The sequence below is a fragment of the Dendrobium catenatum genome, unplaced genomic scaffold (genome assembly GCF_001605985.2).
Source record: "Dendrobium catenatum unplaced genomic scaffold, ASM160598v2 fragScaff_scaffold_610, whole genome shotgun sequence".
NCBI classification, from domain to species: domain Eukaryota; kingdom Viridiplantae; phylum Streptophyta; class Magnoliopsida; order Asparagales; family Orchidaceae; genus Dendrobium; species Dendrobium catenatum.
Window position 1 is genome coordinate 117,264 of NW_021319072.1, and position 72,089 is coordinate 189,352.

Here is a 72,089-nt window from a genome sequence, read left to right on the forward strand (position 1 = left end):
ACTTCATAACTCTATTGTGGTTAAGGTATTTCGAAGCAACATTCTGACTTAAGTAATTATTGATGAAAGTTCGTTAGGGATGTTAAAGCCTTACGAACTACTCCCAAGGCTAACCAAGAGGGGGGTGAATTGGTATCTTAAAAAATCTTTCAATCAAAATAAAATCTTAAAATAAAAACTATGATTCACCATAGAAATCAAAGTGCAAAAAATAAATGTGGAAGCAGTAATAAAGAACATAAAAATTTACAGTGATTCGGTCAACACGACCTACGTCCACTCCCTGCAGGCACCCTCCGAGTATTGCACTAAACTCCTTATCTCTCCTTTTTCCCCAGCAAGAAAGGCGGAGAAGTCTTTACAAACCTCCTTTCCACCAACCTAGGCGAGGTAGAGAACACAACTCCTTTTGCTTCCTCCAGAAGCAAGCAGAGAACCCAACTCTTTTTGCTTCCTCCAAAAGTAGGCAGAGAACCCAACTCCTTTTGCTTCCTCCTAAAGCAGGCAGAGAACCTTGATTAGATGCTAAAGTTTACCTTTTTAGAACCCCCAAGGAACTAAGGACAAATACTGGAGAAGATGATGATGGATCCTTGCTTGAAGCAACCTTTGTGAACTCCCTTACAAACTCCCCCTCACAAGATCCTCTCTCTCTCCCTTGCTCTCCCTCTCCTCTTAGCTCTCTCAGGTTAGAACAACAGCAAAAGATGAGCTCTTGGGTAGAAAAAGAGCTCTTAAATAGAAGTGTTTTGAAATAGCTTTTATTTTATACAAATTGACTTTATCATCCAGGATGATATGGATATCGTACTAGTCGATCAGCATAAATTTCACTTAATCAGCCCGAACGGTTTGAGACGATCAGAAGATTTTTGGTCATATCATCCATGTCGATATAATATCATCCAATATGATTAGTATAATCCTTGAATATCGTCCAGACAATTGCTCTAAAAAAATGTCTGGATGATGAAAAAATAGCTTGATCATCAAGGTCTATATCACGATCATCTAGGATGAATAATTCAAATTTATGAAACTCATCCTAAGCATCACCCTGAATAGAAGCTGATTGATGGACCTAATCTATCCAATCTTGAGCTGTCTTAAGTTGCATTCAATCTTATGGAACTGAAATATTAGTTGGCAAGGCAGTTATAGAAAAATACGAATATTTGCTATCATCAAAATTCTAATCCATAAAATTAGATTTGCAACAATCTTCCCCTTTTTGATGATGGCAAACCAAAAAATAATCAAAGTAGTTCAAGGTAGTTTAATGGAAATAGATTAACTATCCAATAATATAATCAAACTACAGAATAAACAGTACAACATACTACTCTCCCTTTTGACATCACAAAAATGAGAAGGAAAGTAAAAATAGAAATAAGTTGAGACTAAAAACATAAACAAACTACAATTAAAAACAACATTAAAAAAACTGAAAGAATGATGGCCCGTAATCTTCTGAAGGAGGTTGTGCTGGAGGTGGATGTGGCTGAAAGTAACTCGAAACAGTGGCAAACTGCACTCCAAACCAGGCCATATCCTAGTCGTGCTGATGCTACAGGCAAATATTATTCTCAATATGTTCCTGCTCCTATGCAATAATGTATCCATCGAAGCGAAGCTTCCACTGGTCGAATCGATCCACTAGCTGATCCAGTTGAGAGTGCTAGTGAAGCGGAGTAGGTGCTGGAATAGGAGCAAGAGCAGGTGCAGGAGCTTGCTCCTCCATAGCTCCCTCGGCTTCCTCATTCTCTAGGTGGAGATGAGTAATGTGAAGAGAGTGGAAGGAATTTTTTGAGTAGAAAGTAGGCTAAAAGTTAGGTGGTGCAGGATATTGGAGGTTGTATTTTGATTCTAGAACATATGCAATGATATGTCCTAATGAAAGGTTGGTCTTCCTTCTATGTCCTGGATCTCGAATAGTAGTTAGCTGCTCAATGTGAAGAAAGATCAGGTTAGTGGCATTGAATTCATGATGGGCCAAAATATAGAAAGCGGTGATTGAGAGAAGTGGAGTAATGTGAATGCGATCACCAGCTTTTGGGAGGATAGAGGTGCGAAGGATATGTTGAATTGTCCTAGCATCTTTGAGTAAGGTGCTAGTCTCTCCAACATGAAAGTTAGTGTTAGTGTTTCTTAAGAAGTGGTTGGCCAGAGCCCATTCATAATCAGGATCAGAATAAAGGATATATAGTTTGTCCCTTATGGTGGAAAGGTGTAAAAGTTTTGCACAGTCATGATATATGATCTCGACGGGATGTCGATTCACATAGGATTAGAGAGAGTAAAACAAGAATTTATGCAGAGACTTGCGAAGAATTTAAAGAGTAATTCAGAGTTAAAAGGAACAGTAAGAGTAAGGAGAAAACACAAGGAGGTTTGAGCAGATAGATCAAGTACCAAATATGAGAGAATGTTCAAGTTGATAGACTGCGAGACAGTGATTCCGGCCGTCTTGTATCTTTGGTAGGTAGCTTGATCGTTCACCTCAGTGAATCGAGGGTCCAGAGTCACCCTCGAGGAACTCCTAGAAGGATCATGAGATCACTTTTTGCCAGCCACTAACATAAGACATAGCACAAGATTAATAGCACAAGGGCATTTGAGAAGGTTTGAGTAAGAAAAAATGGATAAAAAACTCAGTTTATAAAGAATCAGCCTAATTGTCTAGGACGATCACAAAATCATCCAGGCTGATCGGGTAAAATAATTACATCCAGGCTGATTGGTCAAAAAGGCAATCCTATCATCCAAGATGATCAGATAATGTCCAGGATGATAAGACACAAGTGATCGTCCCGATGAGTCAAACTGGACGACCATTAAAAAAGAATATCATCCTGGCCGATTAGGTGGATTGTCTAGGATGATGCATAACAATGGATTGTACCGACCAAATTTAAAAACATTTAAAACATTTCCACATGTATCATCCAGGACGAACAAGTGGATCGTCCGGGCCGATCACCAATAATTGATCGTACCGGCAAAATTTAAAGTGTTAAAATGTATTGCCACGTGTATCATCCAGGATGAACAGGTGGAACGTCCAGGGTGATCACCAATAATTTATTATACCGGCCAAATTTAAAGTGTTAAAATATATTGCCATGTGTATCGTCTAAAACGAACATGTGGATCGTACGGGCCAATTTTTCATAAACTGAGTAAAGAGTGAATAACATCGTCCAGCATGAAAGAGAATTGTTCAAGATGATCATAAATGATTGAAGGAGAGGATGATCAGATCATCCATGCTGATAAAGTATTGTCTAGGATGATCAGAAGCAGAAAACGTTATATCAGATGTTTAGACGGGAATTCAAATTGAGTTGAGCTGATTGTTTAGGATGATATAAATATCATTACGGATGATGAGACAAAAAGGTTTAAATTTAGATGATGGATGGAGATGATCAGAGAATGCCTAAAAACTTAACAACATAGAAAGTAAGACAAAAAGACAGAAAAATAAATAAACAAAACAAAAAAATAATTTTATTATTTTTTAATTTTTAAATTTTTTTATTGTTTAAAAATATTGTATGAATATAATAAATTATCCAAGTAATTGAATTTAAGAACTTGTAAGACCAATGAGTTAACATCGATGAAATAGAAAAAGGTAGAATATCTGATCCTACAAACCCTAGCTTGGACTTCTCTTAGGGCAAAATTTTCATTTAAAAATAAGAGACCTAACTCAGAACTAACTATTTGGATAAGAAAAAAAGATCCAATCAAAATTTGGTTCTGGAAAAAATATCTTATAAAATAATATACCAAAGTGATTTATCACAATCATGAAATTTGAAATCAAGACATTAAAAATATCAAGTGACACATGAATTCTTCTAAGATTAAAAGGTTTTGAAAGAGAGGGAAGGTTTTCTTTTTGTGAGCTCATTTTATGCCTCTTGTCAATTTGATTTACGCACTTTGCATATCTTTTGATTTTTGATATTGTATTTTCAATTTTTGGTGATCATTACACATCATTTGTTTTGGCATCATTGACCACTTCTTTTGTTATTTTTTCAAGCTAAATCTCTTTTTAAAAACTCTTAAATATTCTCATTTATGAGTATATCTTCTAGTTATTAGAGAAGAAAATCACACTCTCTAATAAAGGGAAGAATAAACCACAAAGCAGAATCAGATTCATATGATAAATGCAACAACAAGATTTCAAAGAACTTGAAAGTAATATAAAAACTTTGAACATTATATATAAGATAGATTACTATAGTAAGTAGTAAAAATCTTAATTGCAAAGTGTAGTTGTTAATTTGAGATAGACTTTTATTTAGAAAAGAAAATTACTCCACTAAAAGAGGTTAGTGGGAGGGAAACAATCAACGGTGTTTCTCCCTTTAACTGATTTAGGGATGTTTAGACATTGACTATAAAAATCCAAAAATAAAAAACCATGTAAAAATATCATTTCAAAGGAAAACAAAAATATTAGAGATGAAACAACTAAAAAATTAATAAATATAAAAGAATGAAACAACAATAATCAACATAGTAGTAAACACTATAATTTATTAAGCAGCAAGTTTAAGTAATTATAAGTCGCGAGCCTCCACTTTACCAAGTATCATATGCTCTCACGAGATCTTTGGTGAGAGCACACCTACAAAAATCATCAACAGACAGATTTAGGAACCCAAATAGGTTTGGATCCCTTCTTATGAAAAGAAGAATGCAATACATTTATGTTATATTGTGAAACATGCAATTTTGGTCTCCATACCCAATATGTACTATGGTTAACAGTGCAAGTGTGTGAAATGTGTCCTAGCATGCCACATAAAAAACATCTAACTCCAGGAAAAGGATTTACTAATCTGTTTGGGTTATAATGCCTCTACCTAGGTTTTGGCTTTAGATCAAGTGCTGATATATTCTAATTTCTCTCAACTGTATTCAATTTAGATTTAAACCTTAAGTTAGCACTTTCTAAAGTTGCATTATCAACTCTCAAATTATGCTCCTTATGCTCAAATTTATCAATGTATGTCATAAAATCAAATTCAATTCAAGTGATGTGTAGGATGCTTTCAATGAATTGTGCTCAATAATCAACTCAGAGTGCTTTTTATTCAATTCATCAAACTCATCAAGTACGAACATGTGATTGCTTTTAATTATAGAATGATCTTTAAGAAGAACTTCATGCTCTTTTTGTAAATTTAAAAAATCTAATTTCAAATTAGCATGCATTGTTGAAAATCTATTTTCATGGCTTATGTTTTGACGATTGACAAACACTATTTTTTCTTGGACTACTTGTTACTTCTAACTTTTCAGGAATCGAAGATCGGACGAACAGACGAAGCCAGTTCAGGATTGCGTAGGTTTAGGGTTGAGTCAGTCTGTACTTTTGTTTTTCACTTCTTGAGTCTTATGAATGGTCAAAGAGACTGATGCTAAGTAACCCTACACACACACAACTGAGAGACTTAGAATTTTATTTTTACTCATACCGCCAGACGATATTTACATCGTCCTGGACGATCAGGCTTAAAATAGAAAGTCTAAAATATGGATTCTAATAAGGCCGCCGTCATTAACATATCGGCCTGGACGATACTGTACGTCTGGTATGATACGTGTATCGACCTGGACGATACGTGTATCGGCCAGGACGAAAAGCTCAAAAAAGAAAGAAGTTGCCTCCATAGATAATTAAGGTATACTGTATTTTTAAATTTATCGGCCAGGACGATCATGATCGCCTGGAAGATATTCACAAATTGATGCCTTAATTGATCAGGAAATACAAGGGAGTAATTAAGGATGTTGATCGATCATATCATCCTGGAAGATCGCAGGAATCGCCCGGACGATCCAGTCCAAAAACCTTAAGTTCTTCAGAGCGATAAATATCGGTAGCTCGTACCCAGGGAGATTCTCAGGACGATTCCCATGATTTGAACTGATCGTCCAGATGATCGTGATATTTGCCCGGACGATAAGACCATTTTTTTCAATCATCCAGAGTGCATCCAGGCGATGCTCTGGTCGATCTCTGAGATTTGTACTGATGCGGTAGACCGAGTCCATTAAGCCTGGACGATAATGTCGACAACTTGTAATTAATGAGCTCTCTTTAATCTCTTCTATTAAAGACTCTTGTTCAAAGTTTAGATGACTTGGCTGCTGCCTTGACCTGAGAAGGCCTTGAGGAGAGAAGAGAGAGAGAGAAAGAGGATCTTGTGAGGGGAATTGTGAGGGGAATTCACAAGGGTGCTTACAGGATCGCAATGCTTATTCTTCGTCTAGATTTTCTCGTCCTGGTAAGGGTCGGTAGAGGTAAGGAGTTACTTTTGGTTGTGGTCTCTGCAGCTTCAGGAGGAAGCAAAAGGAGATAGGTTCTCTTCTTGCGCTAAGGGGTGAAAAGGAGGTTCTTGTGAGGCTTCACCGCTAGCGTGGGTAAAGGAGTCACATTTGTAGTGCAATACTTGGAGGGTGCTCAAGTAGTGGAGTAAGGTCGAGTGACCGAACACTAAAATTCCTGTGTGTTTATTTTCTTGCTTCTTGACTTTTATTTCCGCATTTAATTTTGTGGTGTGATTTTTGTTTATGTGTTTTCATTCTTTGTGAAAAGAAATTTAAATACAAATTACCCCCCACCCCCCCCCCCTCTTGGTTAGCTTGGGACTAAGTTCTATAGGGATTAACATCCCTAACAAACTTTCATGCATTTTCTTAAGTTTTATATATGATGCATGAATTTTCTCACATATTTTAAGTAGTTGATCATAGGTTGGTTGGCATACCTCTTCTTGGTCAAACTGTTCAAGTTGAGTATCGGCCATCAAACACAAGTTTGTGGTTTCCTTCTCTACTTTAATCTCAGAGGAGTCAGATGCATAATCCGCCCAGAACACATTTTAGAATTGCTTCTTGTCCTTCATGTATTTGGGTTTCTCCTCACTCTTTTTCTTGCTTGGATGCTCTTTAAGTGTAGGACAATCAGCTTTAACATGTCTAGGCTTCCTACATTAAAAATAAACAACATTAAAAAAACTTTTATAATTTTTACTATCCTTACCTCTTTTCCACTTCTGCTGATACTTGTTGTTTTTTCTTAAAAATCTTTTAAATTGCCTAATGATGAAGGCAATATCATCATTTTTAGATCCAAAAGAATCAGTATCCGTGTTGTTAGCTTTTAGTGCCACAGTTTTCTCCTCCTTTTTCTCACCTACATTAAGATTTCTTTGATTTATCCCTTGCTCGTAAGCAATGAGTGATCCAAGTAAATTATCAACATAATAAGTATTTAAATATTTAGATTCAATAATTACATTGATCTTAGCATTAAAAGAAGAAGGCAAGCATCTCAAAATTTTATTGACCCTTTCATAATTAGTTATCTCTCTTTCTAAAGCATGCAATGTGTTGACAATTTCAATAAACTTTGTATACATTTCATTAATTAATTTAGAATGTTTCATACAAAAAAGTTCATAATCATGCAATAAAATATTCAATCGAGATTATTTAACTTCATTTGTTTCTTCATAAGTTACACATAATCTATCCCAAATTTTTTTACCAATTGCACAAGTTGAAACATGAATATAATCTTCAGGTTTCAAAGCACAGAAAAATTAGTTCAAATATTTTACATTAAGTTGTGCTAAATCTCTTTCATAAACATTCCATTCAGTAAAAGAATTTTAATTTTAATGTCATGAAGTTCACAAGAAGGTGGTGTATAACCTTCTTTAACAAGCATCCACATACGATAATCAAGCAATTATAAAAATATAGACATGCAAGTTTTTCAAAAATTAAAAAGAATATTATCAAACAAAGGTGGACGTGTAACAAAATATCCTTCCATTGTATTACTATTACCAAAGTTAGCCATGAAACAAAACTCAAAAAGTTTTCAAACTTAATTTTATGAATCCCGCTCTGATACCACTTGTAAGTTCGTTAGTGATGTTAAGCCCTTATGAACTAGTCCCTAGGCTAACCAAGAGGAGGGGGTGAATTGGTATTTAAAAAAAAAAATCGATCAAAACACAATCTTAAAACAAAACCAAGATTCACCATAGAAATCAAAGTAAAAAAAATAAATGCAAAAGCAGTAATAAAGAACACAAAAATTTATAATAGTTCGATCAACACGACCTACATCCACTTCCTGGAGGCACCCTAGGAGTATTGCACTAAACTCAGTGTCTCTCCATTTGCCCCCATAATAAGGCGAAGAAGCCTATACAAACCTACTTTCCACCAACCTAAGTGAGGCAGAGAACCTAAGTCCTTTTGCTTCCTCCATAAACAGGCAGAGAACCCAACTCTTTTTGCTTCCTCCAAAAGCAGGCATAGAACCCAACTCCTTTTGCATCCTCTAGAAGCAGGTAGAGAACCCAACTCCTTTTGTTTCCTCCTGAAGCAGGCAGAGAACCTTGATCAGATGCTGAAGTTTACCTCTCTAGAACCCCCAAAGAACTAAGGATGACGATTAGAGAAGACGACGACGGATCCTTACTTGGAGCAACCTTTATGAACTCCCCACAAACTCCCCCTCATAAGATCCTCTCTTTCTTTCCTTTGCTCTCCCTTTCCTCTTGGCTCTCTCAGGTTAGAACAGCATCAAAATATTAGCTCTTGGGTAGAACAAGAGCTCTTAAATAGAAGAGTTTCAGAATAGCTCTTATTTTATACAAACTGACTTTATCGTCCAGGATGATATGGATATCATCCTAGCCGATCAGCATAAATTAGGATGAATACTCTTTGATTTTTGGTCAACAATGAATAGATATATTATACATATAGTAAACAATCCCCACTAAGTCTACAAGGGACCAAATTAGGCTTCTAGCTTCTGCAAGCAATACTCCCTGGCTCCTTATGGGAGACTTTAATTGTTGTCATTTTTCATATGATAAGGTGGGAGGTGTTCCGCTAAAGAAATGTAACTTATGGGAGCTAAAATCATTAATTTTTTATATTGGATTGAAAGACTTGCACTCGATGGGAAGCCACTTCACTTGGTACAACGAACGTTTGGACAATCCCATTCACATAAAACTAGATAGAGCCCTAGTAAATGATGAGTGGGAAAAAGTTTTTCCTAATGTTTTTTGTACATTTTAAGCCCCCTCTTACTCTGACCATTGCCCCGTCATCCTCCATTCTAGTAACTCTTACTCCATTAAGCATAGATTTTTATTTAAAATTTTTTGGCCTAAAATAGATATGCATTGGGAGGCAGTTCTCGAGGTCTTCTCCACTCCAACAAATGGCTACCCAATTCATGATTTTTACAACAAGTTGAAGCTTCTTAAAAGTGATATTATGCAGAAAGACTGGGAAAACTCCAACATATTGAATTCCCATCTCTCTGGCCTCCATAACATGCAATCTGGATGTCTTGGAAGAATTAATGAAGAGCCTCCTAATGCTGATCTAAATGCCACACTTAAAGGTATCAATTCCAAAATTGCAAAATATAATAACTTATTAGCTTTTTCGATTATCCAGAGAGCTAAATCCTCATGGCTCTCTCAAGGGGAGGATGACTTAAAATTCTTATATATTCAAATTCGGAGCCTTTAATGCAGCAACAAAGTTGTAATGAATATGTGGTTTCTTAAGTTCTCTCTTTGAGGCATGAGGTAGTTAGCTCTATCATTGAGCACTTTAAATATCTTTACAACTCTAAACACTCCTATCATGATATGAATGTTTTCCCTCCTGGGACTTGCCTTACTACTATTTTGTCTCAAGTCCTTTTTGAGCATGTCTCGGACGATGAAATAAGATATACAATGTTCTTTGGAGCCTCTTCTGCCTCCCCTGGTCCAGATGGATATAATTTTCACTTTATAAAATGGGATGGCACATCATTGGTCCATCTTTTGTGCAAGGCTGTAAGATCCTTCTTTCATACAGGATATCTCCCTAAAGGGGTTAAAGCCACTACTCTTACCCTTATTCCCAAAACCAAGAGTGTTAATTCCTTATCAGACTTCAGGCCAATATCTTTATGTAATGTTCTTTACAAAATCATTGCAAAAATTCTTGCAAATACACTCAAGCCTATCATGCCTTTGATTATAAGGGACAACCAAGCCGGCTTTGTTAAATCTAGAGTATCAACTCAAAATATCATTCTCGCTAATGAGATCCTTTCATTAGCTCGTAGTAGAGGAGGCTACAATTACTTCTGTGCTAAGTTGGACACCTGCAAAGCTTTCGACACGGTGTCTAGAGAATTTTTACTTGCTAGGATGACTCAAAAGGGTTTCCAAAGCAAATTCATCCAATGGAGTAAAGATTGCATTTAGAATGTCAACTTTTATATTGTCTTAAATGGTGCTCTTGAAGATTTTTTCTCTTCCTCTACTCGCTTGAGGCAAGGATGCCCCCTAAGTCCCTATTTATTTTGCATTGTTATGAATGCTTTTTCCACTTTACTTGATGGAGGTTTTGTTGGTATTAATATTGATGTGTTCAAATTATCTCATCTCTTATTTGCGAATGATTTATTGGTCTTTGGTAATTCTAAGGTGGTTAATTGTAAGAACTTGGCACATATTCTCAAAACTTTTACTTATGCTTCTGGGCTTCACATAAACTATGAGAAAAGCTATGTTATGACTCCAAATAGGCTCCAAAATCAGCAATTTATTTGCCAAGCCCTCTCTATTTCTAACATTAGCTCTCATATTACTTATTTGGGCATTCCGCTATCCTTCAAAAAGCTTAAGGTGGCATATTTTTTGCCACTTATGAAAAGTATCGCTAAGAAAATGTCTAGGTAGAAGGCTAACCTTCTTTCATTTGCTGGTAGACTATAATTTTTGAAATTTACTATCTTGAATTCTATTGCATATTGGATAAGGGATTCAATTCTACCTAAAGCTGTTACTAAGTTCATTAGAAAAGCATCCTCTAGATTTCTCTTTTTTGGTGAAACTATTGCTGCAAGGAAGATGTATGTTGTATCCTGGGACAAGGCCTACAAACCAAAAAATTCTGGAGGGTTGGGAGTGCCTTCTCTGTTAGCTCTCTAATTTATTTTTAATTCTTCTGTCATAAGTAGGATGTATAATTATGCAACCCCTATTTCATCTTGGCTTATTCAAAGATACTCTTCACCTTGGCAACCTCCTCCCCATTATGCTTCTAATTTCTAAAAAAATATTGGTAACATTGCTTCTCTGGTGAGGAATGCTTTTAAATTCAGGATTACTCCCTCATCCTCCATTTCTCTTCATTCGGCTAATTGGTGTGATGGACATACTCTTAATGAAATTCCTGAGGGACATGTTTTCTTGCAAACGTTTGATCAGAATGTTCTTGTCAAGGATCTAATTACAAGGAACTCCTGGAACTTACCTAACAACTAGCCCCTTCTTGTTATATCAGCCATTAGAACTATTCCCATTCATTACAATTTTGCTCTCTCCTTAGCTTGGGGAAGCTCGGATGAAGGTTTGTTTGGGCAATACATCAAGGAGTTCTATAAAGATCTCCCTCTTAATTCGAGGCAGAACATGATTTGGCACAAAAGAAATGTGTTGAGATATTCCATTTTTGCTTGGCTTGCTGTGATATACGGTTTAAAAACTACTAATGTTCTTCTCAGAAGAAACATAAAAGAATATCCTATATGCCAGCTATGCCATAATGCTAATGAAAGCAGCTCTCATATTTTCTTTGAATGCAACTTCTCCTTCTCTGTTATTACTCAATTGATGCTAGAAACTCTATCTTTGTTGCTAAGACCTACAGTTTTATATTTGATGGAATGGATAAATGCTCTTGAGTGAGGCTGATGTCAAAAATCTATATTTTCTAATCTCCTGCTGCTCCATCTATTTTATATGGAAAGAAATGAATGAAAGAAAATTTGGGGATAATATGAGCTGCAACACCACTATCTCTTTAAAGATCAAAAAAGTTGTATTCTCCAAGATTTGCAAGTGAAAAATTCTGAAAAAATTATGGTTATCCTGTAATGGATTGGTCAGAGCTGGGGCTATTTTTCTTCTTTCTGTCCTGTGGATGAAGAGGTTTTGCAGTCTTTTTGGTAGCTGGGTTGATTCGTATCTGCCAGCGATGATTATGTTCCCATATATATTCTGAATTTTTCCCTTGGATGGTCTTCGAGCAACCAGGGATATTTGCGTGCGTTCGTAAGTTGATTTTGTCCCCCAACTGAGTCCTGGTTGTGTGCTAGCATGTTTTTCTGTCTGTTTCATCTTTCTCAAGTTTTTGTTTGACCCAAGTATAGTTTTTGTTTGACCCATGTATAGTTTTTGTTCATTGTTTTTGGTTTTTGAGCTCTTTTGAGCTGCTCCTATTTTTTTCTTAGGAGCCTTGTTCTTCTTGTACCATTTTCTTCTTATATACGGGCAATGCCCAAATTTTCTCCAAAAAAAACTTGAATAGAAGATCAATAGAGGACAAAGAGTATTACAATTAAGCTTTACAATAAACTGATAAACTGAGCAATAAGATAACTGAAGATGTGGATGCTTGAAGGAGAGAGCCGAGCTGCTTTCTTCTAATGTTTGCAAGATTACCGTAGTCAGAGACTCACTTATATATATATATATATTAGGAGACATAAATCTATATTTCCCCTGCATAATATAAATTTTGGGCCTTAGCCTGCATTCTGTTACGTGATAATTTATTAAGAAAAAACATACAGCTTTTTAACATAATAACATTAATGCATTTTTAACATTATTATATTAGATCTAATGCTGACTTGCACCATTTCACACAAGACACGTATAAACAATTAATTACACACAATTTGTTAGAATATTCTATGGTTAAGAGAATCGAAGTACTGTAATATTTATGGTTAAGAGAACAAATTACACAAAGAGCTATCTATTTGGACCCGCAGACAAAAAGGAATACATCATTAAATAGCCTTAAATGTCGGTAATAAATAATAATCAAAACTATCTGAAGCAATGGCGTAACTCAGAAATGGTAGCGAGTAAAATCACAAGAAAAAACAGTTCAAGAGTTTGCCAAACGACCAAGACTAATGGCTGCTGCAAGAAAAATAATTCCCGTGCAGAAGAAATCCAAATAAAAAACAATTCCATTCACATTAATCTAAGGGCTCATTTTGTTAATTCATGTTAGGAATTTTATTATTATTATTATTTGAAAATGACAAATTTTGATAGATTCGGTCATTTGGTCAGATGTTGATAGAACACAACATTTATTTTAACTCCATAAGCTCCGGAAAAATCCCTCAAATATCATATTTTCTTTTAAAAACCAAAATAAGAGAGCAAAAATTATAATTTTCTAAAATATATTATCTCAAGACAATTAGATAGCCCTAAAAATAATAAACAAAAACTGTTCGAAGGATTCATGGAAAAGGTAATCGAGTAATGACGGCCGAATTAACGCCATTGAACGGAAATAATCTAAGAATTTGCTGCCGGTGATCCAGATCTGATATTTGTTGTTTAGGTTATCGGAAGCAAGTCAAATCACTGAAGATTTGTCAACCACTTCCAAATCTTGGAAGCTGCACAGCGATAAGCAAGAAAAAGAAACAGTCAGCTACTTTAACAACATTAGCTAGAAGAGCATAAAATAACAACCAGACCATCTGCACATTTTTACAGAAAGAACCCCACCAAGAATTTTCCTGTTTAAATAAAATAGCATAACAGACAAATGCTATCTTCCGGCTAAAATCTTTGTTTGGATTGGAGGAAAGTAATGGAAATGAAATGTAATTACAATAATTTATCGGTTCATTATGAAGTTATAGGAGTGATTAAAAAAAATAAAAATAAAAAATAAAAAAATATAAGTGATTTGAGCATTTCAACTTCTTTTTTCTTTTTTCTTTTTTCTTTTTTCCTAATTTCCTTTCACTCAAAAAATCTAGCATCCAAACACAGTCTATATGTTTAAGAGTTGATTCAGGTTAAAAAAAAATTTGATGTCATATGATTGATGCTCATATTCTGCCAGCTGAAAAATAAACTATGCAACTTCTAAAATTTCCCGAATAATATATGCTAAATACTTAATATGATGTCATAAGTTAACTATTCATTTTTAAGAAATTAATTGAAAGTACATCTAAACAAGTTCGCTGGACAGACCATAAATTTAGATAAAGTAAAACTAAGTTGCAATATAAAACTAAAATCAGACAGCCATTATGATCGTACACAACAAACGGAATGCAGTGCAGAACTGAAGCTAAAATGAGATTTACCTTCTTAGAAATTGCTTTAGATAAATTTGACAAGCTCTGAGATGATGTTGAGGCATTGTCCGAAGCACGTGTACCAACTGTCTTTCGTGCTTTACTGTCAAGGGCTTTCAATAACTCGAATGAACATAACAATGATTCATCAATATTTAAGAAAGCACCCGCATTGTCAAACTCCCCACAATAGTTGGGAGCTGAAAATATGGTAACCAACCTCCTTTGCCCAAAAAACTCGTACCCGTCCTCAACAACCTATAATTAAAAAATGTAAGAAAAAAAATCAGAAGACCCGAAAATAGATGTCAATTATTAAATAAAAAGTTTACTGACCTGATGACCCCTACATATGAGTTCAAGGTTATTTTTATCAAGAAACTCTACAAGCTTATCAACACCAAAAGTACATGCAACACCTCTATCACTCAGCCCCCATCCCTGAATCTTGGGGTCTGGATCTGACCAAAGTAGATCGCAAAGAAGGCCGCTATCAGGAATTTCAGTGGGCCTTTCGATTTCTTCAATCCTACTCAAACTATCAAGCTCTGGTGAAAGTCCGCCATGCATGCAAAAGATCTTCTCATCAACGACAGCAGCAACAGGCAAACAGTTGAAGCAATCTGAGAATGTTTTCCACAAGCGAACATTGAATCTTCTTTTACATTCATCATAAAAACCATATACTCTGTTGACTTTAGCATCTTCATGATTTCCTCTCAAGAGAAAGAATTTGTCAGGGTACTTTATCTTGTACGCTAAAAGTAAGCAAATTGTCTCTAAGCTTTGTTTTCCTCGATCTACATAGTCACCAAGAAATAGATATGATGAAGTAGGAGGGAATCCACCGCGTTCAAATAACCTTATAAGGTCTACATACTGTCCATGTATATCGCCTGCAATTAAAGAAGTATGAGAAATGGCGAGTAATGTTTAACATCTAAATCAAATTTTCTTCCAATAGAACTGCCAAATTGTCTACTACATTTGCGTTGTGAATATTCAATTTAAATTTCTAACAAAGTATAGGAGCAAAATTAAGTAAACACTTGAATCCAATTAAATTAAAATAAAGAATAACATATTTAAAAAAACAAACTAATTATTTGCCGAATGCATGCAAAATATAAATAGAAGCAAAGGAGTTTCTAATTACAAGAAAGTAAACTGAGTAAAGAAAAAATTTACTATGCACGAACTCAAGTATGTTTATTTATTATTGGAGTAACAACACAATATAGTCACCAGACTATTAGTAAATATTCAATTTCGTCTCGAACTTTTATAATGAAACAATATAGTACCCTAACTATGTTGACCTGTGTACTACAGGTAAACCAAAAAAATTCATTCGTACCTGAAAGTTGCACGTCGCACGTTTCAGGAAGTCGAACGCACGTCGTTCGCACATCTTCGACATTCCTACCACGTTCGTCGTCCTGCCTCGCTCGTCGTTAAATAGCAGAGAAATGAACGCTCTCAGGGCTCTTTCTCCTCTCGCACACAAATCTCTCGTCGCTACTCTGGATCTCAACAAGCCCTGCATCTGCCTCCCATACGATGTCGACACCCACGACTTGCCCCGATCCCCATCTAGTCGGCCTTCCAAACATTCACCATTTGTAGCCGCCGAAGCTAGTCCCCACGATTTCTCCGATCCAGAGAGAGAGAGAGAGAGAGAGAGAGAGAGAGGGAGAGGGAGATAAACGACCGACCCTACCTCCTTCAACTGTGTTCCCTTGCCGTCGGATCAGACGTTACAGCATTTTGATCGGATATAGGGAGGGGAGTCCGCTGCCTGTGAAGGAAACTTTCTCCCTTTTGCTTGCTTCTTCAGCCCCTTCGCAATTATTTGGCTTTAGTCGCTCGACGACGTTCCCTTCCGTCGGATTGGAGGCAAAAGCGAGAGCTCGCCCGCTTTGGAAGGAACATTCTCCCTACCGTAACTTATAATTAATAATAATTAATTTAGTTTAATTTAATTATAATTAATTATTGTTGATGATAATTAATTATAATTAATTAATTTTGACTTTTTTTAATTATGATTAATTAATATTAATTAAAAATAATTAAATAATAATAATAATAAATACCTCTCTTACCTCATCGTATGTGCCGAGCCGGCAAACCACTTATGCACGCTTTTTCTAGCGTGGTGGGAAGGAAACCTGGTGCGACATCTACGACGAGGTAGGCGAGCAACCCTTGACCCAAAATCCTATCCTTGACGTTCGTGTCGAGCCAGCAAACCACCCATGCACGTTTTTCTCTAGCGTGGTGGGAGGGAACCCGATGCAACACCTATAACGAGGCAGGTAGGCCTAGTGCACGCTTTTCTTAGCGTGACCGGGACAACTTTAAGTACCCATACGCGGCTCTATACCAGCAGGGAAACAACTGCTTCTCTATTGTAACAAGTACCGAAGAACCATGCACGCCTTTCTCTGATATGCTGGGGTTAAAGATTTTATAGCTGCGGTGTCCTCGTTTGAGGACACCTATCGTGCATGCTTTTTTCTAGCGTGGCGGGAGGCCTAGTTTTTCGTTGTTTTTCCCTAAACAGGGGAGAAGCCGAGAGGCTGCCTAAATTTCGGGTAAACATACGACTGCACTCGGACCTGATTTGAACTCAAATGAGCAGTGGACTTGAGAACTTGTATTTGAACACAACTCAAATGATTAATCAAGCACTTGAACTAGAATTATACATCAAGTGAACTCAAACTTGAACTCAATTTGAACATAAAATGAATTAAACAATACCACTTGAACTTGTACTCTGGACTTGAGTTGAACACTAATGACTTAAACAATTTGAACTCAAGCGAGCACTTGAGTTGAACTATAGAGGACATAGAACTGAGCTTGCACATTGAGCTTATGAACTTGATTTGAACTGGACTTGGAAGGACTCAGACTTGAGTCTGATTTGAACATCATTGCACCCTCACATTCGATACTAATCAAACTACAACACCTTTTACGGATGTATTCACTGAACCACACTACAAGACCTCAATGCATACAAATAAATAATGTAGTGGACTTTTACAACAGTCTCTACGAGATCAGGTGCATCGTACTTGCAAGAACAACAAGTGGTTGCAAAATGCACGGGTGTCTCCTATATGCACCTCCAACACTAGCAACAATGCCTGTAGATTGAGATGGCAATACTTGTATTTGATAGCGGAAGACCCGTCCCTACAAATAAGTACAATCATCAAATCACCTGAGATTGGTGAAAGATGAATATGATGCAAGAACAATGGTTCTCCTATGAATATTACCAAGATATCATAGTGGATGCAACGAGTTCCCGTAAATACACACGAGCAGCTTGTTGATAACAACAATGGGTAATCGTATGCCCTAACCCTAATGCAAACTCTTAATTAAAGCAAAAATAAAATATAATTGAAAGGACTAAACAACTCCCCTCTCTCTTCCCTAGGATGTGGACCCCACCCCCAAGGGGTCGGTCAAGTGAGCCTGCGGGTCAACAGACTTGCACCTGCTATAGGTGTAGAGCCGGACCAAGGGTTGGGTCGGCTGGACCGATCCCTACTGCATCGGACTAGGCATATCATATTCTTACCAAACTGAAAAATAAGAGGTTGTCAAGCTATTGGACGTCGATTTCATCAGAGAAGTACCCAGACTGAATCTCCAATGTTGTCATTCTCCAAGAGGCAAATAAAATGGGGAGAATGTGCATCGATTTCACAAGCTTGAACTAAACATGCCCCAATAACATATAACCTCTCCCTAGAATTGACTCATCAATGAAATCTATAGTCCAGTTCCACGTAATGAATTTCGTTGATGCCTCTATTCAACTTTGTTCACCATTCACAAGCTAATGAGTAAGTCCATGTAAAGAACAAGCAAACACTGAGTATCTTATAAAAGAATGTAAGAGGAGAGGGCAAGTGGGTGAAAGCACTACGCTCAATTCTATAGGCAATGAGATTCAAAAGTAATAATAAAAAAATTTATTTTATGTACAATTCTTATCAATCCTTCTATAGCTGAGTTTGTCATCAAAGTGGGTGATTTAACATTGAAAGGAAAAATCAAATCTAAGATATAGAGAACTCGTCCCCACAAAGATGAACACTTGGAGACTCACCCTACTTCCCCCAGCGTGAGCAATGCAAATGCCCATTTAGAGGCCCATATATAAAAAAAATTGAAGCACATTCAGGAACTAGCATAAAGAATGCGAGTAGTTAATAACCAAGCACAGGTAACGCCAACATTCAAACTCCATTTATTAAGTCTAAAGTTGGCCAACTTTGTGCTCCCAATAAGTGGAGAGACCAAAAATAAATACTACCAAGAACAACTCCTCCTGTGTAATATAAGAGGTTGATCAATTGGATTAAATGCGAATATAGGCTCTACCCAGACTTAAAATCACCTCCCTATTCTAACATAGTCAACTTTGCAAGCTATGAACATGATCATTCCTTCATGCTAACATATTCACAAGAAAATATCAAGAAAATATCTTTCTGTCACTATTATATAACACACTAACTCGCCTTCACTTCTTAACTCTTGGGAAAAATTGTTAGGAACTCCGACCAAATACAACTAAAAAAAATCCCTACTTACATATGCCAAGAAAAATCCCTACTAAATGATAAATGCTTATAATATAACTAATCATAGGGTCTTGCTCTTAAGGAGAACATGTACCCCATAATAAAATAAACCCTGTATTGTCTAATATATTGAGTAGCAAAAAATCTGTGATAAAATATAGAAAATGCAAATTTTCTATGAAGCTCATAATGAAATAAAATTTTTATCATTCAGATAAATTTATTAATTTCTATGTCGTGCTTAATCATAAAATATTCCCATCCATTGAGGACGAAAAAATTCCACCAATAGGTCTATTTACTGTAGTTGTTGAATCCAAATTTATCCGGTGGATGATACCTGACTTTACTAGAAGATTTATCTAGTGGGCTAAGAACCATTTAGTGAGGATAGCAGGTAGAGAGAGCAGAGAGGAGAGTAAGCTAGCATAATCTCCACTATCTTAATTTAGAAAATATAGAGAAATAGTCAAACAACTAAGATCTCAATATGAAAAGTCCAAAAGGTCCAAACTATTCCAAATTACCACTTATTTATAAAGTTTTACAGACTATAAAAAATATTATACAGAGAAAAATAAAAATACAGACTACACAAAACACTCATACAACACTACATGCTAATATAGAATATCTCATAATTGGTTGTAGGAGGGTGAAGTCAATAATCAGGTGACGTGTTAATCGTCAAGAGAGCTCAGAATGGGCAAGTAGCTATAAGGCAAGTATTTGAGCAAATCTCTAGAGAAATTGGACCCGTAGCTGACGAGATATTTGATTTGACCAGCAAATGGCATTGGGAGCTCGAAGTCACCTTCTTGTGAAAGACGAGCGGAGGTGTTTGAGAGAATGAAGAGTCCCTGAGACAGGTAGTGGTAATAAATGGAGTGTGGACCCCTAAGACATACGCTTTTTTGTTGACATGTTCAGGTGCAACACATGGTTTAACCCATTCCGACCCAAATTGAAAAAGGTAACTGCTTGAACTTTTATCTTTTGAACTATACTGCAAGTTTTTAGACGTGATATGTGTGTGAAAATAGTTTGCATAAGTATTGGAGTGAGTTTCTGAGGTTTGAACACATTTTGGAATAATTCAAAATTTTTTGGGTGTTTTGGCTCCTCGATGTTGTTGTTAGTTGGTGCCTAGGTGCTCAAAGGTGGTGCCCCTATGCTATAGTCTCGAGTTTTTGGTATTTGAACTTGCGCCATAGCGTTGGATGGTGACGCCGCAGTGCAAGGCCAGTGTCTGCACTTAAATATATTTTAAATTCCATTGTTCCGTTCAATTGAACCTAAAGTTAGTTGGCATTGAAGATAGGAGAGGTATTTTTGAGAGAATGAAGTGTTTTTGAGCTATTTTGAACATTTTTAGCAGTCGGCCCAGTTCAGAAATTTGTTCATCTCGAGATAGGTCATATTCTATTTATCTTAATTTTAAAAAATATGGAGATTTCTTCAATTTTCTAAATAAATTTCTATTTCTATTATCAAAAATTAAGGATAGATTTACACTGTTAAAACTTTCACTACATAACTTTTTATATATTATAGAAATTGATATTTTAAATAATTTGAATTGAAATTTATGCGATATTTATTGAATAGAAAATAATATGAACTCTAAAAGATAGTGTTCTAGTACAATAAAAATCTTATAACGATGTTTTACAAAATCTCTGATTATTTGGTTATGTTTTGAAATTGTGAATTTTACTCAGTAGGAATTTATGTTGATTACCATTCTAGAAAATTGTGCAATTCTGATATGAGCACAATTATGTTTTAATTGTTACAATATAATAAAAAAATGTGTTTATGTGATTGAATTATGCACAGTTGAAACTATTTTTATAAAAGAAGCAAGATATTCTAGTGCATATACGACAATTCCGAAAGCTAAAAAATTATGTTCTAGTACCTACAAGGCATATTCTAGTGGCAAAATGTCATGTTCTAATACCTACGGGCATATTCTAGTGCTATAGGCATAAAAGGAGCATAAACGGAAAGAATCTTCTAAGATTTTGTCTGGGACCAGAGAAATAAGTTATGTTTTAGTATTTGTTGTGAATTTCAGTTTATTTGACTGTCTAGTATTATTACTTGAATCTTTAAAAAACTACTATGCTCTTATAACATTGCTTAGCATAGTAATTTATTATACTACATTTAAATATTTTGGAAATGTTTAATAAAAGAAATATTTGAAAATTTAGATCGATGTTTGTGGTATGTTGAGTTGTTGTAGCTCATTATAGTTTTGCATCCTATTTCCTTGATTTGAGAAAAAGAAAGAGCTTATTCATTGGCAATTTTAGAAATCAAATCTGAGTTTATAGATACTTCTTTGATGATTTTTGCATTGTCATGGCTACTTTATTTATCTATTCTATAGCATTTATTTATAGTTATGTACAATGATTGTGTATAGACATTTTAATAAAGAATGAAAAAGCTTTTGTGGATGAATTTATTTTAATACTCTAAACATTTTAGTAACTCTATAGTATGTTATCTATTTAACTTTAAATTGGAAGACGAGATCTAAAACATTTCCAAATATAAATATTAGGTTTCATACATCATAACTCAACACGATAAGACCTACCTATCAGTGGGTCTTGTCGGGTTGGGTTATAACACTGAGTCTGGCAAGCTCAAAGGAGAAGGATTTGATTAAAATGAGTGGCGAATCATTTGCTTGGTGAGGTACTTTTCAATCATCCAGCATAGGGCAAGCTCCCTGATGAATGTGGAAAATGACGACCATCATTCTCCTCTGAGGGATTCCTCTTTGCTCCCAAACAAGTCCTTTTAGAGATCGCTCCTGAGAAGGAAAACCCTCGTCGTGACCCAGTCGCTACTTGTCAAAATGCCTAAGAAAGTGATGATGCTTATATATTTTGTAATAATCTGATTTTCTGTAAATAATTTTAAAATAAAATTTTGGAATTGAAATGTTGAGGCGTTGTCCTTTTGAGTACAACAACATTGGAAAGAGCCAAAAAGTGTTTCCTCAGGGTGGATGCTCTCAGGTTTTTGAAAAATAATTCAATGCAGCGGCCCTAAGGTGTTTATGCAAGACCATATAAGGGGAGGTGGCCCCTCCCAAGAAGGAAAAGAAGGGTATTGAGCAGGGAACGAGCTCGAAGGTGTCTGTTGCTAAGAAGACACAAGTGCGTATAGAGCAGCAAGTTCACCCCATAAAGGGCAACATCATAGATGAGGTGGCGACTTAGGTGAGAGTCGAACATGGAGTCATTTGACCACCATGGCTAGCAAGGGAAGGAAACTGTCCATGCCAACCAATGACTCATCACACAAGGACGAGTCAAGCTCACTGGAGGGCGATGAGAAGGGAGAAGAGGATGAGGGGCAAGTGCCATGTTGATGCTATGACCGGGATAAATTCTTTTTTGATGAGTGATTGAATCACATCAGAGGAAGCTTATGCTGGAGGATTAGTTTCTCAATGATCAACTCATTGGGGCAAGCATAACAAAAAAATTTCTTCTTTTCTATTAACCAAATTCAACATGCGGATAGGGTTGAATCTCTGGACTGGATCTACAAGAAAGTCTAGAGCTGCCTAGATGAGCATGCAGAGAAACACGAGGTTGGGAAGAAGCTTAGCATCTTGGAAGACAAGCCCACTAAGGCTAAGGAGAAACTATAATAGTTGTAGCTACAAAACCTAGTAACATCCTTTTCCATACCTCTATTTGTCTTAAATTAGTAATTAAAAAGTCTAGAACAGTAATAGTCGAAATTTAAATTGAAGTAGGAAAGTTCTTCTTGGAACGCTACGAAACCGTGCCTTGGAGCGCATCAGTGCTTCCATTTTTTTTTATTATTGAGAGGTAGAGTTAGGAAAGCAAAGGAGAGTTGCCTTCTCTGTATTGGAGTAGTATTTGAGATAGCGCTGCAATGTTAAGCTCTCTATCTAGAATATTCTATTTGAGCGCTATGGTGCTGCAGGAGCTCTATGGTGCTACAGGTTGGAGTGCAATGATGCTGCAGTTTGGAGCGCTACAACTTCACAACTAAAATATACTTTTAAAGATATAAGCCAAAATCCATTTCTTACCTCACTTACTCCCCCCCCCCAAAAAAAAAGGCTTAGCTTGTCGGAGAAGAAGAAAAGAGGAAGAAGTTCCAAGGCCGTGGAGTCAAATTCGTCTATGACATTCGTAAATAGAGTTGTTCTGCTTAAGGTTGACTCTCAAAGCCATATTCCTGATTTAAATTACGGTATTTCTATTAAAAATTATGGAATAAAATTTGTTTTAATGATTATAACAAACTTTCTATCATGCAAATTTTAATTTAACGAAAAATGTCTCATTTTGGACATTTTAACTATAAGAATTCCATATTTCACCAATTAGTATTGTTTATATAAATTCTTGAGTATTTCATATGAAAAAATGGCATTTTTTTAGATTGGCCACAATTCATTAAAAATTTTAAAATTATGTACGTCCCTCATAAATGATTTTTAAATAACAAATGTTAAGCATATAGGTAAATTATATATATATAATCCCCTGAAATGTCGCATTTATGTCCATATATGTGTTTAAATTCATGTTAAATATAATGTATACATGTTAGTTCTGTTAATTTTTACAGGTCTATTCATATTTATATCGAGAAACTTCTGATGTAGGGATGTTAAAGTACACCATAAGTCCTGTTATACATGTCATAATTTATGTTTGGGTTTCGGGCTTTTTTTTTGCCTCAGTTGTCATGTGTAGATGTGAAAGGTTATTTTTTGCACCATCTATTTTATATAGGTGTGGGAGAATCAAGAGAATTATAAGTGAAAATAGAGTTATAAGGATAATTGAGTTAGGTCTCCTTCATATAGTGAGGGTTGATCTTGGGAGGCATAAATGGAAAAACAGTTATAAACAGGCATTGAAATATATGCATATCATGATTTATATATTACATATTCTATTTTCACCTAGAGGGCTGACCTTAGGAGGTATAATAAGTGGAAACAAAGTAATAAACAGGAATTGGAATATATGTTTATCATGATTTATATATTACATATTATGTTCAATGAAATTAAATAAAGTACAAATAATATTTTGTTAATAGAAATTCTAATAATTATGTGAAAGTACAAATAATGTTCTATTACCAAGTGCACTCTAATACCCATGTGAAAGTAAAAATGAAGGTACATATTAATCTTTATAATTTTCAAGTTCAAGTAATAAATTCTAGAGAGTTAATTCTAATGCATATTCAAATTTAAAACATACACATAATTATTCTGATAATGTTGGTATAATTAATTCTTCTGGTTGTATTTTCTAAAAGTAAAGATATTTTCTGTTATTTTATAATTGATATTTAAATCTTTTATTTTTACACTACAAATATGAGCATTGACTTCTAAAAAAAACTTGGAATTGACTACCGAGCATAAGAATACTTAATCCTTTATTTATTTAATTTCTAACAACTTTATATTTATGGGTTATGTTAAAGATTTGAATAAATCCATTATAAATATTGAGGATGATCTAATAGTGAGAGAGTTTGTTTTGTACTTTATAAGAAGATGATGAGTCTACCTCTAGAGAAAGGTAGAATTTTGTATTAAGATAGTGTTAAGAACATCCCCAATAACAAAGACTTTGATAGGAAGTGGATGCAATTTAAGCAAAATAAGATAACAACACAAGAAATTCAGGAAGAAGACCACACAAGAGCTCTTTTTTATTGAAAGAAGTTTTTTATTGAAAGAAGTCAGAAGAAAAACACAAGATACAGTTGGATCTTCAATTAGAGAAAGAAGATCCGGCTCTCTCAAATCCCAAGACATCTGCTAGAGCCCACTCAACCTAAGCAAAACTAATTACAGCAAAATCAAGCATAATCTGAAATCACCTCATAATCTAAAATCAAGCATAATCTAAAATCACCTCATAGTTAGTCTTAAATAGGCTCTCCTAATTCCCTCCAAAATAAACCCCTTTTCTCTAAGTAGTTCCCTATCATATTTGAATTCAAATTAGATATCGTTCTCTAATTAATTCCCCCCCCAATTATAATTAAAACATTCATAAACAATTCCCACTTCATTCCTCCTTAAATAATGAATATTACCTCTATTAGGATTTTCCTAAATAATTCCCTCTCATATTTGATATTCAAAATAGATTTCTTTCTCTATTTAATTCCATTCCAATTATAATTAATTTTTTTTAAACAATTCTCCTCTCTTCTTGCCCATTACCCACCATAGTAGGGCCCCTCGACTCAGTCGTTGGTCCATCAATACTCCTCTCCCAAAGAGTCACATTATCCTCAAGTTGAACGAAGGAAATTATTGCTAAAAAAACTGGACTAATAGCAGTGGACTAGAAAATGGGCTAACACTAGGTCGAACAATCCCTGCCTGGAGCATCTCCTGGATTAATTTATCAATCTCTTTGTTCTATATTTGGGGAAAACAGTACAGAAGAACACTTATAAGTAGACTCCTTCCTTCAAGATGAAAGCATGCTCGTGTTCCCGAGGAGGAGGCAATCCCTAAACTGGCTAGAACACTCCTCGATATTGTTGTAGAGGTTGTTGAACCATATATGGCGTTTCTATCTTCTTCCCATCTTTTTCTCCTTCCAAAGCAGCTCTACCAAAAATCTCACTCATCCACCCTTTCCCCTCCTTGGAAGTGGCTCCAAAGATGGCATATCTTCTTCTTCACCAAGCATTTTCACCTAATCTTCTCCTCTCCTTATCAGATTAGGTTTTCCTCCACTCCCTTGGCTGTCAGCGACTCCACCCGCCTCCAACTAAGTTGCTTGGTTTGAAACTCGAGCATCTTTCTTATCATCTCCTCCATGATGAAAATTTTTTCATCGATCTTATCATGGATGGCTGAAAATTACTTTCTGAATGAAACCTGAAATCTTTTGTACAAAATAAGATTTCAATTGTCTAATTTCCCCTTCCAGCACTTCTACCTTTTCTCTGTCATATATACTTAGATCTAGGCTCCAAACAACAAAAGAAACAACAAAAATTAACGAATATGGTCTTCCAACAGCAAAAATCAGCAAGGAGGGAATAAACAAAGCATAAATCAACAAGGAAGACTTATATTTCAACCCATAACACAGCTCTGATACCAATTTGATAGGAAGTGGATGCAATTTCAGTAAAACTAAAGAACAACACGAGAAAGTTAAGAAGAACACATAAGAAATTTTTTTACTGAAAGAACTAAGAAGAAAAACACAAGATATAATTGAATCTTCAATTGGAGAGGAAGATCCGACTCTCCCAAATCCCTAGCCATTGGGCTAGAGCCCACTCAACCTAAGCAAAATTAATTCCAACAAAATCAATCATAATCTGAAATCATCCATAATTAGCCTTAAATAGCTTCCCTAATTCTCCCAAATAAGGCTTCTTTCCCTAAATATTTCATCTCAGATTTGAATTCAAATTAGATATCTTTACCTTATCAATTTCCTCCTGATTGTAATTAAAATTTTCCTAAATAATTCCTCCTTGATTCCTCCTTACGTAATGAATATTAACTCTACTGGACCTTCCCTAAATAATTTGCTCTCATATTTGAAATTCAAATTAAACTTATTTTCTTATTAATTTGAAACCAATTGTAATTAAGACTTACCTAAAAAATATCCTTATCTTCTTGCCCATCGCCCACCCTAGTAGGGCCCACCAGCTTAGCAGTGGGTCTATCAAACTCCTTATAAAATAACACTAAAAGAACTACATGAATTAAAAGTTTAATCATTAGGGTTGTCAGAAAGAGGTATTATCAAGCCAAGTGGATCTTCGTGGGAAGCTTCTGTATTGTTCGTGAAAAAAAAAGATGAATCTTTGTGGATATGTATTGATTATAGATAATTGAATTTGGTGTCTGTTAAGAATAAATACCCATTGTCCATGATTGATATATTTGATCCATTAAAAGTTGCTGGTGCATTCTTTAAGATTGATCTGAGGCATATAAATCATCAGTTGAGAGTGAAAGTTGAGAATGTGGTGAAAATAACTTTTAACACCAAGTATAGGTAATATGAATTTATAGTCATCTTGTTTGGAGTAACAAATGCATCAACTATATTCATAGATTTAATGCATAAGGTGTGCACAGCTTATCTGAATTAATTCATTATTGTATTCATTGATGATATGTTGGTGTATTCAAAGACAAAAAATGATCAAGTACGACAATTGAAGTTCACACGAGACCTTAAAGCATCATAAGTTATACGCTAAATTTTTAAAGTGCAAATTCTTGTTAGCTTCTATAGCATTTCAAGAGCATATTATAAGGAACATAAGTAAATCCCATGAAAGTACAAGTAGTAGTGAATTGGCCATGGCCGCCAGCAATGACTAAGGTCCATAATTTTTTAGCATATCAAATTATATAGGGAATTTGTTTGAAACTTTCCTCAGATTTTGATCCCATTAACAAGCTTAACTCAAAAGATTGTGCTATTTGACTGGGCACCATAGTGTTAAGCTCATTTCCATAAGTTAAATGAGTGTCTATGTTATGACCGGTCCACTGACTGTTCCATTCAGAACCTTGAGTGCTATGAAATGGCACGTATGTTGAGCTTTGCTTTAGCTTGAGTACTTCCATGCTTGTTTCCCGGATAGGATAAGGTGCTAGTTTTTTTTTCTGAATTTCAATCTTGGGGAGCTTATATAGCTAAGAAAATGCCTAGTTAGAAGCATGAACATGAGTTCCTCTTATATTGCAAACACAACAGGCTATTCAACCAAGGAATTTCCAGTAAAGTACTTTAGTATTCCTCTTATATCTGTTAGATGCAAAAAAGCTTTCTTCTGGACAAGATCCTTCGTCATGTTCAAGGATGGCATTCTTCACTACTTGAAAGTTGAAAGAACCAATTCCATTAAGAAGAAAAAGCCAAGCCAGCCACTAAGCAAGCCAGGTTTTTGCGATAAGGTGCGATACCCTATGATTCGATAGAGTCTGGTCAGATGAAAGAATTCGATTTTGTTCTATGAATAGGAAGCATAATGAACTTAGGGCGTTAGCAGGAGCTACATTTTGAGATTTAGGTGTAAGGGTTCGCGCCTTCTCTTCTTTCCATTCTTGGGCGATTTCTAGGGCAACTCATCTCAACTACTCAAGGACTAAACATCCTCCTTTACGTTCCAGGAAATTTTTCGATAGAGTTATAAGTCTATTATAGAATCTTTTCGATGCGAAAAAAAGACGCAAGTGACGCACTCTTTCATTGTGAAGGATTCTTTGGTTAGTAGGATCGGTTCTGTAATGGCCCAGCAGCAAGGGGGCGAACCAGCTACAGAAGACATATCATCAACAATTTTGGCCCCCCTTGTGGAGCCTAGTAAACTAATTATTCCATATGCTAAGAGGAGGATTAAGGAAGGAATTAATGAAGGGAATTGTAATTCAAAATAGGGAGGTACTTAATTAAGGCAAAAAAAGATCTTTTAAGGCTAAATTGAAGGAAAGAGTAGGGCCTTATATAGGGCTTATTATTTTGTATTAGGCTTATGTTTTGATTGAGTTTTTCTGCTGTAGTTTTTCTGAAAGGGCTTCCAAACAGCGTCTAGGTTGATCAGGAGAGACAATGTATCTCTCTAATTGTAGATCGCTTGTGTCTTTCGTTTCTTGTTAAGTTATTAATCAAAATCAGCCAATTGTTCCTATTAAATCTGCTATTTTTTGTTATTTTTTTGTGATTTTCCTGTTGCTGTTTGCTAAATTTGACTCCAAGGCAGTTCAAATTGGTATCAGAGCGGTGTTATGGGTTGAGCGTTAAATTCCCCATCGCTGATTTCTGCTGAAATATTTTCCACTTTGATTTTTTATGTTTGGAGGTCAAAATTTGTGAATGGCAGCAAAAAAAAGGAAGCTTTGGAAAGTGAGATGAAACAACTTAAGGTTGAGCTGCAGGAGAAACATTCTAGGATGGAGAAAAGATTTTTCAAACTTGAGGAAAGGCTTTCCATCTTGGAAAACAATTTTGGAAACATGGAAGGCATGATAAAACATTGATCAAGATGGAATCGAATGCTTCACTTCCTACTCCTAAGGTTGATTGGAAATGGAAGAAAGTTCAGGAGGAGCATGGTGAAGTGGAGAGCATTTTTCTTGAAAGACCATGCTCAGGACAATCCAGGATGCAGGCCGGGGATATTTGGTAGAGTTGCAAAGCATAAAAGGGATTTAGGAATAGGAGGCAAGTGAAATTCCAGTGGGGGCCTAGCAAATTCAACAACAATATCAAGATGTATTTCAACCACCGGTTGGGTTACCATCCTCTCGAGAGCATGATTATGCCATCAACTTGAAAGAAAGGACTTCTCCCATCAGTATCATACCATATCGTTAGCCCTAGATCTAGAAGAATGAGATAGAAAGGCTAATCAAAGATGATGGAAGCAAGGATCATCAGACCTAGTGTGAGTCATTTCCCTAGCCTGGTACTATTGGTGAAGAAGAAGGATGACAACTAAAGGTTCTGGGTAAATTACAGGGCTCTAAACAAGGAAACTGTGCTAGATAAGTTACAATTACCATGATAGATGAACTTTTGGATGAGTTATTTATAGTTGTAATCTTCTCAAATGTTGATTTGAAATCATGATACCATCAAATATGGATGAAGACAACAAATGCGAACAAAACAATCTTCAGGACAAATGAAGGGAAGTACGAGTTCTGGTGATGCCTTTCAGCCTAACCAACACCCCTGCCACATTCCATTCACTTATGAATAGTGTTCTAGCCATACTTTCGAAGGATTGTTCTAGTATTTCTTTATAACATTTTGATATACAACAGGATAGATGCAAAATAATGGGAGCACTTGAAGACTATCATGGAGATATTGAGGGAGCATCAACTATTTGCCAACTGGAAAAAGTTCATATTTGGGCAATCATAGGTGGAGTATTTAGGGCATATGGTGTCTAGAGAGGGGATGTTAGTTGACGAGTCTAAGATTCAGACCATGGTAAACTGACCTCTTCCTAATAACTTAAGAGAGCTACGGGGGTTCTTAGGTCTCACCGATTACTACCAGAAGCTTGTGATAGGATAAGGTACCATAGCAAGAACTTTAATAGAGCAATTGAAAAAAAAAATTCAAATAGGGGGAGGAAGCGACCTGAGCTTTCCAGTAGTTGAAGAAAATGATGATCAGTGCACCTAAGAGTGTCAAAATGGATTTTCGGATTAGGTTCGATCGAACCCGACTTTAACTTGCCTTTTTTTTTTACCCAACCAGATTAGTGTTTCGGGTCAATTTTCTTAAGCCGAACACGATGTTTAAAATTGCGTATTTAGGTATTGAGGTATTTTTTGTTCGTGAGGCGAGGCATAAGCCTCAATGCGTTTTGAGGCGTGAGCCTCAAAATAAAAAATTGCGTTGAACGCAAATAAATATTAAAAGTAAATTTTTATATAATATCCAAATAATATGTTAAAAGATGACATATTATCTTTCTATTAAACTATGAAGTAACATAATGACATATGAAACAAAAAATTGCACCAGATGTAAAGTGGCTAGTGATAAATTGCATGAAATATAATTAAAATATAAATATTTCATCAACAAAAAATTATTAAATATAGAAACTGCATAAAAGTATCATATAACATTAAGTTTAACTTCAAATTCTTTCTTTCTCAGTTCTATACTCATCTACATTTAATTTTTAAAAAAGACTGAAAAGTTAGCAACAACTAGAAAATCATCTATATTGTCATCACAGAGGGGATCTTTATTTGAGTCATCATTATAACAAATTGATCATTCCCTTGTCTCATCTGTGGAGTCCAATGCCTCCCAATATGTTTCTTTTTCATTTATTTCAAACATCTTCCTCTTTCATGTAGCCGATGGAGAAAAAGGATTCATGTAGTCGACCCCACGTAGTGGGATAAAGGCTTGATGTTGTTGTTGTATCTTCCTCTTTCATAAATGTTTTTCATCAACATAGAGATAAGATTAATACTCTAAAATTTTTAGAGTTGGTGGTGGTGTGCAGCTTTCAAGTGATCATTAACGACGACTATGATGATGGTGGTTATGGCGAAGGCGACGGGCTGGAGGTTGAGGCATTTGAGAGGAAGTTGTCATGACTTGGGAGTGCACAAAGTGTGATTTGTTTGGGTCTTTACTTTAGGATTTATGTAAGTTTTAATATATATATATATATATATAGGGTGAGGCATAAGCCTTACGCTAGTGAGGCGAGGCGCGCCTCAAGGTGAGCCTCAACCAAGTTGAGGCGCAAGCCTCATTAAAAAAATTCGAGGCATAAGCCTCGAGGCATTTTTCTCTAGAATTGCACAAAGGCGAGCCTCATATTGCGCAATTTTAAATAACGGTCAAATAAGGTCAGGTCAAACTTCGAGTCAACCCGGAACGACAGAGCAACCCGATTTTTTTGAAAAAAATTTCTATTCTTAAAAATAAAATGATTAATGTGTAAAAAAATCCAAATTTAAGTAGGATTTACAATTTTAAAAAAAATATTAGTGCAAATTCAAATTTTAAATTTAACATTAAGCAATTATTTATTTCAAATTCAAATATAAATTCTCTAATTCACCAAGAGCCAAACTTTTTACATTATAGCCAAACTTTTTGTATTTCAAATTCACTATAATGCAGCAACAGATTATTTTGCATTATAACCAGTACAATAAAAAATAACAATAGATTTTTTGCATTACAACTGATATAGGAAAAAATAACTCGGGAATAGATTATTTTCAATTATAGCCGAACTTTTAGCATTACAACTAGTTCAGCGGGTACAAATCTTTGAATTTACTGTTGGAGAACAATCTATTTTCAAGTAGAATAAGGTGCAAAAAAAATTGGTTAAATATATAGAATTCTACATCATGAGATACTTAGAAGCTTAAGTAAATAGTTCAGATTAATCCTCCAACTCATTTAGCAACTAATAAAATGTGAATGACTAACGAATATTTCTATTACCATCCAAGGTGACACTTTATATTAAGCTTAGTTTAGTATCTAATTTTGTTTTTAATTAGATAGTATCTGCACAGGCTAAGTTAATACAAAAGCCACCTAGTTGCAATAATTTTTACCCAAAGGGACTCACTTTTAATTTAGAAGGTTTATCATCATTGCTTAAGCTCTCATTACTTGAACTAAATAATAGCCAACCAGGCAAGAAGGCAACCAGTCAAGAATTAAATAAATACAAATTCTGAAAGGCAACCAGTCAACAATTAAATAAATACAAATTCTGAAAAATTGCAGCCATAGGAGGCCACGACCAACCCGAAAAACAGCAATAGAAAGGGTATAAATTCAGCAACAGGCACTAGTGACTAACCAACCCAGAAAAATTAAAAATATAAAACCAATATAAATTCAGCAATGGCCAATAAGTTCAACAACAGCCACTAGCCAAACATTTGTAAAACCCAACAGCCAACTATAGCCAAAACACAACTAACCATTTGAAGAACCCAAAAGCCAACCAGATAGATATGTCCCTATGAGCGAATACGCTGATCTTTTCTTATATGTTTTGGTCACATCCGTTTCCGCTCCGGAGAGGAAGGTTTGGATCTTTCAATCTGATGTCGTGAGGGATGTGACCTATGTGAGATCAATAAGATACCATAGCTTTTAGTGTTTTATGATTCACCTCCTGCTTGACGACTTTTGGTGTGGGGTCAACTTGAGCCGAGGTCATCTCGTAACATGAAGAATAGCAAACAAGCACACAAGAAGGAATAGGAATGTTGGCTTTCATTATCCTCTGGTTAGCAATCAACTACAGAGTTGGCAACTCACAAGCCAACAAGTCAACCTCTGTCAAATCTTCGTCCAGGTTTATGAACGAAACTTACTCTACTTCACCATTTGTAAAACCCAACAAGGAATTACAAAGCAGCCACAAGAGGCTACAACTTACAGGTATAAATTCAGCAACATCAAATCAGAAAAATACATATAAATTTAGCAGCCTAAAGCCCTTAGGCAATACAACAGCAGTCCAACAGTCGAATTCAATTAAGCAACAGCAACATCAAACCAAGTTACCAGGATCACAATAAGATGAAAAATTATCTAATGACTGAACTTTCACCCGTTCACCTTCAAGTTGGTTAACATTTAAAGTTAGGATATCTTTAATCACAGCTTGAAGTTCAGGGTCATATACTTCTGCAACGAAAAAATTTTTGAACTCTTAAACATTTGATAGTTTACAACACATGAAAAAATAATTAATGAAAGAGTTCAATAGGTTATACGATACTGCACCATGTTCACCATACAACATTATAAGTTAGAGTTGGCTTGCATTATAAGCTAGCCTATATCCCCCATATATCTTATCTTGCAATTTTGTAAATGCCACCTTAAATTATCAGTATCATTTTCGCTATCACATAGATATTGTGCACCATATTTCTTACATTTACACATTTGTTTACAATCTTTAACATTAGACATCTCAAAATGATCCCAAACTATTGAAGCCATCATTCTACACATCTTAACAATTTATGAATCATCATTACATGCATTATCTTACATTGCAAGTACATCTCTTATGTGATAGTATATAACGCACTTGTTTCTTTATAATGTAATGAATAAAGAATGTACTTAGCTCTTTTCTTTCCTCATGCTATCATGAAATCATGTAGCACATTAGGAGACAATTGACCATATGCATGAATAAGAATATTTTTATGAATAATTAAAGAATGAATGTATGTGCATGTTGATGCGGAGGTATCTTTGATAAAGGGGCTCTTTGAACCAATGGAAAAGTGACTCTTTTGAGCTAAATGGTAATGGGGTTCTTTTGAACCAAATGGTAAAGGGTTTGGCCATGATCAGTACAAAATATGCTTCTGAGATGGGTGATTATAAGATATATAGTACATTATATGCATATAAAACATCTTATGATTCATGAAAATAATTCATGTATTGTGTAAAGTGATTAATTGCAAGCTTAATTAAAGAAAGAGGCTTAATGGTTGACCTAGAGGCATGCTACTTAATTTTTATGATTTGTTTAATGTTCCTACACAAAGTATTGACATACATGTTATTTCCCTTGCCCTGTTTTTCAAAATTTAATTGAAAAAGCAATTGCCTATTGAGTTATGACTCACCCATGTTGTGGGAAATTTTCAGGAGATCCTGTGAATAGATAATGGCAGACCAACTACCGCGCACTTACCGTCATAGGGAGACGACGGGCGACAGGTTCTTTTGAGTTTTGTTATTTTGATTATAGATGGATGTATATGTAAAATTTTTAAGAGAGTTAGATTATTTGGATCCCTTCTTTTGGAAGAAATCTCTATGTATATGTTTCTTTTGATAGATGAATAAAAAATGAAAGTTTTACTTGGATTTATTTTAGTGGCTCTTTCATTATATAGTTGAAGATGTTTGGTTTATGTTAGATAATTTGATGTTATGCTTTGAAGGCTTATTTCATCATGTCCGACCTCTATTCCCGTCTCGGCTATGCGAGCTTACCGGGCCGGGTAGTGACAAAGAGTGGTACCAGAGCAAATTTGTTTTAACATGCTAATCAATATGAAAGAGCCAATAGGATGATCCTATAGGTTAGAGTAGGTATAGGATGCATGTACTATAGATTGCTTAGATTTCTTTGTTGCTTTATGTCTCAGGGCAGAGAAACCTGAACCTGATGATGGCAATACTGGAGAGGTCAGGAGAGATTTGCCATCAGTAGCGGAGCCTCAAAGCAGAAGCATTAATGCTACCTAAGATTCTTTCACACAAATGATGGCGGCTATGACACAGATGATAAAGAGTACTCAGACTCAAGCAGGAGGTAGTGGAAGCACTGTGATGGACAAGAATTTAAAGTTATTTCAAGATATGAAGCCTCCATCATTCGTAGGAAGTGGACCCATAGAGGCGGAGGATTGGTTGATGAAGGTTGAGAAGATATTTGAAAGAATGTTATGCCCTCAGGATAGAAGGGTTATCTTAACTACATACGCCTTCAATGGGGAAGCAGAAAGATGGTGGTGAAGTCAATTAGAAGAAACTTTTGGAGGAATACCTAGCAGCCAAGTAACATGGGAGGAGTTTGTCAAGATATTTAGAGATTGGTATGTACCGATAACTACTAGAAGGTCAATGCAAGACAAATTTATGAGACTGGTGCAAGGTGACAGAACCATTACGCAATATAAGACTGAATTCACCATGCTTTCTAGGTATGCCTCTCATTTAATTCCAAATATATAAGAGAAATGCCTCTGCTTCCTTTGTAGCTTGAGGGATAGCATTAGACAGCCATTGGTTCCTATGGGTATTGAAGATTACTCTACTTTAGTTGAGAGAGCACGAAGGATTGAGCTGGATTTACAGAATACTCAGAGGAGGAGAGATTTCCAGAAGAGAAAGAATGAGGATAGATCAAAGGCTACTCAGTCCTTTCAGTCAGGAAGACCCCATTAGAAGAAGCTTAAATCCAATATTTCAGAGAGTAGCACTTCTACAACTGTATGCAATAAGTGTGGGAGAACTCAAAAGGGAGAGTGCCTCTCTAGCACTAATACATGCTAATGGTGTCATCAACCAGGGCATATGGCAAAATCTTGTCCTCTCTTAGGACAAAAACCTACTACTGAGGCTAGAACAGGTAACACTCTTCCTCAAAGGACAGCTGGCAGGCCAAGAACTGTAAAGTCTACTGGATCTAACCCATCACAAGGCCAAGCTCGTCCACCGGTTCAACCAAGAGTTTATGGAGTGTCACAACAAGAGGCTAAGGATTCTCGTGATGTAGTCACAGGTATGAGATTTAATTATGTCATTGAATTTCTTATATTATATGAATGGAATGAATGTTATATTATATATGTTATTAGGGACAATCTTTGTGTATAACAAACCTGTTAGAGTGTTATTTGATACTGGAGCATCACACTCATTCGTTTCAGAAGAGTTTGTTAGATCTACCCACTTGTCTTCCACACTTATGATGAAGCCGTTGTCAGAGTTGATGCCAAATGAAATACATATGGAAACTAATCTGAAGTGTCATGTGGAGTTGACTATTGGTGATAAGAACTTAGAAGCGGATCTTATTATATTGCCATTAGCAGAGTTTGATGCAATCCTAAGTATGGATTGGTTGTCTTGCCACTTTGTGACCATAGATTGTAATAAGAAATAACTTAAATTTTGTATGCCAGGGGAGAAAGAATTTAAATTCATAGGGGAAAGAGAAATAACTTTCATGATAGTCTTATCCTTAGGGGCATACAAATTGTTAAAGAAGGGTTATGAAGGTTTTTTAGCCTATGTTAAAGAGGAGAAGAATGAACAGAAGAGATTAGAGGAGATACCTGTTGTGCAAGAATATCCAGAAGTGTTTGCAGATGAATTATCTGGCTTGCCTCCAAGTAGGGAGATTGATTTTACCATTAAGCTGGTTAGTGGAGCGGATCCTGTTGCTAAAGCCCCTTATCGGATGGCGATAAAAGAGTTGAAGGAACTGAAATATCAATTACAAGAATTGCTTAATAAGGGATTCATCAGGCCTAGCACTTCTCCTTGGGGTGCTCCTGTGCTTTTTGTGAAGAAGAAGGATTGAAGTTTAAGGCTTTCCATAGACTACAGAGAATTGAACAAGCTGACTATAAAGAATAAATACCCTCTTCCAAGAATTGATGATTTGTTGGAGGGTGCCTCTGTGTTTTCCAAAATAAACTTGAGATCAGGAAACTATCAGCTCAAGATTAGAGAAGGGGACATAGCAAAGACATCATTCAACACTAGATATGAGCATTAAGAATTTGTGGTGATGCCATTCGGACTTACAAATGCCCCTGCTGTATTTATGGATCTCATGAATAGGATCTTTAAGCCATTTATGAATCTATTCGTGATAGTATTCATAGATGATATACTGGTCTATTCCCCAAATGAAGAGACATGCAAATCATTTAAGGATGGTGTTATATGCATTGAAGGGAAATGAACTGTATGCAAAGTTCTCCAAATATGAATTTTGGATGAAGAGTGTGAATTTTCTGGGGCATGTGATCAGTAATTGGGAGATTTTTGTGGATCAGCACAAAGTACAAGCTACAGCAGATTGGCCTCGACCAGCTACCATGATGGAGATCAGGAGCTTTTTGGGTTTAGTTGGTTACTAAAGAAGATTTGTTGAGGGATTTTCTCGGATAGCAATGCCATTATCTAGATTGACCCAAAAGGCAGTGAAATTTGAATGGTTAGATCAATGTGAAGAGGCTTTTCAAAGATTAAAACAGTATTTGATGACGGCTTCAGTGCTTACTATTCCTTCAGGGATAGATGGATTTCTGGTTTATAATGATGCCTCACACAAAGGGTTGGGTTGTGTACTTATGCAAAATGGAAGGGTCGTTGATTATGCTTCTAGGCAACTGAAGAACCATGAAAGAAACTATCCAACCCATGATCTGGAGTTAGCTGCAGTGGTCTTTGCCCTAAAGATTTGGAGGCCTTACTTGTATGGGGTGAAGTGCCAAGTTTTTACTGATCACCAAAGTTTGAAATACATCTTCACACAGAAAGAGTTAAATTTGAGGCAGATGAGATGGTTGGAGCTTATCAAGGACATGATTTGGTCATCCAATATCATCCGGGTAAAGCAAATGTAGTAGTAGATGCCTTGAGCAGGAAGACTTTTAGTAGTGCCAGCTGGATGATTACTTAACAGCATGAGTTGGTAAGAGATTTGAAGAAATTAGAGATTTCAATAGTCCAACCCAATGATACAGAATTTGTGGCTTTGAATTAGATGATTATTCAGTCAACATTGAAGGATAGGATAAGAGAAGCTTTGCCACCAGATGCAGAGTTTGAGAAATTCCTAAATATAGTGAAGGTAGGTCACGTAGAGGAGTTTGAGCTTGATGATGATGAGTTACTATGATATAGAGGCAGAATTTGCATCCTTGATGTTGGAGATTTAAGGAAGAACATTCTTCAAGAAGCTCACTATTCAAGTTATACCATTCACCCAGGTAGTAACAAGATGTACCAAGATTTGAAGGAATACTTTTGGTGGCCAGGGATGAAGAGAAGTGTAGCAAAAATGGTTGCTAAGTGTACAGTTTGCCAAATGATTAAGGTAGAACATCAAAAGCCAAGAGGTTTATTGCAGCCTTTACCTATACCAGAATGGAAGTGGGAAGACATAATCATGGATTTTGTAGTTGGTTTACCCAGATCCAGGAATGGTCATGATGCTATATGGGTGATAATAGATAGGTTGACCAAATCGGCACACTTTTTACCTATCAAGCAATCTGATGCTGTTGAGAAGTTGGCAAGTGTGTATGTTAATGAGATTATTAGACTTCATGGTGCATCAAGATCGATAGTATCAGATAGAGATGAGAGATTCACCTCTAGATTATGGAGGAAGGTTCAAGAGGCAATCAGCACCAAACTTACTTTCAGTATAGCCTTCCACCCTCAAACAGATGGTCAATCAGAGAGGACTATTCAGACATTGGAGGATTTACTCAGGTTATGCATACTAGATTTTGATGGCAAATGGGAGACACACATCCCACTGATTGAATTTGCTTATAACAATAGTTTCCAATCAAGTATAGATATGGTACCCTATGAAGCTTTGTATGGAAGGAGGTGTCGAACTCCTTTATGTTGGGCTGAAAGCCTGAAACAGGAGAAAGAAAGATCATTGGAGCTGACTTAGTAGATGATGCTACTGAAAAGATTAAACTGATCCGTGACAGATTGAAGGCTGTGCAAGATAGACATAAGAAGTACTACGATGCCAAACATAGATCTGTTGAGTTTGATGTTGGAGAGTTTGCATTCCTCAAAGTTAGTCCTATGAAGGGTGTAAAGAGATTTGGCAAAGTGAGAAAATTGAGTCCAAGGTATGTTGGCCCATTTGAAATATCAGAGAGAGTTGGAAGTGTGGCCTACAGATTGGTTTTGCCATCTCATATGAGTGGAGTAAACTATGTTGCACCGATAAACCTATTTATGAAGGCGTGTTGTATCTGATACACCGATACACGGATACGCCTCCGATACTCCACCAATACGTGTCAGATACGCCAAAGACTTATCCAATTAAAATACTATTTAATTTTAAACGGACAAGCGTATCTGATACACGTGTCCGTTGAAAAACAAAAAGAAATCCGAAAAAAAAAAAGATGCGTCGTATTTACTTCCGCGGCTGCGAGCAAAGTTCTTTCATTTCCGAGATGGATTTGAGTCTTTTAATGATATGAGAATATTAGAAATTACTATTCTTTCACTTGATGAGCCTGAATTAAAAGCTATGATATTTATTGAAGATGATATAGAAGTTCAAAGACAAACCACTGAAGAAGCTAATCGTATCATTCCTTCTATTGAATAGTTGAAACTTTATGTGCTAGACAATTTATGGCTTTTGCTGTTGTACTAGACATTTAATGCTTACTTATATTTTGATATTATAAGCTACAAGGCTACAAAAGATGTTGTTGTCATTATTTTTTTTTTGTAATTTCAAATATTATGCTTTGATTGTTTTCTTAATTATTATGTATGATTTATAAATTATGATTTCGTGTTTGCGTCGTACCCGTATCCTATATTTTTAAGAATTGACGTGTCCCGTATCCGTATTGTGTCATATCCGTGTCGCCGTATCCGTATCGGTGCAACATAGAGAGTATATAATGTATTCCACATCTCTTCTTTGAGGAAATACATTGCAGATGAAGCTCAGAAGATCAATTCTGAAGCAATAGATATTCAACCAGATCTCTCATTTGTAGATGAACCTGAGAAGATCATAGATTATGATATTAAGCAGTTACAAAGCAGAGAGATTCCTTATGTTAAAGTTCTTTGGATGCATGGATTTGAGAAAGATGCTACATGGGAGAAGGAATCAGAGATGAGGGAAAGCTACCCACACCTATTTGATTAAGGTATGATTCATTAACGCTTGTCTTAAATTTCGAGAACGAAATTTTTATAAGGGAGTGAGAATTGTAAACCCGCAAAAATGTCATTTAAGACTTCGCACGTTTTTCAAAGCGCCGCGACAAGTTTTAAGTGAAAAATTCAAGGTTGTCGGATTTCGACGGAATTAATTTTATAAAATTCAATGCAAAATTCTAAGAAATTTGATATATATAACACATTTAAATTTGCTTATTTTGGAAGATAAAAATATTTGAAGTTAAGATATACCCAAAGTACCCCTAATGTTTGTTCATGCGTGGGTTATTTAAGTGAGGGCAAATTAGACCTTTTGCCATCTCAAGGGAATTAAAGGGACCGAATCCATTCGGTCCCTCATTTATTCCATTCGGCCGAACCGAACGAAATAGAGAGGAAGAGGCGCGCGGAAGGGAGAGGGCAGACGCACGCAAGGCGACGTGCGGCGGCTCCGGCGAGACTCTTGGAAGGAATTTGTAGGAGAAAGTCTAAGGAATACTAAGGTGCATTTCTTAACTTAGAAATCCTTATGTTTACCATAGATCTTTGAGATGAAGAATTTAAGGTTTTGTGGAATCATGGAATTTTTCTTTAAGAAATTAAGATGGAAGATCTAGGGAACGATTTCATACATAAGAATGTGCTTTTATCTAAGGATTTTTAGGGTTTCAAAAATTAGTGTTTTTCCCAAATGTTGATTTTTAGAAAATCTCTTAACAAAGTTTGTTCTTAAGGGTTGTGGAAGTGTTCTAATGATGAAATTTTGACATTTTTCATAAAATACTAATTTTTATAATTTTAGTTTAATTTAAATTCTGAAAATAAATTTTAATTTAAATAAGAATTTAGGAATACGACTCTTCTATAAAAAAATAAAATAAGATTTAAGGGGTTTAGATGGGAAGCGTGAACATGAATTAAGGAGCGGTCCTTTATTACCATAACATAAGGGTTTAGAGAATTTATGTGGGATTAATGATTTTTACTTGATGTGTGTGTTTCATGTAGGTATTAAATGCGTGGAAAGGAAGAGTTCGTAAGGACAATTGGCGGAGCACATCGTATTGAGGTAGGTAAATGTGACACTTTTAAATTTAGAAGAAAATTTCAATTCGTTCCACCATAGCATGTTTTATACTGTTGTGAAAATTTTTAGCATTCTTCCAATCGTACTGCTTTTATATCTTAATATGCTCTAAATGTCATGCACATATTTTTTATGGTTGCATAATTATATGAACTCATTTGGAAATGATTTAGAGACAATTGAGCTTATGTTTAATATCATACATATGTTCTTACTCATATATTATCTTACATTGCAAGTACATCTCTTATGTGATTGTATATAATGCACTTGTTTCTTTCTAATGTGATGAATAAAAAATGTACTTAGCTCTTTTCTTTCCTCATGCTATCATGAAATCATGTAGCACATTAGGAGACAATTGACCATATGCATGAATAAGAATCTTTTTATGAATAATTAAAGAATGAATGTATGTGCATGTTGATGCGGAGGTATTTTTGGTAAAGGAGCTCTTTGAGCCAATGGTAAAGGGGCTCTTTTGAGCTAAATGGTAATGGAGTTCTTTTGAACCAAATGGTAAAGGGTTTGGCCAAATAAAATGTACCCGATCAGTACAAAATATGCTTCCGAGACGGGTGATTATAAAATATGTAGTGCATTATATGCATATAAAACATCTTATGATTCATGAAAATAATTCATATATTGTGTAAAGTGATTAGTTGCAAGCTTAATTAAAAAAAAAGGCTTAATGGTTGACCTAGAGGCATGCTACTTAATTTTTATGATTTGTTTAATGTTCCTATACAAAGTATTGACATACATGTCATTTCCCTTGCCATGTTTTCTCTAAATTTAATTGAAAAAGTATTTGCCTATTGAGTTATGACTCACTCATGTTCTGGGAAATTTTCAGGAGATCCTGCGAATAGATAATGGCAGACCAACCATCGTGCACTTACCGTCGTAAGGAGACGACGGGCGGCAGGTTCTTCTGAGTTTTGTTATTTTGATTATAGATGGATGTATATGCAAAATTTTTAAGAGAGTTAGATTGTTTGGATCCCTTCTTTTAGATGAAATATCTATGTACACGTTTCTTTTGATAGATGAATGAAAAATGAAAGTTTCACTTGGATTTACTTTAGTGGCTCTTTCATTATATAGTTGAAGATGTTTGGTTTATGTTAGATGATTTGATGTTATGCTTTGAAGGCTTATTTCATCATATCCGACCTCTGTTCCCGCCTCATCTATGCGAGCTTACCGGGATTTGTGGCAGAATTCGTGGATCCGCCAGGCACAAGGTATGTATGTGGGATTTCTACATTCTTCCCCTTCTTGCTTTTTATACAGAGGTTAACAATCATTTAGCCTATATTGCAAGAAAGAATTAAGAAAGTTCAAAAGAGGATAAAGAATATGTGAAAATATTGAATCAAATTCAATATGAAAAGAGTTCTGAACTACAAATTGATGATTAGGGTAATATATTATGTAGTAATAAGTTGTGGGTTCGTATTAATAAAGACTTCAGAAGAATTATTTTGTATGAAGCTCATTATTCTAAATATACGATTCATTTAGGCAGCAATAAGATAAATCATGATTTGAAGCCTATGTCCTTATAACCTGGATTGAAGAGAGATGTAACAGAGTTTGATTTTTAATGTAAGACCTTCTAGTTAGTCAAAGTTGAACATCAGAAGCCCTATAATTTGTAGCAACCTTTGTATATTCCTGAGTATATGTGGAAAATCACTACATATTTTTTCATTAGTTTCCCTAGCTCTAGGAAACGCCATTATACTATAAGAGTGATAGTAGATCGATTGACCAAATTAGCTCATTTTTTGCCTATGAGACATATATAACTTGTTGATAAATTCACATAGTTGTGTGTGAAGGAGATGGTTAGGTTGCATAAAGTTCTCATTCCTGGTCTAGATGGCAGGTTTACTACTAGGTTGTGAAAAGGTATTCAAGAAAGTCAAGACATAAAGTTAAATTTCAGTATAGCCTTTCATCCCCAAACAGACGGACATTCTGAGAGGGTTATCCAAATTTTGGAGGATTTGTTAAGATTAAATGTACTGGACTTTGAAAGGTGCTGGGAAGATCAGATATTGTTGATTGAATTTACTTAAAATAATAATTTCCAGTCAAACATTAGAATAACCCCATATAAAGTTCAGTATGGGAGGTGCTAATAACCTTTAGCCTAGACACAAATGGGAGAAAGGAAGTCATTAGATTTTGAGCTAGCAAAGAGTGCTACACAAAAAATCATGTTAATCAAGAAAATATTGGAAGTAGCTCAAGACATGCAAAAAAATATCAATATCAGAAGCATAGAACTATGGAGTATACCTGCAGTTTTCTCTTCTTTGTTGCCATTTACCTTGCTCCGATATTAATTTGAAATGCCTTGAAAGTGAAAATAGAGAAAGAAAAAAAAGAAAACTGCAGGAATACTCCAAACAATGGCAGATTTAGAAACATGATATTCTAATATTATAAAATTTACAAATTATATTACTAAATTTATAAAAATTTATATTTATAAAATTATATTTTTAAATTTTCTTGAGCTTAATACCTATTTATTATGCATAAAATTATATTTGTAAAAAGTTCATAAATAAGCTCCATTAAGGCTCAACATAAAACTTATTAAGAAGCTCAATTAAACATGAATATATATATTATAATTCTATTGATTCTTCTATAGTAATTTTGTAGGGCTAGAACCTATGATGCACCGACACTCCGTTTTAAGAGGCAATGCAGTGTCGGACACGTGTCGGACACGGACACGCGTCCGACACGCCACGAACACGTGTCCGACACGTTCTGAGTGTGTCCGGGCTGAAAAAAATAAAAATTAAGCCGGACACGCGTGTCGGACACGCATGTCCGGTTATTTCATATTTTAAATTAAAAAAACTAATAAGAGCACGCAAATAGCCCTAATGTCGCCCGCGTTTCATTCATTCGAGCGAGAGAGTCGCAGCCGCAGCTGAGGCTCCAGCCCACACCCTCGAGAGGAGTCGCCTTCAGCTTACGACCGTCCCGACCAGGCAAGGTTCCGGCCGTCCCGAGCAGAGGAGTCGCGCAGTCGATCGAGTCTCCAGCCCGCACTGTCGCCTTCAGGTTCCGGCATTCCCGAGCAGGAGTTCGCGCAGTCGATCTGTAAGTTCGACGACGTTATCGGAGTTTACAACATTTTGATTGGAAGCAAAGACAGGAGCTCGCACGCTGCTAAGGTAACTTTCTCCCTTTCGCGCGCTTCTTCGACCAAATCCCGTAAATCCTGTTCAAATCCTGTCGCCAAAGAACCCCTAAATCGACGCTCTGACCTGATTTGTAATAGGAAACTTGATTTTTTCTACAATTCCACCGAAGAGGGGAAACCAGCTGGTTTTACATTTGGGCATTGTCTTCTTCATTTGGAAGGAGAAGAAGGTATGTGAGATTGAAATAGAGAAATATTTTTTTGCATGGATCTATTTTAATAGTAAAGCTAAAGATACATACTTTTGTGCTAATCTTCAAATTCACAAGGCTTTTGATTATATTCCTACAGATTTTCTTTTATTGGATTGAATCGCATGTCTATTTCTAGTTGCTGTTAGATGAAGTTTATTAGGCAATGATATTTTGTAAGGTTTGGCACGAAGTAGATACTATGTTTTCTATTTTCTTTGGTCTTCATTACAATTTTGTTAATTTTGGTTTGATTAGCATCTGTTTCGTATGCTAGGAGTAAGATGCATGATTGTGAATCCTAGATATGCCATGACTTGATATGGAAAATAACCTAGCTTGGAATTAAGGTTGTTGTATTGTTTATGATTAATGGCCTTAATGAGGATATCATTCGTTTGACATATGTAGTGGTGTAAATCACTTCAATTTATTTTCTTCTTTCATGGTTTATCTATCAATCTTCTTTGTGTAGCCCAATCAAGGAGATAGGATTTTTAACAATGCTGATTATAGCTTGGTTGTCACACATCATCATTATTGATTATTTAATATGAAAATTTAAGGTCTTCTAAAAGTTTTTTTAGTCAAATACCTTCACAAATCTCTTGAACCATAACCTTGAAATCTTCTCTTGCACAACTTCAGGCAACTACCACCTATTTCTCACTGCTCCAAGTGACTAAGTTTTCCCATATAAATGTGGATTTCTGATCATTTATATATGCTACCCAATCAACGTCAATCAAGATGAACCAGAGTTGGAAGCAATGATATTCAAGATGTGGGATGTTGCTGGAGATGGGTTCGAGTGCCTTGATGAAATGGGATTATTGGAGGTTGCAAATCTTTCTTTAGATGAACCAGAGTTGGAAGCAATGATATTCAATGATGATGATATTGAAGGCCAAAGACCAACATCTGAATCTAATTCTATCATTCCCTCTATTGAGTAGTTGAACTTTCATGTTGTACTAAATGATTTTTTGGTTATATTTTTGTGGTTGTACTAGACATTTTGTACTAAACATCTTTATGTTATGAGCTAAACAAGTTATCATGACTTTGATTTAATATTGCTTGCCATTTTTAATATAATATTACCTTAATTTATATATATTATATTTAAAATTATTATGCCGTGTCCACGCCGCACCCGTGTCCTATATTTTTAAAAAATGTCGTGTCCCGTGTCCGTGTCGTCGTGTCCGTGTCCGTGCATCCTAGGCTAGAACAGTTCTCTAATGAGTATCTATATTAGGTAGGTAGGAGATATACACGCTTTTATTCTTATAGCCTCTACCATCATAAATACCTTCACCAAACTTATCATCCTCAATCATCATCAAATCTAAATCAGATTCTTCTATATCATCTTGATTAGAAGCTTTATAAATACTAAATCTTATGGACAAACTTCTATCATCATTTAGGAAGGTTGAGCATTTCGTAGGGATTATTGTAGAATTTTCCTTTCATATAGGAGAAATAATTCATTCTAGTCCTGCAAGTGATTCAAAGTCAACCCCTTTTGGCATAATGAACTTAGTTCCTTTGGAGGTTAGAGTGTCTATAACATTCTCATGTTTAATCTTGAATCTAGTTTGGAAATTACTCATTGTTTTGCCAAGAACAACTATATCTAAACATATATTATTTCCTTGAAATTTTTCATAACCTTTACTCTATACCAAGATTTTGACATTCTTTTAAAAATCTTCTACAATCATGGTGATATCGAGAACAATCTTCCTCGAAATAATTAATAAGATTTTCAATATCATCAAATTTTTCAAAATAATCTTCAAAAAGATTTTCATAATGATCTGTAATGAGATTGTTAATAATATTTTTGGTATTTTCGAAAATATTTTCAGACAGAACATCTACAACATTTTCTTCGATTTCTTTTTTGTCTTCCAAATTTTGAACTTCTTGATCATTTTTATCTTCCAAAGTTCGAACTTGTTGATCCTTCCTTTCTTCTGATTTTCTTTTAGAATTTTTGATCGACATATCATCTTCAGAATCTAAATCTTCTACATACAAGAGTTTAATATTTTCTTCAGAATAAACATAGAATATATAAATTTTTCTAATTCTACCATTTCATCTATAGTAATTTTGTAGGTCTTGAACTTTTCTCCAATGAGTATCTACATTATGTAGGTACGAAACACGGCTTTATTCTTATAGCCTCTACCATCATTAATACCTTCATCATCCTCATCATCCCCAATCATTGTCAAATCTAAATCAGATTCTTCTATATCATCTTGATTAGAAGTTTTATAATTTCTAAATCTTATGGACAAACTTTTATCATCATTCAAGAAGGTTGAGTATTTCATAGGAATTGTTATAGAATTTTTCTCTCGTAGGGGAGAAATATTCCATTCTAATCCTACAAGTGATTTAGAGTCAACCTCTTTTGGCATAATGAACTTAACTCCTTTGGAGGTTAAAGAGTCTATAACATTCTCAAGTTTAATCTTGAATCTAGTTTGGATATTACTCCTAGTTTTGCCAAGAATAGCTATATCTAAAAATATATTATTTCCTTGGAAATTTTCCTAATCTATACTCTGTACCAATATTTTGACATAGTTTTCAAAATCTTCTATAGTCATAGTGATATTGGGAACAATACAGGTAATTCCAATGTTGTTGTTCATGTCAAATTCTATGACTCCAATAATTTATTCATTAGAAGTACTAAACTGAGAATCAAAGAGACAGATTAGCACTTTACCTCAAGTTCTTTTTCTTACCAGGCCTCTAATTTCAAACACAACTTGTCTGATATGGATATATCGATGTTTGTGTTTTCTTTTTTATTTCTTTAGAGGCTTTAAGAGTGATTAAGTTTAGTCTAACCTCAAAATTATTAAGACAATGAAATGAAACTTCTCTATGATATTTGAAAAGTCTTGTACTGACACTAAAATAACCTTGTGAATACAATCTAGAAGGATTCAAGCTATTCAAATGATCATTAGAAAACGTAAAAAATATCTCTATTAATATTGACAGCCTCTTTTAATCTAAAATAATCTCTTAAAGTACCATGTCTATCAAATATTATATCTAACCAAATGGTTGATAAATTATTTGACTGGCTCGATATAGAGTGTCTACTTGTGATAGTCTGAGATGGTCCAGAAAATTGAATTGCACTTCGTTCAATCATATTTCAGAAATTAAAAAGTCTTTTTGGTCTTTCTAGTTTCCTTAGTCTTACCTAGGAAAAGAGCTTTAATATTTTTCGTAATATAATTTAGCTCTGTCTCTAGCTTTGACGCAAAAGGCATATTACTTTTTCAAGAGATTTTTCAATCACACTCAAACAATAATGCAAACTACTAAGTAATGCTAAAATAGTCATGTTTTGTTAAGTAGTAATTCTATCCATTTTAGATATAGATTATGACTCAATATACCTTTCAAAACCTTTTTCTTTAGAGTAAGCTGAAGAATAAAAAACTACAGTAAGATATTCTGCACCCTTAAATTTTAGTTCACTCATCAGCTTTCTTGAAACTTCTTAATATTCTATAATAAATCTTTTAACTGGGTAATTTCTTGATCAACCTAAGATTTAATATCTTTAATATCTTTCTTTAATTATAATAATAGTTCTCGATATTGGAGTTCAATCTCTTTAGGCTTATTATTCTCAATTAAAGAAAATAAGTTGTTAATATCTCTTTTTGAAGGTATATCTTTTAATTTAAGAAGTTGGAACTTCATATACAGATTTTCTTGCGAAGTTTTAAGATATGTAATCTAATCACTCAGATTTTTAATCAGCGGATTCTTCTCTTTTAACTTCTCAGTAAATAGAGTAGAAGAGTTTACAAATTTATGATGATTAAATTCTAAATTTTTAGATAACTTTAATAATAGATCTGTAAGCGAGTTCATATGAGCTTCTTTACTATGTAACTGATGAGAAAAACCACTTTAAAAAAATAACAATTGTGTTTTGCTTTTTCCAAAGAAACAGCACATTTTGATTTCTCTAAAATGGACAGATCCAAATAATCAAATTTGTTTTCAACAAAGCTCATTAAAAAAACAAAACAAAAGCAAAAAAAAATTAAAAATATTTTAACAACCAATTGTAAAACGATAGACTTGAGCTACAAAGAAGTAATGAGATCAAGTTAAAGTATAGTGATAATGACACCAATAGAATAATAGAAAAAAAAGTACACTATGTGATAAGAACAAATATAAAATAATATAAAAAGGACACTAAGTGTAAAAACAAAAACAAAAATATTATAAAAAGTACCTCAAAGGGAGATAAACACCAAATAAAATATCCTGTGAACAATAAAAGATAGAAATATTCCGTCTTCGAAAAATGAACAGTAATTTTACTAGTTCAGAGAGTAACCAAACCTTACTCACAAACTACTTCAGTTGGGATCAATTTTGAAAAAAGTAGAGCACAAGCCGGGAAGGCTGGGGTTTTCTTTATATATATATTCATATTCATGTTTAATTGAGCTTCTTAATATGTTTTATGTTGAAACTTAATGGACCTTATTCATGAACTTTAATAAAAGTAATTATATATATTCTTTGTTAATATTTTAATTATTACATATTTTTTATTATATTTAAATAATTTTAATATTTATTATATCATCTGGTTCAACTCCGGTTGAACAATCAAATCATGAATAGCTTCTTATTCGAGTTCGTTGGCCAATCCAATTTTCACAACCTTTGTAAATTCTCTACCATTGTTGCCACAGCATGTCATTACCATCATTGGCTGCCGCTAGAAACCACCTTTGCTGCCTCTTGCCACCGACCTCCATTGGTGCCAACCACCACACACCACCTACCTCTAACTCAGTAATCATAGCCTTCGTCATCATCCTTCACCAACCACCACCATCGCTAACGACTGTTGCAGCTTATCACCTTTGTTTCACGCCACCAACTGCCGCCAGTCACCATATACCACCAATAGTATGCTTTTCAATGCATTCATTTTACTTCAAGCCAAAATAAATAAAATAATCTCCTACATTAATTTTACACTCATCCAAAGAACTCAAAATATTTCAAATACATTGCATTCCTTTTACACTGCATTTCATTTTAATATGCTTTCCTTTAACAGCAAATCTAATGGCCCTTGATGCTATAAGTATCTTCCAACAACATCGCCAACAAAGGCGCCAAATCAAGATATTCATTGTCACATCATCTCATCACTCACAACACAACACCGCCGCCATCCACATCACCCACAACTATGCCAATCACATCCATCATCATTGCCACCCTGCAAGTTGTCATTGTTTGCTACAAATGTTGCTATTGGTTTGTGCCCTAATAAGAAAAATTAATTTCTTTTACTCTTAGCCATAGATAAATAAATGATATCCTGATTTATTTTACAACTAAAAAAAATAAAAATTAAAATATACTATATTTACTTTATTCTATATTTGAAATACATATACATTTTAAACAACACCAAATCTCTTGAGAATAGTTATATTGTTAGTCAAAGATATCCTAATTATAATAAAAATAAATATTCAACAACGGCATGTGCTTCAGTCATTGACATATTCCAAAACTTTGGCTTATGACGACAGCATCTTATCCAAGGTAATAAGATTACAAATTGCTGCATCTTTTTTGCACTTCCAAATTGATTGCATGCTTTGATCCCAATAAAGCCGGACATTGATATGGCTGCTTCAAATCCAATTATTTATAATACAAATACAACGGAAACCGACTCAAGCATCAAGACGGCAACACACGCGAGACATTTGGACAGAGCATAATTATATTTCCAGTAGCCGATATATTTGCCCATTCCATACAATTAAAGGTACATACCAGCCAAACAAACCATCTCTTCTTTATTTTCCAAATAGCAGTATCCATCTCAGCCCCCACATGCCATAAAAAGAAATTCCATGTAAACCAAATTCTAGTTTTAACAAAACAACATTCCCAAGCACAGGATGACTTAAGAAATTAGAAATGGATAAAAGAAAGTTATAATGGAAAATGAAGGTATAGATTAAAGGAAATGCAATATGCCGATATTTAGATCAAAGAAGAGTTAAAGGTTTTGCACAGACCGCAAACATTGATAGGGGCTCGGAGCTGTAGGAGATTAGGCTGTGAGAGGAAGATCCGGCGGGCCTCAACGCAGATATGTCGGATCTCCGTCTCAGACAGCTGCACCTGCTTCCCTTCATTAGCGCGACCGCCGTAGAGTAGCCTCCCGATGATATCATCGAGCATCGACCCGTCAATCGACCCTCCCGCCGGGATCGAACTCGCTGCCATCGGAGCCCACTCCTTGCTTATTTATGTTCCTCTATACCTTATATATTCGAGCACGAATGCCCACTTAGAGGGGAAAGGCTAAGAAAAAGCTCGAGAAACAATAATTTTTTAGCCACCTAATTCTTCCCCAGATTCGATAATGCCGCTTTGTAGAAGTGAGATGGGGACCGGGGAAGACAGATGAATAGGCAGCACGAGAGGCCGATGAACTTTTTGGACGCTTCCTTTCCTCCTAGGATTTGATAATGCGGGAGGAAAGACATAAGAATGAGAAGGCCATCGGTTCTCCCAGAGATGTGAGAAGAAGAGCACGCGAGAAAAGGGACCACTTCCTGGACCTGGTTGGAGCGAGAGATGTGGATGAACATTGAAATGTGGAATAGGTTTTTTTGAACGGCTTTTTTTTATTGTTTAAAGCAGTTTATAAGAAAAAAAAATAAAAAAGTTAATTTGAAAAACAATAAAAAAATCATCCCAAGCTATCCAGAACATTTTTCTCCCGAATTTTTTAAGACTCGAACTTAAAATCTTTTGGTAGCCAAAACTCTCAACCAACAAACCAAAATAAATTGCATAAGTTAAAATTTAGAATGAACATATTTGTTATTGTAAAACCCTTGGTGGCACACATAAATCGTGGCTTGACAAAATAGTTTGATATTTCCAAAACTTTTATTAAAATTGCAAACAAGCAAAAAAGCTTATTGGATATATATTTATATATATAATTCTCTTTTTCTTCAAAAAAAAATTAAAATATTCATAAATTATATTAAAATGAATTTAAAAATAATTTCACCTCTTTCAAATTTTTTATTACTTATGAAAAATTATATTGCAAAAATTTTAAATAAAATTTAATAAATTTTAATTTTATATTTATATTGTATTTTATTATATCCTAACACAGTTATTATTCTCTTTCTTTTCTCTCTCAAAATTTTCATTTATATTCTAAATCTCTCCCTCAAATCATTTTATTTTTAATTTCATTCTTGAATAGTTATAATTATTTTATAATTATTTTTAATTAGCTATAAAGTTTAACTAATTAAATTTAAATTTGTTTATGGGTGACACCTTACTCTACTATGAAGTCTAACTAGGCAAAGAAAGATAATAGGAGGGAGAGTAAATATGTATGGAGAGCATATAAGAAGCAAAAAATCTAAGTGAATTATAAAAATAACATAAAGTCCAAAATATGCCTCTTAACCCCTTATTTATAGGATTATGAGGACAATTGAAAAATCTATGTCTATAAAAAAATAGAGAAAGAAAACATAATTTAATAAGTATAGAGTATTTAGGCATGTGAACTAGGCAGAAGCATACATATGTGGTGATATATCTCTAACATAGTTAACATAGTTCTAGATGCCTCTATCGAATATCTTAGGGATGTGGTGAGTACCAGGGGGTCAGGGATCTAAGTAAGTCCTCAAAGACGAGTACCTAGATGAGTCATCCAGGATGAATATTCTAAGTAAATCCTTAAAGCAGAACAACTTGAATTAGTGGCAACTCCCCATGGCAAGTGACGAATCTTATAAGTGAGTGTTCATACGAGTGGCTTTGAGTTGAGTACAAAATTAGATGATGGAGCCAGCACTTTGGGCTCTGGAAGTGTGTACCTCTTCTAGCTTATATTGGGATATTTATAGAAGAGCAATAACCTTTACTAGAAAAATGATTGAAAATCCAAGCCTGCATTAATGAGTGGTTCTTTTATTGAAGACTTACAGAGATGAGTTTCTTGGTCAAACTTGATTGAAATGTTTACCTCCTTTATCAAGTTCTTAAGGGACTAGCTCTTATTATGTGAGCTTTTTTAGGGAGAATACTTGCCTATCTTTTGCTAGTGGTCCGACAAGCACTCATCAAAGTGTGGCTCATTTTAGGCGAGTTGACCCGACATTTAATTACGGTGTTATGCAAGTGCATTTGTCATTCAAGTAATATAGTGAATGAGGGGATTATCATTCCCATAGGGAGTTATTTATTAATTTTTGTTAGTTAATTATTGATTCTTTGTAATAAAAAAAAATTATCTTGCCGAAGGATTGAATTTTAAGATACTAAAGAAACTAAATCGATGTCATAATATTATAATAGTGGAATCTAACCACTAAAAGTCATTGTAAGAAACATAAATCATAATAATGCAATTAATAATCAAAATAAAAGATTAACCAATGAGTTTTATAAAGATAGAATCAAGAATTCCCTTTGCACACGTTACAATCTCCACTCTTCTAAATACTATCTTATTATCATTGCATACACTCTCTCTTCAAAACAAGTTCCTACTAAATTACAATTGAAACATATGATAAAATGGCACCACCAGCCTCTAAAATTCAGCCCTCTTTTTATATTAACATCCCCATAACTACCCCTAGATTCACGGTGTTTGAAGTCCTTGCGCTATGACACTCATTATTTGAATTAACATTGTAACTCTCATAAAAATTAGCATCGCAATTTTAATTATGAATCAATGTGTCACTTCATCTTTAGCTAAATTACCTACTCTATTATAATGATATGGCGATTAGGCACTATGGCACTATACTTGTGTTGTGGCACTCAATAAATTTGGCACTATGGCACCTTACTCTTTGTTGTTATCTATGCTTCACAACACGTTAGTGATTGAAATACTGACACTCGGGTGATTTGGCATTATAGCACCAAGCTCTCTATCTTGTAGTTGAATTTTGCCTTAAATGTTGTGGTGCTCCAAGGTACGATGAAGTAACATTGTGATATACTCTTGCTATATCATGCCTTCTCCTAAAGATTATCTTGCACCAAATGAAAACAATAGACTCATTTCTCAAATAAACCTTTAACATAAACTATTACAATTTTTAACTTAATAAATTCCTACAAACATAAATTATTATTTGTCCTCAAGTAATCTATATGCACTTAACTTGGTCATTTAACTTTTTTTATTAAATTGCAATCCAATAGTTGTAATTTAAAAAACATAGCACATGTAAATTGAAAATTCAACAAGTTGTTAATGACTAATTCATTAATATTAAATACAAACCAATATCCTATCTCCATTTGTCCTTCCTTTCTTCTTAAATAACTGCTAATTTGAAAATGAAATCATACTAGGTTGTCAAGGTCTCAATAATTTTAGGTTTAAAGGATATTCAATTTATATAAATTTAGGTTATAATATATGTTTCTTAATGTACCATTATGCCTATAGTTTGTCTTAGGGTAGAACCACTTGAGTTTTAGGTACCAATTTTTTTTTATTTTTCATTGTTTAGCTTCATATTTTTTCTTTGCTTCTTTTCTTTAGTTTGTCTTTTCTCTTTTAACTTTATTGATCACTTGGCCTTATTTTCTTTCCTTTTATTTATGCAAAACACTTTTTTATGATTTTGAATACCTATACTCTTTCTCATTATATCACATAATTTGGTTCAACCTAGAAATTATTATAGGACTTCTAATTCTATTAGTATGCATTTATAGTATGTCTAAATATAATCAAATCATGTATTCTCTATAAGCCTGACATTAGTTAAGCTTAGGAAAATCTATCAAGTGTTTTAGTGAGATTAGGAATTTCATTTACCATGATATACTAATGTTAACAAAAGTAATGTTTGTTATTTGATTTTAATTGATCTGTTATTTAAACAAAATTATATTGTCAATCACTAGTACTACTATTTATCTACTTTTAAAATCTTCCAGATTACATCTTACAATTATATTTATAAATTTTTATAATACTTGGAAGTGCTCTCAAAATATATAAAGACAAATAATGCACAACACAATAATAAATAAAATGATATTTCATTAACTTTTCTCCCCAAACTTATATAATACTAAAAGGAAAAAGACCTCTTCTTCTTCTTCTTCTTCTTCTTCTTCTTCTTCTTCTTCTTCTTCTTCTTCTTCCTCTTCCTCTTCTTCTTCTTCTTCTTCTTCTTTTTCTTCCTCTTATGCTTCTACTATTATTGATGATCAAGGCCCACAACAGGGTTCAAATGATGGGGATTATGGAAATAACTTACTTCTAGATCAATGAAGATTAAACAGCTTTTTAAAAAGGCAACCGATGTTGCATTGAAATCATTAGCATATTCATACTATTTCTATTAACGACCCATCAAATAGTTCATCCTTTGATTCATTCCCTATTGCCACTACCTTATCTCCTACAGAATATTCTAGATTCCCACAACTTGATTATATAGATTAGTTACCTAATCTCTTATAGTCTAGATAGGGGAGGAGCCTCTATACTTAGAGTGTACATGTTTATTAGAACTTTCACCTAGTTCCTTAGAAGGGATCATAAAATATAAATTTTTATTTTATATAAGGCATATCTTGGGAAGAGGTACTCTTCACTAGACTCTCTTAAGACTCATTCTTAGATATAGAAAGAATAAATTAAAGAGGGATGCCCAAAACCTATAGAGATGAACCCCCAAGTCATGTATAATAAGAACTAGTGGATTATTTTTCCTACATTTATAGTGAATACCTTTTAGATAGCATAATTGAGGAATGCCTTGTCCTTAGTGACCTTGTTATTATTGGTATAAAGGCATTAATCTACCAAAAATGAAATAATGACATTCTTTAGCTTTTAAGCTCTTGGCAGAGGTAGAAAAATATGTGATTTCATCTTCTCTCATCTTCCACTAGGCATTAGTACTAGTTACAATAAGAAATATCAAAATCTCATTATAGTATAATGGGGCAATAATAAAAGAAAAATAGCCATTAAATTCATAAGGTCCCATATATACTATTTATGATCTTACTATCAAATGGAACTCACTTTCATCTAACAAATACACTATTGTCTTGGGCTTCCTTTACATTGGAAAAGAATTTCCAAACAACAGGGACTATGCACAATATGGGTTCCTCATAGAAATACTCCCACCCCTAATGACTATCATCAACTCTAGTTGCCCTGGGTTCCTAATACATCTCTCTTGGATCAATTGTTTATGAATCATAGAATGTGTATACCTTTATATAGGTGTAACACTTATTATACGCATGTATACATGCCAAATCAAGTAATATAGTGATATAATAGAGTATCGATCCCACGATGAAGAATATTTACTTGCAAATGCTAGTACTATCTACTTGAACTATAAAAATCATCCTACTTAATAAAAATAAGGTTTGGTGATGATTCAATCAGATAAATAAATTTAATAATAAAATAATAGAAACACTTATATGAATAAAATGTTTTAGATTGATTAAATGTAAAATTAATTTGTTTCTTACTAGTTCTCTTAAAAATGTGTTATTTTTTAGAGCATAAGCATCATCGATTGCCAAGTCAAGCCTAAAGAGACAAAGGACAGGTTTAATGCATTCTAGTCTCAGTACCATTCTAAACTCCTAGAGTCTATCACTATATAAAAATCTTAGAAGAGTAAGTGAAGCATGCACTGTTAAACACCCTCTCATGATAATCCATCTCGATAAATTTGATAGATGACAAGATATATGCATATGCTTGCATTATACCAATCTAATATACCTGGTTGTGCATGCTTTCCTATTTATAGACTCCACATTACACCTAATATTAACTACACATATGGTCACTATGTGCATTAAATGAAGACATGCTATATTTAAAACATCATATCATTAATTTAAAAATTAAGACAAATAATTAATATTTCATATTTAATTTACACCATCAATCCAAAACATTGGGAATTAGCCAGCCATAAAGAATATTTAGAGAAAACTCTATATATATATATATCACTATATGGTTCAACATTCTCCTCTACACACTTCTCCTTGAACATATAGAATTAATTCTATAAATATTGACCAAATACTCTAAAGAAGTCAATTTAGTGCTCCTTGAATTCTCTTAGTTGTCACTCCTAAGGAAATTTCATAAAGGCACTCTGAAGTTTGAATTTTAATAAGTGACTAAACTCCCTACTAGCATAACAAACATATTATTTATAGAAAATAAAAAAATGGATTTTAGCATTACGGTGTTCGAGACACTTGTATTGTGGTGCCTATAAAATGAACTAACGTCGCAACACTGAAGGGTTTTCTTTGCTGTGGTGCTTGCTGGCATTGACCTGCTTTTTAATGAATCGATGCATCACTTCATTTGTAGATCATGGCTTAAATAGTTATAACTATATTGCCACGGTACATCTGACATTTAAGCACTATGAAGTCCTCATGGCACTCATCTGATGTAATGGCACTAGAATTTGGTGCCATAACATTATATAGATTGAGATTGGGCTTTGTAGAGGTAAATTCTTTGATGCTACAGCATTGGGATTATCAGCTGGGCTTTGCAGCATTGACTCCTTCGATGTCATGGCACTATCAAATAGAGACTAGGCATCGCCATGTCCATATTTAGGTGATTTAGTTGTGTCAATGATATAACCATGGCAGTATTATGTCTGATGTTATGGCTGTGCCATTCTTGAAAATTTTGCTCATTTCTTGTATTTTTTTGCATAAACATAATTAAAACAACACATTTTTACTAACAAATTAATACATAAAACATAACATTATTTACATTTATTATTAAGATAGCTTAACCTAGCCTAATTGATCAAACATCATGATTGGAATATTATAAACCCCATTTCAAATTTGAACTTCATTGAATCATTTTAAAAATAACTCCTCATAGATTGAACATGTTTGGTCAACCAAGTCTAGTTAAATATTGAGTTGATCACTAGAATTTTTGTAAGTTCTGCTATTTTGATAAAGGGAGTGACTTGGTATTTTAAGAGAGACTAACTGGGTTTTTAGAGAGAGAGAGAGAGCAGAGTTTCAAATTTAGTTTTGAGGCATTTCAATAGGTTTTTTGATGGAAGCAGAGGGTCGCCAGTCTTCATCGGCTGGTGGCCCTTTAGAGGTCGTCATTCTTTGTCTAGTGGTCCATTATTTCCTGCTCGTTCATTTTTTAATTCTTCATCACCAGCTTTCAGAGATGGATCTTTAGGTATTTGTTCAAAATCTTTTGTCCAAGATGCTCGGATGAGATTTAATAATGGTAAACCTATAATCATCAATGAAGGAGGCTTATTGTCTTAAAAGAGATTATTCTGAATATCGGTAAAGAGAAAAATGTTGTAGTTCAAGGCATTTTGAAAATTCCAAAAAAAAAAAAAGTTTTATCAAAGATTTGAGGTGTGATTTGGTTTCTAACTCTCAATCTTCTTCTTCCTCTGGTTCAAAGATTTTTGCGAATTGAGTTGGTAATTCTGGCCCTTCTAATAGGGTTGGTGGTGGATCTCCTTCTAAAGTTTGTAATTCGGTGGGATTTATTTGTAGTGATGATCTTCTTGCTGGTAGTTCTCAGGTAGAACTTGGTAGTGGTGGTCACTAAGTATTAGGTGTTTCTTCTTTGGTTAAGCCAGATGCTGGAGATTTTTATTCAAATCAATTAGCGGTTGATTTGGAAATGGTTCAATAATGTGAGCCTAGAAAATTTTACTCGTGTAATCATAGTGTTGATATTTTTGGTGTTCCTGATTTGAAAGATCCTAGTGGAAATGTTTTATAGAATGCATGGAGCAAGAAGTCTAATAGAAGAGTTATTGATTTGGATTATGGGGCCTGTTTGATGGATGATGGTTCAATTGTGAAGTTGCATTTGCAGAATGAACTGGAAAATACTAAGAAGCTTAAAAATACATTAGTGGTAAAAGTCTTTGGTGAAAATGTTCCTTTTTATGTGATTAGCTTGAAGCTAAGAAGGAAATGGAATCAATATGGCAAATTTCACATGACCTTACTTGGTATGGGATGGATTTTATGTGCTTTTAATGATTCAGAAACCTTGGATTTAGTCCTTTCTAATGGTCCATGGTATGTAAATGGACATATCATTGGGATTGATAAGTGGACACCAATTTTTTCTCCTACTTCTCTAAAGGGGTTATTTGCATTGGTTTGGATTAGGATTCCTAATCTTCTGTTAAAGTGTTGGGATGAAATTAATGTATGCAGGATTGCATCCAAAGTTGGTATGCCTTATTTGATCAATAGAAACATGTTTAAATGGGGGAGGAGGGAATTTGTGAGAATTTGTGTTTGTATCAAATTGGATGATAAGCTTCCCCTAGGTGTTTGGATGGAGGGGAGCTCAAGTAGATTCTTTTAGAAGATTGAATATGAATGAATCTCTAATTTCTGCTTTAATTGTGGAAAGATTGTCTTCTATAAAAATAGTAGTTTGGAGATCATGATAGGGGTTGTTCAAGCTGGTTCTAAGCATCCTGAGAATTTTGGTAATGTGGAAGTTCCTTTTGTGGCGTACTCATTCAAAATTATTGGTGGGAATGTGGATGGTGTTGTTGATGTCAATGAAGCTGGCTATAAAACTTGAATCCATATCAACTATGGGAAAAGGAAATATAGGAATCCTTTATCAAGGAGGCCTGGGTTCCGTCGGGTGAGTGATGTTGGATTGAAGGGGTCTATTTTAAAGGAATTGGTTAGTGTTGAAAAGGGTTATAATGTGGGTGGTGTGACTAAGGAAGGAGTTACCTCAGAGTTGGTTCGAGGAGGTGTGTCTTCAAATTCTTCTCCACCTAAAGTTGTAACAATTCAAGATAGTTTAGTGCAAGTTACTGCATCAAATTCTTGAATGGGTATGGATTGCTTGTCTGAATCTCTGATCCTTCCTAATAATGGTAATAAGTTTAATGTTTTGAATGGGGTTGGTGAGGAAGGGGAGATAGACCCCCCGGGTGATTGTTGTGAGTCATCTATTCTTGACATCTCTGGTGGTAAAGGAGGAAGTGGTGTTGGTTCTCATGAGAGGAGATTAGATGTTTTGAAGGGTGGATCGAGAATCAAGGAAGGCGGTTCATCTAATGTCAACAAGAAACTTGCTAAGGAACTTAAAGGAATGGGTCCTATTAATTTGGAAAGATAATTGAAAGATAAAGTGGGGAACTCTTCCCCTCTTGATCAATAATGTCATCAATTGCATATTGGAATTGCAAAGGAGCTAGGAAAAGGCAAGCTCCTCTATATCTTAAGGATTTTGTTAAGGAATATGGTGTTTTTTTGTGGGTTTGTTGGAAACTAATTTCACTTCTATTAAGAAAAGGGAAGTTAATTTATTGATCGGTGCTGATTGGGATTATTATTAAGTTCCATCATATTTGTTATCTCGAGGAATTCTTGTGCTTTGGAAGACCAATATTGCCTCTTTTTCTATTTTAGAATCTTCTTACCAATTTTTTATTGGTGAGTTAGATGTTTTTAATAAGGGTGTGTGGAGGATTTATGTAGTTTATGGGAGCAAAGATGTCTATAGTAGGAGGGAACTATGGGGGAAGCTGGAAGCATTCTCTTCTAAGGATTTGCCTATGGTGGTGAGTAGAGACTTTAATTGTTTATTATCAAAGGAGGATAAAAGGGAAGGGAAGAGATTTGTCTTTTCCCAAGTTCCAAAGAAATGATTTTTTTTTTTTTTTGCTAACAATGATTTTCTTGAGGTTGGATGGATTGGCCCCAAATTCACTTGGTGTAACAAGAAGGTTGGTGGTGCTCAAATTTTGGAAAGATTAGATAGATATATATATTTTTAAAATTTAGTAGCTATTAATTCTTTCCATCAAATGGTGGTACAACATCTTGCTAGAGTTACTTCTGATCATTATCAGGTTATATTAAATCTTTTGGATCAAAATCCTATAGCTAATAAGATTATTAAATTTGAAGATGTCTAGGCTTCTTATCTAGTGTCAGCTGATGTGGTGAGGAATGCCTAGACTAAGAGGTCTGCTAGTAGTTTTTTTTTATGAAATTCTTAACACCAAGTTGAAAAGAGCATTGAAAGTCTTGTTCTTCTAGAGTAAAGCTAAGCTTAAAAATTATTTTCAGCTGAAGGATTATCTTAAGAAGGTGATCCTGGAGTTGCAGATGAAGGAAGCAGACACTAGTTATCTCTCGGAGGAGGATAACTAGATTCTCAAGGCTAAGGTGAGTAAGCTAAATTCTACTTTGGCTCGATTTGATACTTGGTGGAGGCAACGTGCTAAGATCAAGTGGATGGTTGTGGTTGACATTAATTCCAAGTTTTTTCAATCATTTGCTAGCACTAGGACGAATTCAAATTAGATCAAACTCTAGTGACATTAAGTAAAATAATTAAGGATGAGTCTTAGTTAACTTAGGAAATTTTAGGATTCATTACACACATCCATTTTGGATGAAATAAAAACAAAGAAAACTTATGTCATATGCCCCATGATTCAATTCACCATGATTTGGCCTTAATTAACCTTTGAACAACAATTAATTTCAATTAACCCCTCTTTAAAAGTTTAATTTTGATAAATTCTAATGAATAAAAAAAACCATAAAAATTCAAAATTAACTTCAATAAACTTTAAATCAATTATATAATCATTAAAATTTAAAATCACAATTCAAAGATTATTAAATTTTTTTATTAATTTTTAACTACCTTTATTTAAATATTAATTAAACAAATTCATAAAAATAAAAAATAATATTGAAAAACATAAAACAAATTCAAATAAAGATAACTTAAAAATAAAAAAATAAAATTTTCTTTAAATAAATTTTATATTAAAATTAAAATTTTTAATTCATTAATTTTGTAATTTCATTTATAATTAGTTAAATATAATAAATAAAATTAAAAAAATACATAAAAATTCAAATAAAATTAAAATAATTTAGAGATTAATTATTAAAATTTATATACATTTTTTGAATAAATTTTTTCAGATTTCCTTAATAATTCACTAATAATTAATTAAAATAAAATTAAAAATTCTAAATATTACAATAAATATTTAAAAATTTTAAATTAAATTCTAATTCATTTAATGCAAATTAATTTGATATTTTGATTGGTAAAAATTTATTTTAATCAATTAAATTTGATAATTAATTTGAGTTAAATGAATTTAGGCATCATGCCTATTGCTTGATTCCATTTGATGGGCATTTTGGCATTAATTTTAAGTCCTTTAACACATTTTAAATAAAAAAAATCCCCTATGTGTTGTGCATGATTCCTTTCTGGAAGGCACTAATGCATTGAATTGGGGGACCTTTAAATAATGTATAATACACCTACCTTATACATCATAGTTGACTCCATCTAGAGGGTATGTTGTATTGGATTATAAGGTCCTAGGTCAAAAATTTATAATCCACATATTTTTTTGCGACTTCGCTAGGGATAGAATTCTCTCTTTATCTGAAATGAAGACTAAATTTTTTTAAAATACATATAGTTTAATTAAATGCTTGGGCTACTAAATATTATGTAAATGTATGTTTATTGAATTCCTCTTTTGTATTCATGTTTTGTATTGTATTAGTGGATCATAATTTGTATTATCTTATTTTTTTCTTATATTTGTTACTATGTTAAACCAAGCTAGTCATGTCTATTTATGTTATTTGTATATTAAATTTGAGTCTCACAGCTTGCATATTTTATACTCGAGTGAATTAGCATATCCCAGGGTTACTTGGCTTCATCCTAAAATCTTAGCAAACTAAACTAACTAAAATATTGCTTTGGTGATAAGTCTTATAGGGGTTCTTCCCATTTGTTGTCTTGCATTTTTGGATATTTAACAATCTTGTATTTTTGTAAATGTTTTAGTCTTTTAATATCTATTGTATCAAACCAAGTCAGTCCTATATTTGGAAGTTATTTGTATGTTTAAATTTGAGTTTCACAGCTAGCTGTTTTATGCTCACACGAGTGAGCATATCATAGAGTTACTTGGTTTCGTCCTAAATGCCAAGCGGTCTAGGACAACTAAAATACCAATCTGGTCTTAAGACTTGTAGGGATTCTACCTGTTTATTCTTTAATATTTGCATAACATTTATATGTTTAAATTTGACTCTCATAGATTGCATATTTTATTTTTCACGCAAGTGAACATATCCTCAGGTTACCCGGTTTTGTCCTAAAAGCTAAGAATACTGGGCTAGCCAAAACATTGATTTGGTCCTAAGTATTGTAGGGGTTCTACCCATATTTTCTCTTGCTTTTGGGCCTATTTTATAGTCTTGTACTCGTGTAGGAGTTTTAATCTTGTATTCCCTAATGTGTCAAGCCTTCTTGTCTTTGCATGTCATTTGTATGTATAAATTTGAGTGTCTTAGCTTGCATATTTTATGCTCACGCAAGTGTGCATATCCCAGGTTTACTTGGCTTAGTCCTAAAAGCCATATGGATTAGGCCAACTAAAATACCAATTTGGTACAAGGTCAGGTAGGGGTTCTGCCCATTTGTTTTCTAGCATTTACTATTCATTTATGTGTTTTATTTGAGTCTCACAGTTTTCATTCTTTATGCTCACATGAGTGAGCATATCATAGGGTTACTTGGCTTTGTTCTCAAAGCCAAGGACACTAGGCCAACCAGAATATTTATTCGGTCCTAGGTCTGGTAGAAGTGTTGCCCATGTATAATCTTGCAATTTTGCATGTTTTGTAGTCTTGCATTTTGGCATATGTATAATCTTGAGTGGTTATGTCAATTGTAGGATTTAGATTATAAATTCTTAACTTATCCTTCTCCCTCTTAAAAAATGTTTTCAATTTATGTTTCCTTATACTTAATGTATTTGAAATCTTTTGGATAAGGTTCCTTGCTTAATACTCTTTTACATCTAATTTAAAAATCATTTTTCAATTCAAAGTCAATCATTCTTCCAAATCTACACTTCACATTGATGCCTTCTTTGGTTTGGATCCTTAGTTAGGTTCCTTCACATTCCAAAACATCAATCTTCAAGGATTTATCATAGACTTTAAGCAGATTCAAATCAGTGTAATCATTTAATTGACCATTCGGTGTAGGTTCAGAAAGTTTAGTTATTGGTTTATATTTTCCTGTTAAATCATAGAAAAATGTCTGGAATATTGATTTTCAACCTCAACATCACCACTGCCCAATATGTTGAAGGCTACCAGATTAAGTTTGATTCAGGTTTTGAGAATTTAAAAGTCACTTTTACAGCACCACAAGCTAAAGTGGTTGTACCTTCTAGTGAATCCGTCATATAAACTCCAATTCAAGTCAACATTGAGGGTGGGTTTGTAGATGCCCCGGTTACCATCAATCTATTCTCACTTGACTTTCCCCCAGTAAGTTGTAATGACTAAGGTGAAGTCTCCAATCAATTATGAAATTCCTGTATTCAAGAACTTTTAGGTGGGGTCATCTTCTAGAGTCCAGAAGATGACTAAATCTAAACGTCAGTAACATGAACCATCGTATGAGGTGAAGAAAAGAGAAAATTGAATTATTGGAGAAAGATACTCAGATTTCTGTTGTAATTGAGGCAATAAAGAAAGTAAATATTGAAACATTTGAGGCATACATTAATTCTCCTCGACTAGTTAGTAGTAGATTTCATCCACTATTCACTGCTGCTGGAGAAGAGAGCATATTGAATATAAAAAATTCTCTTCCTACTCCATTTTCTAAATATCCTATCCTTCCTTCTTTATTTGAAAGGAAGAGAAAGGTTATGTCTTTACTAAATGGGCCAATCCAAGATTGTGCCACTGGTTATGGGCAGTCAAAGACTTAATTTATAAGAAGTGTTAAAGATGTGATCTCTACTGAAGAACATCCACATTCAACTAGAAGTCAAGGAGTGTCCTTTCCTATGAAGAGAAGAATCCATTTTTAAAGAATCGAGTCTTAGTCAACTAGTTACTGTTACAAATTTCTTTGGGAAACCAAGAAATTTTCCATATCATTATCAACACGTAACATCAGTCCATCATCACAATCAACAAACTCTTATCAGATCATTGGGATATGGAGCATTAGTTCATCGATGGTATAACCCAATATCTCCTCCATCTTCACATTAATATAGAAATTATATAGTGAGAACTTCCAATCATTCTGAAAGTTAATATCCATCAAGGGTTAATCAACATCATTTGCGAGGTAGCAAGTCATCTTCTAGTTTTGATAGGAGGAGACTAAAATTCATAAATTAGTTAAACTCATTATTTAATAGGGAGAGGGTATGGTGGCCTAAGATGGTTCCCACTCCACCAGCATCATTGAATCTAATGAATAACATAGTGGATGAAATATCAAGGAAAGGAAAGTTTGTGATAAAATTATCTCCTTCTAAAAAATATACTCTTATAAACCCACATAATGTGGGAGGAAAATTAATCTAGGAGAGGTTAGATCATCTAAAAGATAGTACCCACCAATTAAATGAACAAGAGTATGCAGAGAATGAAGATATAAATGAAGAGATGTCTGGTAGTTTCAAAATGATCGACACTCATTCATCTCTACAAAGAGAAAAAGTGACAAGTAAAAGTGAAGCTAGACTAGCTAATAACTGTGAGGATGAAGATGATATAGCAGATTTAACTCTTCATATGTTAGAACAACTGAGTTAGAAAGATGAGAAAATACTCAGAATATAAAAGAAATTAGAGGAGATGATGGCCATGATTTCTATCATGCAAGGCAACACTCCTCCCACTCTGGATGCTCAAGTTAAATCTTCTCCTGATGAATAAGTGTAGCTAAATACATGGAACAAAGAAATTAGAATATAAGAACGTGAGAAATTAATGTAGAAACCTATGAAAGTAGAAGTACCATCAGTGCAATCAACGCACATCAAGCAAATGGTCAAACAATAAGTTAAGAAGCATTAACTAAGGCTCAAAGTATCTTATCTATTTTGAAGGTTACACCATATCTAAAAGAATATGAATTAGTCCCTTATTCGAAAGGATTCATACCTCCTTGCTTTAAAAACTTTGATAGTATGGGTAATCCTAAGAAACAACTCACTCACTTTAGAGGCAGTTACTGTAATGCTGGTGGTAATGATGCGCCTTTATTCAGATAATTCATCAGTAGCATATATGGGTGAAAGCCTGGTAGGTTTTATCCTTAGATGGAGGAATCTTAGCATGAGATATGAGCCTCAGCTATAAGAATAACATGACATAGACATCCTTCTGAAAAATATCCACAGTCAAATTGCCTTTCTAAATAAAGTCTATATAATTTAAACTTTTAAAAAGCTGTTAAAAAAGCCTCTAATCTCCAGGAGGAAGCTTCTCAACTATCATTCATAAAGGACTCAACTTCTTTAGAATTAAAGTAGTTAAAACCCTAGAAAGTGTTAGAAAAGAAGTCAGGGACAATGTGAATAGTTGATAAAGGGAAACAACCGATACAAACTCATGTTGAGAACCTGGGTTGACCTCCTTAGTATCAATAGTATAATAGACCCAGAGGTGATCAACGATTTAGACATTGACCCTTTCTAACTCTAGAATAGCAGAAAGAAAAGTTTTATTACTTTAAGTATTAAGTATATCTTTTTAAATGAGTGGTTACAAAGAAAATGTTCAAGAGCCTCATAAAGAAGCCAAAATTCAAGCTCCTTGAGTCTAGAAGGCTAGAAAAAGTTGGTAAAGCAAGGCAACCTAACTATTGTCCATATCATTAGATGTCATGTCATGAGTTAAAAGATTGCATAAATTTTAAAGAGTGCCTATACATAAAGCACAAAGTTGGAATAATTATAATACCCAAAGGATACTTAATGGATTTGAGTCATGGATTCACTAAGTGTATATTTGGAATCCACAAGAGTCTAGAGTCAAGTCCAAGTTGATCCAATAGCTCAAAAGGAGAAGAAGAATAGAGCTCCGATTGAACATCCTAAGGAAGTGCGAGTCAATCAAGCTTCTACAACTTTGAAGAAAGAGGTGAAGAATAAAATAGAGTTAGGTTCTAATTAATTAGTATTTTGTATAAATGGAAAATATATGTCTCTCAAACCATTAACCCTGTATAACTTTTATTTCATCCCTTCTGGGACTAAGAACGTAATGAAAAAGGATTCCGTTTATATCATGTTTGTGTCTGCTAATGAATATTCAAATAAAAATCTAAATAATAACGAAAAACATTCTCAAGAAGTACCTATAAATGATGTAGAAGAATATTTTCAACACTATTATGATAGTGACTCCCTTGTACTTGATGTGTAGGGTGATCCTATGAATATAGAATTAGAATTATTAGACTTAGATACACCACCTGAAGATAACTAGATGGAGATCAAAGATCAAGAACTAAGACCCTGTGAAAATACTCCCTCTAAAGAAGTAGTATAAGTAAATCTTCATAATAATAAATTTTTACCTTCACTAGTTCTATTAATAAAGTGAAGCAGGTTGCTGACAATCCAGAAGCTTCTAATCAAATTTAACAGGTTCAACAGCCAGGCGTAGAGAGTACATAAATTATAAATGCCAATTATAATATGCTAGTGCATCATAGAAATTGCTTAGGAAACTGAGTATTTACGATGCTATGGTTCCTTCCAAAGAAATGAGGGATGAAAGTTATTGAGGGGTATTAAACCCTAAAGAACTAGCCGAGGCTAACCAAGAGGGGGTGAATTAGTAGTTTTAAAAAAACTTAAACAAAATGAAAATCTTTTTTAAATATTTTAAAGCAAAATAATAACTCTTATTATGGAAGAAAAATAATTTTCACAATAACAATACAATAATATATTTCGAACATAGAATAAATCACAGAAATGTGTGGAAATAAAATGGGATAAAAAGTAATAAGAAAGAACACATTGAATTTTTCATTGGTTCAGTCCAATCTGACCTACATCCAATCATTGGAGACTCTCTCTCAAAGTAATGCACTAAATTGAAGTGACTCTCCTTTTTCTCTCACAACAAGGTAGAGAACCCCTTATAAAATCATTCTACCTACACCGTGAGGAAGATAACCTTGAATCCTTTTACTCCTTCTTGGAGTAGGCAGAGAACTTGGAAACCCTTTTCTCCCTCCTGGAGAAGGCAGGAACCTAGATCTAGTACTGAAGACGATCTCCTCAGAGCCACCAAGGAACTAGTGGAGCAACTTGAAGAAGATGACAAACACCTTGCTTGGAGCAACCTTTACGATTCCAACACAAACTCCCCCTCATAAGGATCTCTCTCTCAAGCTCTCCCTCTTCCTTCTCTAAGCTCCCTCTTGGATCAACTCCACAACAAAATATTAACCCAAGTGCTAATACCATTGCTTAAATATAGAGCCTCCAAAAGAAGCTCTAATTTTCAATTTTATACAACTGATCATCTAGGAGGATCGACATATCATCCTATATGATTAGTTTAAAATGGCCCTACTAGCTAGGATGATCACCTTTACTCTGTACGATCAATACAAGTATTTTTATAGATCATTCGGTACGATCTTTTTATTGTTCAGGATGATTTGTTTAACATACCATATTGGTCACATAGTACGACATTAGACAATTAGTGGCGATCTCCATATCATCCTAAAAATGTCTCAGGACATCCAGGATGATCCTCCTGGATGATTAGAGTAAAGTTATGGTTTTTCATCTTGGAAGATAGGGGATCATCCTATGAAATATACTATACCATCTAGTACGATCCAAATGGATCTTCCTGTACGATGTGATTGAATAATTTAACCATAATTACTCTCCTAATCATTGGATCAATTTTGGTATGATTGTTATAAATCATCCAGTATGATGCATGTACGATTAGAACAAAATTTGAAACTTAAAACATTACCTAAATTGTGATTGCTGGCTATTTTTCATCATATAAGTTGATCGTTATGATTAGTTTAATCACTTATAATTAGCCAAATTCCCTAATTAAGGTTTCTATTTTTTAACTGATCATCTAGTACGATCTAAGATCGTCAAGTACGATGTGATCAACAATAAAAAAAATCTCAAACTCATCAAATTTCTCCCCCTGAGTGTATGTGTGTGCAAGGTTACTTAGCTTAGGGTCCACCATATTCAATATTTGACTCAAGAAAGGTAAAAAATAGATTGATATGAAATTACAAGTAGACTCAACCCTAATCTATATGATTTTGAGCTGAATTGCATTACAAGTGACCTTTGTGGACCTGAAAGGTTTGTACGCATGAAAAATAAAATAGATATTCAATAATAGCAGCGGTAAAGAAATAATAAAGTTTATTATCATCAAAATTAAGATATTTGGATCTGAATTCGCAATAAGGGAAGCTTTAGTTAAAGCTTTATTTGATCCAAAGATCTATTTTGTTCAGTTAGCATGAACGTGGTATAAGAAGGAAGTGTTATATTTCAAGGAGGTTCTCAAAATCACATTTTTAGATAAAGATTTGCTACTAGGAATAGTAATACATAATTGCCAATTGTATGTCTCTATGAATATAGATAACTTCAAAGTATCACGTGTGCTTGTTAATACGAGTGCATTAGTTAACATCACGACTCTTAGAACTCTTGCATACTTATGTGTGGACACTCACAAACTCAACTTTGATAAGATGATGTTGCAAGGATTCAACAAGAAGGGCGAGAGGGCTTTGGGTTTAATAACCCTGCTTTTAGAAATACAAACTCTAAAAATTGAGGCCAAATTCTATATAAAATTTTTTGAAGCCTCTTTTAATTCTAGATAGATCTTGGATCCATGAATATATAATAGTGCCTTCCAACATACATAACTGTATAAAATTCTCTTGAGAGAGAATATGGCACTACATCAAAGGTTATTTGCAACTATTTTCAATTCACGAAGTTGGTATACATAAAGATGGTTCACACTATATGCCTATGAAGTATACTATTTTAACTGAAATTCTTAAATCAATTAAGATAGAAATAAAAGAAAGAAAAAATGAAAGGAAAAGAAGAAGAAAAGAAAAAAAGAAGCATCCTAATCTCAAACATGATGTTCGTTGCTCACCTCCTCCTCCATCACAAAGAGGAAATAGAATGTCACAATGATCTTGATAAAGAGATCAAGGATGGAAAAATCAAATGATATGTCAAATTGAAAATCAAAATATGCAGATAAGGGAACTTTTAATACATTTTTATTTGGAATCCAGTTCAGAGGATGAATCATAACTGCTCAAGAAAGATGCATAGGCTGTAGAATATAAAAAAAATTATAAATAAGCCAAAGTTTGAGATTTTTATAAAAACTAATAGTGATGAGGAAAGGGTCTAAGTCACTAGAGAAGATAATTCATATCTACATACTGTGGAGAGATTAAAAAGGTATGTGGAAAATGTTACGTTAACCCTACATTCCAGAATGATATAAAGAGGTTAGAGGTGAAAACATCTCTTCCTCTTAACCCCAAAATGAAAGAAAATATCTTTGTACTATCTGCCAATAAACTTTTGAAAAGTGATGTAACCCTCGATAATCCTTTTATGGTTGAGCTGATAGAATTTAATTTTTTTTGGTATTCTTACCCCGTAAATAAATTCTCTAAGGTTTAATGCCTTTAAATTGGACTAGATTTGAAGCCCAGTAATTTGAATAGCTGTGGAATAGAAAATAGCACAAATATACATCAAGATTAGGTATTGGCTTTGCTACTCTATGCACATTTGATGATGACAAATATTGCTTAGTAATTTATAATAATTTAGATTATGATAATCTATTTTAAACAAATGCTAAATCTTTTATTGAACTCTATTTAGAAACTTTAGATGATATGGATGACTGTCAAGTTAGGGATGCACCTCCAAAACTTGAGGAAAAAAATAAATTTATGATCAATGACCTAAAAGAAGTAAATTTGGGCATCAAAGAAGACAATTATCCAATCTTCATCATCTCTCTGTTGAATTAGGATGAGGTGAACGACATAATTCAACTATTGTAAAAATTGAGAGATTATTTTTCTTGGAGTTACCAAGAGATGCCCGAATTATCCCCATACATAGAAGTTCACAATTTTGTGATTCAATTAGATGTATTTCAAGAAAAATAAGTGTGTTGACAAATGCAACTTGACATCGAGCAATAAGTCGTCATTGAAGTCAAGGATCTAATCGATGTTGGCTTTATCAGGGAGGATAAATATCTAACCTGGTTAGCTAGCATCGTTCCAGTAAAGATAAAGGATGGTAAGATACATGTTTGTATTGACTTTAGAGATTTAAACAAATCCTATCCTAAAGATGAGTTTCCACTTATATACTATAACTCATGATAAATATCGGTTTCTCGCATGCGATATTCTCTTGTATAGATGGCTCATATGGATACAATTAGATTATGATAGACCCCAAAGATGAGAAATATATAGCATTCAAAATTTTGATAGGGATCATCTGCAATAAAGTCATGCTTTTTGGGCAAAAGAACACTGAAGCAACTTACTAATGAGCAATGACAAGGATTTTTTATGAACTTTTCCAACATCAAATTATGTGTTGTCTCAATAATCTAATCATTAGATGTCTTGAAAGAGATGATCATTTATATGACTAGAGGAATTGTCTTCCAAAAATCATGTCAATATAATCTAAAAATAAATCCTTTGAAGTGCACTTTCGGCGTTACTTCAAGAAAATTTCTAGGTTGCATGGTTCAACACCATGGAATCAAAATTGATTTGAATAAATCAAAGAAATATTAAAAATGTCTCCAACTAAAAGTCTCACCTAGCTTAGATTTTTGCAAGGTCGATTAGCATATCTTAGGAGATTTATATCTAACCTTTCAGGCATATATCAAATATTTACAGCATTGTGTAAGAAAGATGCTCCATTAAAGTCAAATAAAAAATGCGAGAAAGTGTTTGATAGTATAAAATAGTATTTTACAAATCCTCAAGTGGTTGCAGCTCCTATACTAGTGGTTAATCTTATATACAATAACTTTAAGTGAATCTCTTGGTTTCTTATTAGCTCAGGCTAATGAGGAAGGTAAATAAAATGCACTTTATTGTATAAGTAGACATTTAATTCCCACTAAAGAAAATTATCCTTCAAATGAGAAGCATTATTTAGCCTTAATATTTGTGCTCAGAAGTTAAGGCACTACATGGTCTCTCATAAAGTAAATCTTATATCTATGATAAACATTTTATAGTATTTGATGACCTGACCAACATTATTAGGAGGATTAGCCCATTAGTCAATGATTCTATCACTGTTTAACATTACATTCACTCCTCTGCAAGTAGTGAAAGGATAATCTATAAAAGATTCCTTAGTAGCTCATTCGGTGCATGATGATTGCCCGATAAATGATAAGCTACCAAATGAAAAATAATGAAACATAAGTCAAATGAGAAATTTATTTTGGAATTCTATTATGACGATACTGCTTCAAGTCAACAAGGAGCTCTTAACATCATTTTTGTATGAGGTCTCTAGGACCAATCAAGACCCTAGGATCTATCCAAACCTTGG

General features: G+C 34.2%; 1 protein-coding gene across 1 annotated transcript; it reads right to left on the minus strand.

Moving 5' to 3' along the window:
• Window positions 1–13,223: 13,223 nt before the first annotated feature.
• LOC110116736 (serine/threonine-protein phosphatase PP1) lies at window positions 13,224–51,129 on the minus strand. The gene is made up of 4 exons (XM_020850434.2): window positions 50,553–51,129; window positions 14,591–15,150; window positions 14,264–14,512; window positions 13,224–13,558 (listed from the first exon to the last, which is right to left on the minus strand). Exons 1-4 carry the CDS (start codon window positions 50,761–50,763, stop codon window positions 13,535–13,537), a joined length of 1,044 nt encoding a protein of 347 aa, XP_020706093.1. The 5' UTR covers window positions 50,764–51,129; the 3' UTR covers window positions 13,224–13,534.
• Window positions 51,130–72,089: the final 20,960 nt, after the last annotated feature.

Coding starts and splice junctions, on each gene's coding strand:
- LOC110116736 (XM_020850434.2), bottom strand. CDS start 50,763: ATGGCAGCGAGTTCGATCCCGGCGGGAGGGTCGATTGACGGGTCGATG. Junction 15,151..50,552: donor AGCCCCTATCAATGTTTGCG/GTCTGTGCAAAA, acceptor CTTTAATTGCAG/GCGATATACATGGACAGTAT. Junction 14,513..14,590: donor TCATATGTAGGGGTCATCAG/GTCAGTAAACTT, acceptor TTTTAATTATAG/GTTGTTGAGGACGGGTACGA.